General features: G+C 43.7%; 4 protein-coding genes across 4 annotated transcripts in view; all 4 read left to right on the plus strand.

The window, feature by feature from the left end:
- The first annotated feature begins 730 nt into the window (after positions 1 to 730).
- LOC142210174 (sialic acid-binding Ig-like lectin 14) lies at positions 731 to 12144 on the plus strand. Its single transcript, XM_075279199.1, has 8 exons — positions 731 to 806; positions 1499 to 1864; positions 8493 to 8789; positions 9080 to 9109; positions 10632 to 10895; positions 11279 to 11381; positions 11697 to 11727; positions 12045 to 12144. Exons 1-8 carry the CDS (start codon positions 731 to 733, stop codon positions 12093 to 12095), a joined length of 1218 nt encoding a protein of 405 aa, XP_075135300.1. The 3' UTR covers positions 12096 to 12144.
- A 7300-nt stretch (positions 12145 to 19444) lies between these two features.
- Positions 19445 to 37250, plus strand: LOC142210175 (sialic acid-binding Ig-like lectin 14). Its single transcript, XM_075279200.1, has 11 exons — positions 19445 to 19520; positions 22002 to 22367; positions 22997 to 23290; positions 25183 to 25212; positions 27184 to 27450; positions 27918 to 28020; positions 29921 to 29951; positions 31437 to 31499; positions 33504 to 33540; positions 36775 to 36812; positions 36864 to 37250. Exons 1-11 carry the CDS (start codon positions 19445 to 19447, stop codon positions 37248 to 37250), a joined length of 1692 nt encoding a protein of 563 aa, XP_075135301.1.
- A 2337-nt stretch (positions 37251 to 39587) lies between these two features.
- Positions 39588 to 59205, plus strand: PPP2R1A (protein phosphatase 2 scaffold subunit Aalpha). The gene is made up of 15 exons (XM_075277967.1): positions 39588 to 39714; positions 47244 to 47334; positions 48139 to 48239; positions 48322 to 48554; positions 49311 to 49458; positions 49545 to 49700; positions 49794 to 49908; positions 51156 to 51226; positions 51980 to 52114; positions 52868 to 53041; positions 53685 to 53745; positions 54373 to 54527; positions 54735 to 54877; positions 55924 to 56015; positions 58325 to 59205. Exons 1-15 carry the CDS (start codon positions 39637 to 39639, stop codon positions 58339 to 58341), a joined length of 1770 nt encoding a protein of 589 aa, XP_075134068.1. The 5' UTR covers positions 39588 to 39636; the 3' UTR covers positions 58342 to 59205.
- Positions 59206 to 68251: 9046 nt separating this feature from the next.
- Positions 68252 to 72089, plus strand: part of LOC142210176 (putative G-protein coupled receptor 33) — an 8270-nt gene continuing 4432 nt past the window's right edge. Inside the window, exons 1-2 of the mRNA XM_075279201.1 lie at positions 68252 to 69189; positions 69625 to 69737. Coding sequence (XP_075135302.1) covers positions 68252 to 69189; positions 69625 to 69737 — 1051 coding nt within the window. The remainder of the gene's footprint in view (positions 69190 to 69624; positions 69738 to 72089) is intronic.

Consider the following 72089-nt stretch of genomic DNA (forward strand, 5'->3'; position numbering starts at 1 on the left):
CACACCCCTTCCCTCATTCATTACCGTAAGTGCACATTATGTTGTACGGGGGCATCTACTGGGGCATCAGTTTGAGCTTCAGATGCAGTGAATGAATTTGCAAGCAGCAAACCTCAAGACAATGTGAGAGAATTGCGTCTCCTTCAGAGATGGAGAAATCTCGAGATGTGCTTGACCCGAATATGCCAAATTGTTTATTTCTTTGCTAAACCGAACATTGGCAATTAATTTCAGGCCATCTAAAATGACTTGTCTTGACACGCATTGTCGTAAATTGTTATACTTTATGGTCTATTTAGACCCCAGAAAATAATAGGTGGAGGCCGAGGGGATGTGAAGAAAAAATAAAAAGAACATGTATGTTCCTCTACCTTCAACTCTTTTGAGCCTCCAGAACTTGTCTCTTGGCCTCCTTGTTGCTGTCATGTGCCCGGAGTCATGGCTGAGTGGGCCATAGTGATCACACAGAGCCAGCCAAAGCTTCACTTGTAGACATAGAAACCTAAAAGTGATGGCTGTTGATCAATGCAGCACTGAAATATATGATGGCTGTAAGTAGGATACTGAGAACCATAACAATAGTATTTCTAATTGGCTTGTAAGTTTTGTATCTTTTTTTATATATATATATAATTATTATTATTTATTTTAAACTTGTTTCATTCTCTGTATTCTCTCTCAATTATATTTCACCCAAGACCCTAAAGGCTGAAACTACGATACGTGGAATATGAGGTGTAAGAGTATTTGTCTTTTCCCGGAATATTATTTGGCCTTTACTTTGATTCAGTCTCAGCTGTGGAGCAGTAAGTATCATCTTATTATACAGATAGACTATACTCCTTCTATGTGATCTATTAAGGCATGTGGGTCATAAAGGGGCACTCTTTCCCTTGGGATCCTTGCTTCATCCCTGAGCTAGACCATAGAGCAGACTGCGTCTTTGTGAGCCAGTACCTATTAGATTTTGCAAGTTTTTGGCAGTAACTCTTCATGGTTTATTAGATGGTCTTCTATAGTATTTGTAACATAACCTACAATGTAAATGATTCCCTCTATGGAGTAATAATTTGGTTCAGTGATATCCAGAATTCCAAAACTAAATTCTAAAATAATCTCATTTATGGCCGGAAACCAAGTCCCCAGGACTTGTGTGCAGAGAAGATAAAAATGACACAAATAGAAGGAAGTACTTACAAGTTGCTTCATAAGCTTTGGTGCAAACAAGTAAATTTAAAGACTTAGATTTTGTTTTTTTTTTGAAGACCTATCCATGGAGTAGAAATCCACCAGCAGGCACCGGACACCCCCAACAATCAGTTATATACGGCAGCCTCTGCCACTGGATCTATACTGGGTACAAAGCCGGACTCCGAGATCAAAGAGCATTTCGTTTTTAGGATCTAGCCTAGAGAGGGGTCATGATTCCTGAGGATGACATTATAGGTTGTGCAGCTCACAAGACAATTCTACTAAATCCGTCTTGTTTATTATACAGGTAATATCTGTGACCGGCTTCCTCCATATTCAATAAATACACGTACATCTGTGACGGTGCAGCGAGGTCTATGTGTCCATGTCCCATGTTCATTTACCGTGCCCAGTGATGTGCGGTTAAGTAGAGACGCCACTGGTATATGGTATAAAGTCAGTGATGGGAGAGGAGTCATTGCTGCTGTAAAAAATAGACATGAACATCAGACAAGGGGACGCATTTTTTTAACTGGAAATGTGGCGAGCGGAGACTGCTCATATTACATAGAAGATCCGTTGTTTGCAGATAGCGGGACATATTTTTTCAGAATTGAAGATGGTTCCTCAAAGTTCACCTATCAGGATATCCAGCCGTCTGTGACTGTGACCGGTGAGTTTTATAACATATAGACTAGAGGGATTATTATTAGAGATGAGCGAACACTAAAATGTTCGAGGTTCGAAATTCGATTCGAACAGCCGCTCACTGTTCGTGTGTTCAAATGGGTTTCGAACCCCATTATAGTCTATGGGGAACATAAACTCGTTAAGGGGGAAACCCAAATTCGTGTCTGGAGGGTCACCAAGTCCACTATGACACCCCAGGAAATGATACCAACACCCTGGAATGACACTGGGACAGCAGGGGAAGCATGTCTGGGGGCATAAAAGTCACTTTATTTCATGGAAATCCCTGTCAGTTTGCGATTTTCGCAAGCTAACTTTTCCCCATAGAAATGCATTGGCCAGTGCTGATTGGCCAGAGTACGGAACTCGACCAATCAGCGCTGGCTCTGCTGGAGGAGGCGGAGTCTAAGATCGCTCCACACCAGTCTCCATTCAGGTCCGACCTTAGACTCCGCCTCCTCCGGCAGAGCCAGCGCTGATTGGCCGAAGGCTGGCCAATGCATTCCTATGCGAATGCAGAGACTTAGCAGTGCTGAGTCAGTTTTGCTCAACTACACATCTGATGCACACTCGGCACTGCTACATCAGATGTAGCAATCTGATGTAGCAGAGCCGAGGGTGCACTAGAACCCCTGTGCAAACTCAGTTCACGCTAATAGAATGCATTGGCCAGCGCTGATTGGCCAATGCATTCTATTAGCCCGATGAAGTAGAGCTGAATGTGTGTGTTAAGCACACACATTCAGCACTGCTTCATCACGCCAATACAATGCATTAGCCAGTGCTGATTGGCCAGAGTACGGAATTCGGCCAATCAGCGCTGGCTCTGCTGGAGGAGGCGGAGTCTAAGGTCGGACCTGAATGGAAACTGGTGTGGAGCGATCTTAGACTCCGCCTCCTCCAGCAGAGCCAGCGCTGATTGGCCGAATTCCGTACTCTGGCCAATCAGCGCTGGCCAATGCATTCTATTAGCCCGATGAAGTAGAGCTGAATGTGTGTGCTTAGCACACACATTCAGCTCTACTTCATCGGGCTAATAGAATGCATTGGCCAATCAGCGCTGGCCAATGCATTCTATTAGCTTGATGAAGCAGAGTGTGCACAAGGGTTCAAGCGCACCCTCGGCTCTGATGTAGCAGAGCCGAGGGTGCACAAGGGTTCAAGTGCACCCTCAGCTCTCCTACATCAGAGCCGAGGGTGCGCTTGAACCCTTGTGCAGCCTCAGCTCTGCTACATCAGAGCCGAGGGTGCGCTTGAACCCTTGTGCACATTCTGCTTCATCAAGCTAATAGAATGCATTGGCCAGCACTGATTGGCCAGAGTACGGAATTCGGCCAATCAGCGCTGGCCAATGCATCCCTATGGGAAAAAGTTTATCTCACAAAAATCACAATTACACACCCGATAGAGCCCCAAAAAGTTATTTTTAATAACATTCCCCCCTAAATAAAGGTTATCCCTAGCTATCCCTGCCTGTACAGCTATCCCTGTCTCATAGCCACAAAGTTCACATTCTCATATGACCCGGATTTGAAATCCACTATTCGTCTAAAATGGAGGTCACCTGATTTCGGCAGCCAATGACTTTTTCCAATTTTTTTCAATGCCCCCGGTGTCGTAGTTCCTGTCCCACCTCCCCTGCGCTGTTATTGGTGCAAAAAAGGCGCCAGGGAAGGTGGGAGGGGAATCGAATTTTGGCGCACTTTACCACGCAGTGTTCGATTCGATTCGAACATGGCGAACACCCTGATATCCGATCGAACATGTGTTCGATAGAACACTGTTCGCTCATCTCTAATTATTATCAAGGTGTTCCTATCCTGTTATGTATGGCATATCACTAGGATATGATGTAGTAATATGGACAATGGGAGTCCGACCTCTAAGTCCCTTGTGTTGTCATGAATTAGTGATATCCTCTAGAAGTCCATGCGCCTTGGTTCATACATTTCTGAAAATTAGATTGATGGTTGTCTATAAAACATAGTGTAGAATACTCTTAGGACTCCTAGGGACCTATCTATAAAACATAGTGTAGAATACTCTTAGAGCTCCTAGGAACCTATCTATAAAACATAGTGTAGAACACTCTTAGGACTCCTAGGAACCTATCTATAAAACATAGTGTAGAATACTCTTAGGACTCCTAGGAACCTATCTATAAAACATAGTGTAGAATACTCTTAGGGCTCCTAGGAACCTATCTATAAAACATAGTGTAGAATACTCTTAGGGCTCTTAGGAACCTATCTATAATACATAGTGTAGAACACTCTTAGGACTCCTAGGAACCTATCTATAAAACATAGTGTAGAATACTCTTAGGGCTCCTAGGAACCTATCTATAAACATAGTGTAGAATACTCTTAGGGCTCCTAGGAACCTATCTATAAAACATAGTGTAGAATACTCTTAGAGCTCCTAGGAACCTATCTATAAAACATAGTGTAGAACACTCTTAGGACTCCTAGGAACCTATCTATGTAACATAGTGTAGAATACTCTTAGGACTCCTAGGAACCTATCTATAATACATAGTGTAGAATACATTTAGGGCTCCTAGTAATCTATCTATAAAACATAGTGTAGAACACTCTTAGGACTCCTAGGAACCTATCTATAATACATAGTGTAGAATACTCTTAGGGCTCCTAGTAATCTATCTATAAAACATAGTGTAGAACACTCTTAGGACTCCTAGGAACCTATCTATAATACATAGTGTAGAATACTCTTAGGGCTCCTAGTAATCTATCTATAAAACATAGTGTAGAACACTCTTAGGACTCCTAGGAACCTATCTATAAAACATAGTGTAGAATACTCTTAGGACTCCTAGGAACCTATCTATAAATTATAGTGTAGAATACTCTTAGGGCTCTTAGTAACCTATCTATAAAACATAGTGTAGAATACTCTTAGGACTCCTAGGAACCTATCTATGTAACATAGTGTAGAATACTCTTAGGACTCCTAGGAACCTATCTATAATACATAGTGTAGAATACATTTAGGGCTCCTAGTAATCTATCTATAAAACATAGTGTAGAACACTCTTAGGACTCCTAGGAACCTATCTATAATACATAGTGTAGAATACTCTTAGGGCTCCTAGTAATCTATCTATAAAACATAGTGTAGAACACTCTTAGGACTCCTAGGAACCTATCTATAATACATAGTGTAGAATACTCTTAGGGCTCCTAGTAATCTATCTATAAAACATAGTGTAGAACACTCTTAGGACTCCTAGGAACCTATCTATAAACATAGTGTAGAATACTCTTAGGGCTCTTAGTAACCTATCTATAAAACATAGTGTAGAATACTCTTAGGACTCCTAGGAACCTATCTATAAATTATAGTGTAGAATACTCTTAGGACTCCTAGGAACCTATCTATAATACATAGTGTAGAATACTCTTAGGGCTCCTAGGAACCTATCTATAAAACATAGTGTAGATTACTCTTAGGACTCCTAGGAACCTATCTATAAAACATAGTGTAGAATACTCTTAGGACTCCTAGGAACCTATCTATAAAACATAGTGTAGAATACTCTTAGAGCTCCTAGGAACCTATCTATAAAACATAGTGTAGAATACTCTTAGGGCTCTTAGGAACCTATCTATAAAACATAGTGTAGAATACTCTTAGGACTCCTAGGAACCTATCTATAAAACAGTGTGTAGAATACTCTTATGACTCCTAGGAACCTATCTATAATACATAGTGTAGAATACTCTTAGGACTCCTAGGAACCTATCTATAAAACATAGTGTAGAACACTCTTAGGACTCCTAGGAACCTATCTATAAAACATAGTGTAGAATACTCTTAGGGCTCCTAGGAGCCTATCTATAATACATAGTGTAGAATACTCTTAGGACTCCTAGGAACCTATCTATAATACATAGTGTAGAACACTCTTAGGACTCCTAGGAACCTATCTATAAAACATAGTGTAGAATACTCTTAGGGCTCCTAGGAACCTATCTATAAACATAGTGTAGAATACTCTTAGGGCTCCTAGGAACCTATCTATAAAACATAGTGTAGAATACTCTTAGAGCTTCTAGGAACCTATCTATAAAACATAGTGTAGAACACTCTTAGGACTCCTAGGAACCTATCTATGTAACATAGTGTAGAATACTCTTAGGACTCCTAGGAACCTATCTATAACACATAGTGTAGAATACTCTTAGAGCTCCTAGGAACCTATCTATAAAACATAGTGTAGAATACTCTTAGGACTCCTAGGAACCTATCTATAAAACATAGTGTAGAATACTCTTAGGGCTCCTAGTAATCTATCTATAAAACATAGTGTAGAACACTCTTAGGACTCCTAGGAACCTATCTATAATACATAGTGTAGAATACATTTAGGGCTCCTAGTAATCTATCTATAAAACATAGTGTAGAACACTCTTAGGACTCCTAGGAACCTATCTATAATACATAGTGTAGAATACTCTTAGGGCTCCTAGTAATCTATCTATAAAACATAGTGTAGAATACTCTTAGGACTCCTAGGAACCTATCTATAATACATAGTGTAGAATACTCTTAGGGCTCTTAGTAACCTATCTATAAAACATAGTGTAGAATACTCTTAGGACTCCTAGGAACCTATCTATAAATTATAGTGTAGAATACTGTTAGGACTCCTAGGAACCTATCTATAATACATAGTGTAGAATACTCTTAGGGCTCCTAGGAACCTATCTATAATACATAGTGTAGAACACTCTTAGGACTCCTAGGAACCTATCTATAAACATAGTGTAGAATACTCTTAGGGCTCCTAGGAACCTATCTATAAAACATAGTGTAGAATACTCTTAGAGCTCCTAGGAACCTATCTATAAAACATAGTGTAGAACACTCTTAGGACTCCTAGGAACCTATCTATGTAACATAGTGTAGAATACTCTTAGGACTCCTAGGAACCTATCTATAAAACATAGTGTAGAATACTCTTAGAGCTCCTAGGAACCTATCTATAAAACATAGTGTAGAATACTCTTAGGACTCCTAGGAACCTATCTATAAAACATAGTGTAGAATACTCTTAGGGCTCCTAGTAATCTATCTATAAAACATAGTGTAGAACACTCTTAGGACTCCTAGGAACCTATCTATAATACATAGTGTAGAATACTCTTAGGGCTCCTAGTAATCTATCTATAAAACATAGTGTAGAACACTCTTAGGACTCCTAGGAACCTATCTATAAACATAGTGTAGAATACTCTTAGGGCTCTTAGTAACCTATCTATAAAACATAGTGTAGAATACTCTTAGGACTCCTAGGAACCTATCTATAAATTATAGTGTAGAATACTCTTAGGACTCCTAGGAACCTATCTATAATACATAGTGTAGAATACTCTTAGGGCTCCTAGGAACCTATCTATAAAACATAGTGTAGATTACTCTTAGGACTCCTAGGAACCTATCTATAAAACATAGTGTAGAATACCCTTAGGACTCCTAGGAACCTATCTATAAAACATAGTGTAGAATACTCTTAGGACTCCTAGGAACCTATCTATATAACATAGTGTAGAATACTCTTAGGACTCCTAGGAACCTATCTATAATACATAGTGTAGAATACTGTCAGGGCTCCTAGGAACCTATCTATAAAACATAGTGTAGAATACTCTTATGGCTCCTAGGAACCTATCTATAAAACATAGTGTAGAATACTCTTAGGACTCCTAGGAACCTATCTATAAAACATAGTGTAGAATACTCTTTGGGCTCCTAGGAACCTATCTATAAAACATAGTGTAGAATACTCTTAGGACTCCTAGGAACCTATCTATAAAACATAGTGTAGAATACTCTTAGAGCTCCTAGGAACCTATCTATAAAACATAGTGTAGAATACTCTTAGGGCTCTTAGGAACCTATCTATAAAACATAGTGTAGAATACTCTTAGGGCTCCTAGGAACCTATCTATAAAACATAGTGTAGAATACTCTTAGGACTCCTAGGAACCTATCTATAAAACATAGTGTAGAACACTCTTAGGACTCCTAGGAACCTATCTATAAAACATAGTGTAGAATACTCTTAGTACTCCTAGGAACCTATCTATAGAACATAATGCAGAATACTCCACACTGTGGCGTATAACATGCTGTGTAGGGCCACTGTAGAGCATTGTACTGTCTGGGACCCCTTCACTATTTACATCACACCCAATCTGTTTTATATCAGACATCTGATATAACAGGCTGTAATAACATTGCACATTACACTGTTTTTGTTGTGAATACCACCACACATGAAATTACTTTCTAAAAATCCTGTATTTGCCCCAGGTACATAAACACAGGTATATTTTGGCTTAATTAAGATGTAATAGATGTCACATGATTCTTTTATTATTATTATTTTTTTTTAAACTGCCACATCCCCTCCAAATGACTTTGTTTCCCGCCCCATTGTGTGAATGGGATTTTACTATTCACTACACTGTAGCAGATGCCAAAATGCAAATGGACAGTAAAATGAGTTGAGATGACACCTGGGGTTTACTGTAGATTGTTCACCTTCCTTTCACCCGTGTTCAAATAATTTCCTATTTCTCTAGAGCTCATGGATAAACCTACAATCTCTTCTCCAAGGCTGGTGGAGGGGAAGGAGGTGACACTGACCTGTATGAGTCCCAGTAGATGTCGGAATATAGCACCCCAAATTACATGGGAAGGAAACATGACTGATATAAAACAGAAGATCTCTAACATTACATATGAAGATGGGAGCAGAACCTTCCAATCCAGTATCACATTCACACCAAGGAAGTCTGACCACAAATCCTTGTTATATTGTAGAGTCATCCTGGAACAAGACTTGACCACAGTGGAGAAGCAAATACTGAGCGTCGAATGTAAGTCACACTCATCGTAATGGGAGATATTTTTTAACATCTAGCAAGAAAGTGAATGATCAACCATACGTTGTAATACAGGACTGACATCAGGAATGGACCTGGAGCCTGGTATCCAAAGCTTGTGGCCGCCATAGTGCAATTGTGCATGGTTTAGAAGTTGTATATCTACTGTTATTAAATGACTTTCTATATGGAGTCAAGTATATTGGTGTTTTTCAGCACAATATGGTGAGATTATCATCTTATACTAGATATTCAGTCATCTTTGTTAAATATTTTTTCTGCAGATTCTCCATTTATGGATATCAACATTAAAGGTAAATCATTGTCATTGTTATGTGTAAGGGCGTCATAGAAATATAGGGCTCGTTCTTCTTGCACTGAAGTCTGTATCAAATCTCACATGACCATGTTTTTGTGGGTGGGGACCATGAAAATATGGAGCGGGTCGTAATCCTGTCCATTTTGTGACTTTCAGTGTCTGGGAACTTATTGGGCTTTGGTATTCCAACCACCATGGGAGGTCACATTGGAATCGGCACCACACCTAATAAATTTACTGTATAACATATTCTGTAGATCATCTAGATGCCACCGTCTACCAATGCAGAATCTCATAGCATTGAATGTGGCTAGAACTCAACTCGGCAAGCACTGAAGGCATGGTGGCTAGTCAATACATCTCCATTAATAGACTTATGTAACTGGATTACTGACCTATAGGTTTGAGCGATCGTGTTCAGAAAAAATTGTATTCCGATCGGCGATCGGAATTCCAAACACGATCTTTTTAGGTGGGATCGAGATCGGTGATTATTTCCCACAATGCTTTGCTACTGGCCAAGCATTGTGGGAAAAGCTATCAATGTTAGCCTTCACACTGAGTATATGCTCCGCTCATTCTGAGCAGAGTGTATACTCAGTGTGAAGGCTCCACTGCGGTTCCATAGGAATGAATGGAAGCAGCTGGCACACAGCCTTAACCCCCTGCGCGCCGGCTGTGTCCATTCATTCTAATGGGATACTAGCTATCATCTCTAGTAGCTACTTACCTGCGGAGATGGCTGGTATGGTGCCCGGTGTTCTCTTTCTTCTTCGCCTCGCTGCCCCTGCCTCCCAGGTTAGTGTTAAAGAGCTAGGAAGAAGGTGGGGCTTGTGGCTTAGGAGAGTGTGGGCGGGTACTGCGAGGGGAAACGTCACGTCTCCCCACCCTGTACCCACCCACACTCTCCTAACCTGGGAGGCAGGGGGCAGCGAGGCGAAGAAGAATGAGAACACCGGGCACCGGACCAGCCATCTCTGCCACCACGGGGAACTAAGTAAAAAAACTAAGTTAAAAAAAAATCCTCTGGCTACTTAGTGATTACAAAAAATCACTACACAGCGTGGATTCTAACAATTAAAGCGTTCAATTGTTAGATTCCATGCTGTATAGTGATAGGATTGTTTGTAAAATCCGATCTCCGATTAGTAAAAAATCCCATTGACTTGCATTGGGATCGGAATTGGGATCGAGATCGGGTTCGAATGAAAAATGATCAGAAATCGGATTTCAAAATTGATCCTGAAAAGTCAAGATCGGCTCAACCCTACTGACCTAGCATTGCAGTCCTTAACAATAATGTAGCTACAGTGCAGAACCTCACAGTATATGGATACACAGTGGAATTTACCCATCCGAAAGCAAATAAAGCATGACCTCATGGTGGCTACCACTCGATTAATAGACATCGTTGAAACATTGTCAACATCATAGTCCTCCGCAATAACATATCTCCATACATGTTCACTGGATAACACTACAGATCCTGTTTTATATTTCATATATCATTCCCTTAGGTGTTGATATCAAGGAGACCAATGACACCACCACTGTGACTGTGAAGGACGGGGACTCTATAACTCTGAAGTGCATTGTAGACAGTAACCCGAATGCTGCCATTACTTGGTATAAAGAAGACAAGATGGTTCAGCGGACTACAAGTAACCAGACTGTCAGCCTTACACTCATCAATATTACCCAAAGTCATGCCGGGAGATATCAGTGCTCTGCAGAGAATGAACATGGCGGCACACACAGGATGGTTGTTGTTATACATCATAGTAAGTATAAGATATCCTTACAATGTATGAGGAGTTATCAATTTCCTTTCATAGCTACAGGAGGAACAGCAGATCTAAGTTTGACAAAGGGGCATATATAATACTCATATTCAGCATTTTAAAACAGATGAGAATTGAAAGATTCAGTTTTGCCACAAATTCTTTTGATTAAATCCTTAAATGTCATATATTTGTTTTTTGCATTTTCATTTTTTAATCCCCATTTTCAAAAAAAAAAAAAAAAAAAAAGCATGTAATGTAAAGCTGGGGAAAAATCAGAATGGGGTGAAATTGGAAAAAAAATATTGTGCCTGGATCTGAGTTTGGTTGAATGGCTTCTTCTTATGGATCACAATTTAATCCATGTGTCCATTCACCTACAGATGAAGAATCCTTTAGGAACCATTACATAGAGATCATCCTTCTAGCAACACTTGGACCCATCTGCCTCCTGCTGCTTGGATTGCTTGTGCATGCTTGTTGGAGGTAGTATACAGTAATAGTCTATATACTACTGATGAGTCTTACCTATTCTCCATCTCTGCCCTATCATAACTTTGTTCTTTAACTTTCTATACACACAATTGTTCTCATTTATATCTTCCACCATCGTGAGCTGCAAAGAGGGTCACTTACTCTGGAGGACCCAACAGCTCCAGTCCTTACATAGACAGCCCAATGATTTTAATGGACGTAGTGTAATTCTTCATTTCCCCTGTGGAGGCAGTGCAGGCAAAGTAAACACGTCTCCATAAAATCTCAATATTAGTAATCATTGTGACACATTTACTGTTTCTATAGGAAAAGACAGAAGAAGCTGCCGAGCACTGAGGTAGGTGATGTGCTAACACAATGAAGACAACCCCTTTCTATTTGCCCCGTTTGGTCTATGGACATCATAGACAATGGACCCCAGGATTTTGGATGCATCCAAAATTTTTGTACAATTAGTAATGAACCCAACCTGTTATGAACGGTCTCACACATCTCTACCATTAATGGATTACATTAATCTGGTCTGGATAAAGGATATTCCGTCTTCCTGTATTTGTATGTCACGCACTTTACATTCTTTACTCCAACAATTTTCTGTTCCAAATGTTACTTCAATTTTTCTAAGAGCAAAATTGCAACTTTTTGTTCCTGCAGATGGAACCCACGTATGCCATTGTGAGGATAACAGCTATTAACAGTACATGATCAACTGAAGGTAAGTATGACGTTATAATGACACCTAGTGATGTAAGTCATTGCATAGATGCATAGGTGCAAGTCTTGCCTGCACAACTGGTCCCCTCAGTACTGTCTGACTGATATGAATCTCGTCATGTGTAATCCTACTTGTATCCATCATACTTTTTAGTGCAGTACTGCTCACAGATATCCTCTTAAGATTCCTATACCTATAGATCAAACTGTGGTTGGGTCTAAATCCAGTCAGAGATTGAGATGCTGAACCAACCAGAGTGCTGCCTCATTGTCCTCTGCATTTTGATTACTAAGGTGCCTGCTATTTTAGTTAGGGTGTGTTTTTAGAACGTACCTGGTTATCTGCTCTATTCCTGGTTTGCTTTCCTGGCTATGTGATTTCTTACTGATTTGGCTTTATCTATAACATCTTGGACTCAACCCTGGCTTGGACACTGCTATTCTTCTGCTACTGATTTGGATACTTCTTTGCACTCCTGGTTTTGACCCTGCTTGGATGCTTGTATAGGTTCACTGGTCTGGTCTTTAGTACACAAGTGCACCTATTTTCTGACACCAGATTCTGTGTAATAACCTGGGTTCCTGATTGTTAAAGTCCAATCTGCCTTGCAGCGGGCTCTGTTGAACTCCTCAGGGGTAGCCATAGATCCTACAAGGCAGACCAGTGTTGGACTATATGTAACTTGTTTTGTTTGCAGTCTTTGATACAATGGTTTCCTGTCGTCTATTAGGGAAATTAACTGGTAACTCCATTACATTATTTTATCTTACAGTGTCAGAGCTGGCAGTCATCGCTGTGGTAGTATCGGAAGAAAATCCATCTCATGATTACAAAAATTGTTCAAAAACAAACTCAATAAAATAACAATAAAACCGTCTGTTACAACCATGATATTTTGGATCTCTCATTGTATCCTCATTGTCCTTCGCAATGCTATAAACCATAAAATGTGTGACGGAGAATCAAGAGAAAGCTACGAGAAGTGATGGGATCCTGGAGTCATTTCTGTACAGTCTTACGTGATTGTATCCTCATGCCTACACATTATGGAGGATTACGTTTTTCAGAATAAGGGCGATGTCCCTCGAAGACTGTGCCTGTAGTATAGAGCTGTATTTAATGGTTATATTACTGTTTAACATGGTGTATGCTGTTTAAAAAGTTATCACACTTTTCCAGATTTCATCTGGTTCTTGCGGAGTTAATTGGCCATTCTTTTCATGCTGTGGCTGTTACTCTGCTGCCTCCGGGAGGAGATAGTCAGTGCTGGAACCCCAGTCTCTAGGACCTATTAAATAGATCAGTTATCTAGATAGCTGCACAGTACTGTAGACTTGGTGAGGGGAAACCTTCAGCTCTCTAGGTTAGTTAGTGGTAGTCAGGTCAAGACAGGCTGTCCCCTGCCATCACATCCAAAATCTTGTATAGAAGCATAACACTTCAAACCAAAAGGTTTAGTTTAGTCTCTTCCAGCAACAAAACTTTGTTCCACTATCCTTCTGGCTTGTCCAGCAATGACCTTTATCTTCCTGCAATCCTTCCATGTGAGTGATTGTTGTTCATTGCCCTTCTGATGGTGCACTTAAGAACATTATCCTTACCTAATATCCTATTAATATTATAAATGTGAAAGTTTGTGAGTTTGTGGGTTTGTGTGTTTGGATGTTTGTTCCTCAATCACACAAAACCCGCTCGACCGATTCGGCTGAAATTTTCCACAAACATAGTTAATACACCCGATTAAACAATAGGCTACTTTTCGTCACAATAGCGCACATACGTTTGTGCCAGGACCCCCACAAAACCCAAACTCACACCACCATCTCTGCAATCTCACACACTTTGGACCATAGCAAGCCCCAAAATTCATATTGCCCTCTGCAGCCTCGCCCCTAACCCCACACAATCACATATACATATACTTTACCACTTTGCCCCTCACCTTAACGATACTCCAGGAGGCTCTCTTTAACGCTCCGGAGCAGCCATGTTTGCCGACCCCCACCGCTCTGACAATCCGCGACACCCCCCCCCACCAATGTCAATACCCCTAGGCGGTCTAATAAATGCAAAAAAATTTTTTTTAAAAAAAAGTAAAAAAAAATATAAAAAAAAAAATAAAAAGGATTAAAAATTCAAATCACCCCCTTTTCCCTAGAACACATATAAAAGGACTTAAAAACTGTGAAACACATACATATTAGGTATCCCCACGTCCGAAATCGCCCGCTCTACAAAGCTATACAAATATTTTTCCTGTTCCGTAAACGCCGTAGCGGGAAAAATGGTCAAAAGTGCCAAACCACTGTTTTTTCACTGTTTTGATTCTGATAAAAATTTGAATAAAAAGTGATCAAAGCAATAACATTTCCCGAAAATGGTAGAACTACAAAGTACACCCAGTCACGCAAAAAAAAGACGTCCTATACATCCCCGTACACGGACGTATAAAAAAGTTACGGCTGTCGGAATATGGCGATTTTTCAAAAAAAAAATTTAAACACAGTTTTGGATTTTTTTTAAGGAGTCAAAATGTAAATAAAACCATATAAATTTGGTATCCCCGGCATCGTAACGAAACACAGAATACAGGGGATAGGTCATTTTAGTTGCACAGTGAACGCTGTAAAACCAAAGCCCGTAAGAATGGAAATCTTCAAGCGGAATCTGGATAAACATATAGCTGGGATGATTTAGGAAAACCTGCACTTGCAGGGGGTTGGACCCGATGGCCCTTGAGGTCCCTTCCAACTCTACCATAAGAAAAAAAAAAAAAAGTCGCAGAAATGCATTTTTTCGTCAAATCCACCCCATTCTGAATTTTTTTCCCTGCTTCCCAGTACATTATATAGAATAAATAATGGTGGCATCATGAAGAAAAATTTGTCCCAGGAAAAATTAAGACCTCATATGGCTCTGGGAGCGGAGAAATAAAAAAGTTATGGGGTTTAGAGGGAGGCGAGTCAACAACGAAAATCAAAAAATGCCATCGGCGGGAAAGGGTTAACTTCAAATACTTCTGTCCCAAAGTCACTATGTACAGTTTCTCACAACACCGTATATATAGCAGCTCAAATACAAAGTAACTTCAACACAAAAGTCTCATGTATTGTCTGAATTACAGCAAAAACAAGATACAAAGTTACATTTCATATCCCATACCTTATACACACTACGAAAACCTTACCCATGCCTGTATATACCCACTGCTACAATCACCGCAGACGAAGTCGCGGGTACCAGCTAGTGAAAAATATGCCTTTACTTGCTTAGAGGTTCTCTTGGGTTCCTTTGTGACCTCACAGCTATAATATGCCTTACCTTCAACATGATCTTCCTTCATTTACGCACAATCTGTCCAAGCTCTTTAGAGGTGGTTTTATAATCTTTCCAGTCTGACAAGCATCAACAACTCTTCTTCTGAGGTCCTCAGAAATCTCCTTCTTGCCATGATAGACTTCCACAAAGATGTGTAGTGAAGATCAGACTGATAGATCCCTGATTTTTAAATGAAACAGGTCGCCCCTACACACATACACACTCACGACATCCCTGAATAATTTCACCTTCCAATGATCTGCTAATTCTAAAGGTTCCCATATTTTGTCACTGACAGATACGTGATATTGTATCACTTTGTTCTATAAATAAATCACCAAGTCTAATATTTTTGACTTGTATACTTGATCTTGTTTTCCATTTACTGACATGGATGAAATTTGAAGTAGTTGTAGGTCAATTTTACAGGAAACTATAGAAAGTTCTGACGGTAAGCCATCTATACACATCAGACCTCTCTGTAAACCAAAACCAAAAATTCTTAGCTCCACATTGTTACCAAGGAGCCATTCAATAGCTTTTTTTGCCACAGTATTTAAGACATCATAAAAGTTCTATAAGACATTTGTGTAAGAACTACAAAACTACTGAACTAATTATATGGGAAAGCTTTTCTTCTAGTGACTGCTATCCTTCATTTTTGGGTTTCTCTTTCCGTGTGTCGATGGGTAGAGACTCATCAGATAGGGCTCTAACCAGTCATTCGGATGGGTCAATCTGCTGTCTGTAATAGAAGCAGCTACATTTTGGGTTTTAAGGGGTCTCACAAGCGATAGGATTGTAATAAAATTAAATAAGCAGCCATATTGTTTAAACCAACCTGAAGACCATGTTTTTCAGAAGAGGTGGTCCCAACCAGGCAACCTGATGTCCATATTCTCTATTAGGTCATGCATTATTAGACCCTCGTCTATCAGCTTGGGAGGAGCAGAGTGTCTTTTCCCGGTAGTGAATTCTTCATGGTAAATATGGCTGCCCGCAGAGTCCACCGGTGAACACCACAGTTGGCTAATTCTGAGCTGGGCCAAATAAGAGTTTTCCACTTTTAATATTTGTCCATGTCCAGAACACAGGTAGTACATTGGTAATAATCTGGCCATTGGGAATTCCACCAATTCACTCTCTAAGGGTACATTCACACTGAGTAACGCCGGGCGTGTATGAGAGCCGTACACGCCGGCATTACGGCAGACTGCCGAACACTTCCCATTCACTTCAATGGGAGCGCTCGTAACAGCGGCGTTTACGAGCGCTCCCATTGAAGTGAATGGGAAGTGTTCGGCAGTCTGCCGTAATGCCGGCGTGTACGGCTCTCATACACGCCCGGCGTTACGTAGTGTGCATGCACCCTTAGGTGTTAATGCCAATGATGTCACTGATATCAATGACACCACCACTGTGATTGTGAAGGACGGGGACTCTATAACCCTGAAGTGCATTGTAGACAGTAACCCGAATGCGTTAATCGCTTGGTATAAAGAAGACATGTTGGTGCAGCAAACTATAAGCGAACAGACCCTTACCCTCATGAACATTACCCAAAGTCATGCCGGGAGATTTCAGTGCTCTGCAGAGAATGAACATGGGGGCACACACAGGATGGTTGTTGTAAATATCAGTAAGTATCAAATATCCTTATAATTAGGGTTGAGCAATTGGGATCGGAAAATATCGGATACACAGGAAGAATGAAGAACACAATTAGAATGGAGTAGACTATGATTCTGAATGTAAACTATTTTTTTAAGACTCTTATGATGATGACCGTCCTTGGAATTGTTAATCAATTTTAATTGGTGGGTTCTGGATCCGGGCAACTCTTCAAACCTACTGGTTAAAAGGTGTTTGTCCTTGACCCAATGCTGAGGCCACTTCAGTGTATACCAGGCATAGTGCCTTACATCATTTAGTGGCTATGCCTGGTCAGAGCTCTGAGATGCCGATCCAACCAGAGTGCTGCCTCCTTGTCCGATCCTGAGCTGAGGCAAGTTTTTTTTTTTTTGTAGATTGTGAGACCCATATAGGGATCACAATGTACAATTTTTCCTTTCAGTATGTCTTTGGAGTATGGGAGGAAATCCACGCAATCGTCCAATGTTTACGCTCCTTACACAAAGCGAGGCATCGTTTGGCATTGACCTGGTGTGATGTGTGGCACCCAATCACCTGACCACGTTCGAAGTCCGTGAGTTCCGCGGAGCGGCCCATTCTGCTCTCTCACGATGTCTAATGTATACTGAGGTCGCTGATATGGAGTACCGGGCAGTAGGTGGCAGCACAATGCACCTAATATGAAAAACGTATGTTTTTGGGAGTGTCTGGATACTTTTGATCACATAGTGTAAGTAATAGATTTTGGTCATGGAGATGTCATTGGTTGGGCCTTCATCTACGGGCTTGGGAGGAGAAGTGCAAAGAGTGACTTCTTATGGGTGTGATTACTTCATGGTAAATGTGTGGCTGCCCACAATGTCCACCCGTGATCCCCATGGATGGTTGAGATGGTCAGATAAGAGTTTGCACTTTAAATATTTATCACATATCGAGAAGATAGGTCATATAAGTCCATTAGGACTTCCACCAACCTCTACAAGGGACCCCTGTCTCTTATTCTTCGTAGACAGCAGGGCATCAGGCAAAAAACATGCACCAGAGATCACCAGATTGTCTTATGCACTTGAGAAAGGGCTACAAAGGCCCAAAACGCGTTGTGCCAATTTGTCAATAAAAGGTGTTAGCATGCATCTTCGATTGCTTCGTCTTTGTTGGACCAGTGAGCGCAGTGATCCACATTAGCCACCGAGGTTGTCTTGTCTACTCCTATTCTTTCTGGTATGGACGGTCACTGTTATATGGAGTTATGGCTAATTTCATGCAATTTAATATGGAAATGGACAAGTCTGCGTCATAGGCTAGTTTTAATTGTAAGATTTCTGTAATATATTGTAGATAGGGTTGAGCTGATCTTGAAATTTCAGGACCGTTTTTAAAATACGATTTTCAATCATTTTCCAGCCGATCCCGATTGTGAAATTTGCTTGATCGCCGATCGGGATCCAATCTTTCCAGATCCTGATCACTCAACCCTATTAATGATATATACAGGAATAGGGTTGAGCAGATCTTGAGATAACCTCCGACCTCGATCCCGCCGGAAAAGATCGGGATCGGAATTCGGATTGCGATCATGAAATTTATTCGATCGCCGATCGGAATCCAGTTCAATCGCTCAACCCTAATTGCAGAACATTCTTATAATCAGAGACTATATGGATACAGCTGGAGTAATACTTGCATAGGTCCTTGTGGTTATGGGATTAAGCAAAGTTTCATGAAACTAAAACAAAGTTCTTCATTGTCCAAACTTCCTTCTGCATTTTAGTTCACAAGAAGCTATCCAGTCTGTACACTGATTTCAGAGAAGATCAGACCTGATATGACCAACATCCCAAAATAGAGCTGAGAACTGAATACTGTAGCAATGGAAGCTGGACATTAGCAAAAAGGAATTATACGAGGACGTAGCACATTAGCACATGATACAAGGTAAGAAGACGACGGATATGAGAACATGAGATATGGAGGTATTATGTATAGGACTGGTATAACACTTAGTGGGATATTCTTATTACATCCCTTCATGCTTGAGATAATAACACCTGTGTGTCGACAGTTCTGTTTCTACTAGTCCCATAGAAGCAAATACGAGTTATGGAAACAGTGTAGTTGCTTTTGGCCTGGGGTCGTGACTCAATAAGACAAAATGGATCATTAAAGACTCACTTACAGTAATGGGTTAAAAGTTTTCGAACCTATAGTTGATATTTCTGACTTATTTTTTAGAACTGAGCAGCTGGTTTGGAATGTTCGTAAATAGTTTGTTAATAAAACTTTCTTATTTCTGTTGTATATAGTATTATTAACTTGTTTCATTCTTAGTATTCTCTCTCATCTGTATTTTACCTTAGGCCCTAGAGACTGAAACTACGAAAGACGGAATATGAGGTGTAAATTTTTTTGTTACTTCATGGAATATTATATGGCTTTTATTTTAATACAGTCCCAGCTGTGGAGCAGTAAGTATCATCTTATGATAAAGATATATGATGTGTTACGTAGTGCTGAGTGCATCGTGCTTAGGGAAGTCTCAGCTGTCGGAAGACGAGAGCCCCTATATATGCAGTTATGGCTGTAAGTGTTGGCACCCCTGAAATTTTTCCAGAGAATTTTTCAAAAAAATGTGGGCAAATAACAGGTATGTGATGCTCATTCAAACTCACCTGTAGCAAGTAACAGGTGTGGGCAATATAAAAATCACACCTGAAATCACACAGATAAAAAAGGAGAGAAGGTGACTCAATCTTTGCATTGTGTGTCTGTGTGTGCCAAATTAAGCATGGAGAACAGAAAGAGGAAAACAACTGAGAACTAGAGAACCAAAATTGTGGAACAATATCAACAACTCAAGGTTACAAGTCCATTGCTATTTCTATGTCTTCGGTGCACAACATGTTCAAGAAGTTTACAACCCATGACACTGTAGTTAATCATTGGTGAGAGTTCATCCTCACCACACCACCAACATTACGCAAGGTGCCATATGGGAACATTCTGGACCAGCTCCCGCTACTGACACCATTGCATGCTTCCGCTGAGTTCCCTTGAATTCTCAGGATTGAGAGCTTCTTGTGTCCCATACTGCTCAGTTCATTTGAATAATACAACCTATAGGACCCGCACATGTTCCACACATCAGATGACTAAGTTTAATCAACTTTTAGGATTCCTCTTAGTTCTGAGCCCCCACTATGACAACAACAGGTCCAACTGCCCGCTTGGAGCTAATATCTCTAACAGTAGAGTATTAACGAATCTGATGTAGGCCAGGATTTTGGCCGAAACATCATTTATTAAGTATTCTACCGTATCATGTGTGTTAGAGCATAATAAACAACAACATTTGTAGTGGAAAGCCTTTAATTTTGAAGTGACGGATTGGGGCTCTAACTCCATATCAACCCAATGGAGCCCATTTTTTTATTTTTATTTTTTGTGTGAAATTACTTCATTTTTGGCTTTTTTTCCTCTGTTTTTGTGTTGTTCCAATACACAGAAAGGAAGGATCTTAGACTCCGCCTCCTCACAGACGAGCCTGCTGCAGAACCAGCGTTGATTGGCTGCAGGCTCGTCTTTGCTAGCTGGGAGAGCTGGCAGCTTGCTGTTATGAGGGAGCTGACTCTCTTTCTCATAGGAATGAATAGACCAGCGTTGATTGGCCAGTGTACAGCATTCGACCAATCAACGCTGGTTCTGCCGGAGGAGGCGGAGTCTAAGATCGGACCACAGCAGTCTCCATTGTGGTCCGATTTTAGACTCCGCCTCCTTACAGACGAGCCTCCGGCAGGAACAGCATTGATTGGCCGAATGCTGTACACTGGCCAATCAACACTGGTCAATTCATTACTATGAGAAAAAGTCAGCTCCCTCGTAACCGCAAACTGACAGCTCTCCTGACTAGCAAGGACGAACCTGCAATTCCAAATCAACACTGGTTCTTCAGCAGGCTCGTCCTTGCTAGTCAGGAGAGCTGGCAGCTTGCTGTTACGAGGGAGCTTACTTTTTTATCAGCGCAACTGCAAGCACTGTGCAGTTAAAGTGCTTGGACCCCATAGACTATGATGGAGTCCATGCACTTTAATTGCACAGCGCTCCTCCTTTAACACTCTCATCCTGCTACTCGTGGACTTGGTGACTCTCCTTTAGTCGAATAGTGGTTTCCCCTGAAACAAGCATTTTTTCCATAGACTATAATGGGATTCAATATTCGACCAAGTAGTCGAATATTGAGGCTCTACTAGAAACGAATATCGAATCTCGAATATTTCACTGTTCGCTCATCTCTAGCTGCCATAATAGATGAAACCCAAAATAGATTTTAGTCTTTGTTCTTGTCATGAGGCTTATTGTGGTTTTCCAAGTTAAAAGGAAGTTGTGCATAACACTGAGTCGGAAATTTCAAAGATGTGAAGTAGGGGTGATGTTCTTTGTTCGATACCATTACCTCGAAAAGCATCATCTTATCTCAATAAACCTCTTGTTGTTACTCTTCATGTTCACTGAATACTGAGGGAGCGCGTAATCGGGTTTTTAGGTCGGGATCCCTCCCTCCCTCACCTGCTTGTGTGTTAAAAGGGAGTCAAACTCCTCAGAGATGAAAAAGTAGCCCAGCAACAGTGGTAGTCCTCAATAAAAGGATGGATATTGCAAAGTGGTCCAGTCCCAAGGTGGTCTTTCATACTCATGGCCTATAGTTCCATCATTAGTATGTGATCTGTGGCGGACTCCAACCCCATGCATATCAGCCGTTCTCGTAGCATCTGGGTACTAATGAATGGGAAGAGTATGAAGGCTGCTTCCATTCAAGAAACAGGATAGGTTAGGATCTTGGAAGTGGTGCAAAGCTGTAGGCAGAGCAGTCGCTCCTGGTGATGACATGATAGGTAATGTAGCTCATAAGACAATTCTTCTACTAAATCCTCATTGCGTTTTCAATGCAGGTAATATCTGTGAGCGGCTTCCTGGATACTCTATAAAAACACGTTACCATGTGACGGTGCAGCGAGGTCTATGTGTCCATGTCTTGTGCCTATATACCATGCCCAGTGATGTACGGAGGAGTATAAATACTACTGCTATATGGTATAAAGCCATTAATGGGAGTGGAATCTGGATTGCTGAAAAAAGTGGATATGGACAACGGACAAATGGACTCTTTTATTTTACCGGAGATGTGTCCAGAGGAGACTGCTCATATTACATAGAAGATCCGGTGTCTTCCGATAGCGGCAGATATTATTTGATGGTTAAACATGGATCCACAAAATACAGCTACACAGATATGCAGCCATATGTGTCCGTGACCGGTGAGTGTTATAACATATAGACCAAAGCTAATCACATGAAAGTATAATGGGAACGTGTTCCATTTCTGCTAAGGTGTTTCCATCCCGTTATGGTATGGAATATCACTAGGATATGAAATAACATTCTGGACAATGGGGGTCTTGACAGATCCTAAGAATGGAGGGTCCCTTGACCATTTGTCCCATACAGTAGAGCTTCAGGCCACTAGGACATGTTTCTTGGAGGTTCTCTAGTAGGGTTGAGCTGATTTTGAGATTTCAGGATCCATTTTAAAATTCGATTTCTGATCATTTTCCAGCCAATCTCGATCGTGAAATTTGCTTGATCATAGTTACATAGTTGATGAGGTTGGATAAAGACATGAGTCCATCAAGTACAACCTATCGGGATCCGATCTTTCCCGATCCCAATCCCTCAATTCCATTCTCTAGGTCTTCACCGTTTTTCCTTTCCGTTAAAATTCATAAATTCTTTAAGTATAGATCTGGAGAACTTGAAGAATTTACTGAAAACCATGAATACCTTTTGTGATTGTGACGTTGAGTTCAACATATTACACGTGGGATTTATTGTTGGTGGCTCGCCTTCCTTTCTACCCCTTTTGAAACAGTTTGGTGATTTTTTACAGCACTTACAGATAAACCTACAATTTCTTCTACAAGGCTTGTGGATGGGAAGACGGGCAGGTTGACTTGTACGAGTCCTGGTAAATGTTGGAATTTTAGACCAAATGTTTCATGGCATGGAAAGATACCTGGAATGAGAGAGAATACCTATAACATGACAGATAAAGATGGCAGAACCTTCCATTCCAGTATCAGATTCACACCAAAGAAGTCCGACCACAGGTCCTCATTACACTGTAGAGTGGCTTTCCAGAAAGACTTGTCCACGGTGAAGACGTTGACCTTGAATGTTGAATGTAAGTCAGATTCATCGTAATATCAGATATTTAAGAAGAAAGTTATTTATTACCAGTAAATGGATGGGCTCAGGGATCGGTGCCTCTGGTAGTGGCGTAACTATTGTGGCAGCAGGAGCACCAGCTGCCACAGGGCCCGGGACATTAGGGACCCAGCGACAGCCGCTACCCCTGCAGGTTTTTTTTTCTTAATAGCCCGTTACCGGCTGGAGTTACTGGAGTAACAGGCCCTATTTACTTACCGATACTGGCAGGGGCCTGGGATCAGTAAGTGATGCTGAGGGCCCCACAAGCACTATTATTATACTCGGGGGTCTTTTTAGACCCCTGAGTATGATGATCGGCGGCCCAGGAGAGGTAAGAGAGCAAAATAAACATTGTTACTTACCTCTCCATGCTCCATACAGGCATCGGGCCTAGTTGTCTGACGTCACCGACGTCACATGACCGGGACCTGCATCCCGGGTCATGTGACGTCTGTACGTCATTAAAGATTGCCGACACCACCAAGGACTGCAGTAGAGTCGGGGATAGGTAAGTAACAGTATTTTTTTTTATGTTTGTATCCCCCGGGTCTCCGATTATTATACTCTGGGTCCGAAAAGACCCCAGAGTATAATAATTGTTCATGGATGTCCAGAGTGAGGCATAATACTGTGTGCAGGGGCCACAATGGGGGATAATACTGTGTGCAGGGGCCACAATGGGGCATAATACTGTGTGCAGGGGCCACTATAGGGCATAATACTGTGTGCAGGGGTCACTATGGGACATAATACTGTGTGCAGGGGTCACTATGGGGGATAATACTGTGTGCAGGGGCCACAATGGGGCATAATACTGTGTGCAGGGGCCACTATAGGGCATAATACTGTGTGCAGGGGCCACTATGGGGGATAATACTGTGTGCAGGGGCCACTATGGGGTATAATACTGTGTGCAGGGGCCACTATGGGGCATAATACTGTGTGCAGGGGCCACTATGGGACATAATACTGTGTGCAGGGGTCACTATAGGACATAATACTGTGTGCAGGGACCACTATGGGACATAATACTGTGTGCAGGGGCCACTATGGGACATAATACTGTGTGCAGGGGCCACTATGGGACATAATACTGTGCAGGGGCCACTATGGGGCATAGTACTGTGTGCAGGGACCACTATGGGACATAATACTGTGTGCAGGGGACACTATGGGGGATAATACTGTGTGCAGGGGCCACTATGGGACCTAATACTGTGTGCAGGGGCCACTATAGGGCATAATACTGTGCAGGGGCCACTATGGGGCATAGTACTGTGTGCAGGGGCCACTATGGGGGATAATACTGTGTGAAGGGGCCGCTATGGGGCATAATACTGTGTGCAGGGGCCACTATAGGGCATAATACTGTGCAGGGGCCACTATGGGACATAATACTGTGTGCAGGGGCCACTATGGGGCATAATACTGTGTACTGGGGCCACTATAGAGCATAAAAGTGCGCACAGGAATGCGGCGGGGGTCGGTTGGTCAAGGTCATTGATGTCGGTCAGGAAGGGGGGGGCCATGTCAAAAGTTCGCCACGGGGCCCCGCCATTCCTAGTTACGCCACTGGCCTCTAGCCTGTATGAGCTGAGCTTTTAGAGGGGGCGCCACAGCTACCCTTGTAACTAAAGCTTGCGGCCACCGCATTCTAATCATACATTGTTCAGATACTGAATTCCACAGTTATTACATCACTTTCTACATGGAAAGATCTATTTGGTCACTATAAGGTTTGGTCAGATTATCATATTATATAATATAGGATTGATATAAAGTTTCTAAATTTCTTTGTTAAGTATATATATATATATATATATATATATATATATATATATATATATATATATATTTTTTTTACAGATCCTCCATCTATGGATATTAACATTACAGGTAAATCAATACTGTTGGGGGGGGTACCCTTCAGAAACACAGGGTATATTAGGAAATGGCCTATATAGCGTTTCCCATCCCCGCTTTTGCCCACAGCCACCTCCGCTTCAGCATCCATCAGGCACCGCACAATTTGCAGATGTTTCATCTGGACTAGAGTTGAGCGATTGGGATCAGGAAAGATCGGATCCTGATCGGCGATCGAGCAAATTTCACGATCGGGATCAGCTGGAAAATAATCAAAAATCGGATTTTGAAATCTCAAGATCGGCTCAACCCTACTGTACATATAATATACAATTAGGGTTGAGCGATCTGGATCGGGAAAGATCGATCCCGGTCGGCGATCGAGCAAATTTTGCGATCGGCTGGAAAATGATCGGAAATCTGATTTTAAAATCGATCCTGAAATCTCAAAATCGGCTCAACCGATCTTGACTTTCAGGGTTGGGATGCAATATGGAGAAGGAGGCTAGAAGTGAAGTGGTGGAAACCAAAATGAACATTTTCAGTAACTTTCTGTAATAACCAAGTAGGTAGTCGCCTAAAGTCACACTGTGGGGGCTAGTAAAGGAGGTACTTGCTGTGTGGAGGCCAGAATAGGGGACATTTACTGTATGTGGGTCAATAAATGGGCACTACTGTTCTGGTGCCAATAAAGAGGTGGTTGTAAAGAGGGTCATATACTGTGTGGGGGTCAATAAAGGGTCTTTATACTGCGTGGAGGCCAATAAATTGGGTCGTATATAGCTTGGGGGTCATTAAAGGGAGTCTATCATTGGTGATATTGAATTTTTCATTAAACACACGTAGGAATAGCCTTTAGAAATGCTATTCTTGTCCTACCTCTGTTTTTTTAAATAAATCATTTTTTGTTTTGTTAATGTAGCTCAGGGAGCACAGGAGCCATTCCCCCTGTGTTCCGAGAACAGTATCGTCATACCCCCAAATACCACCTCCTGGACCATTGCATTATGCCTCCTTCATGTAGATTAGCCGTCCAGGTCACTATCTTTGCTGCGTAAGCACCCGAAGCTGTCTTCAGTGGGATCCAACTCCCACGTATGTCCTGTAGGCTCGACCAGTTTGGGTTCCTCCAACTGTGTCTTTATTCTTAGTAGTAGCTCAGCACTAGGGCTAAGCCGATCTTGAGATTTCAGGATCGATTTTAAAATCTGATTTCTGATCATTTTCCAGCCGATCTTGATCGTGAAATTTGCTCGATCGCCAATCGAGATCTGATCTTTCCCGATCGCTCAACCCTAGTCAATGCTTCTCTATGGGAAAAGTCACTTTTAGGGTTGAGCTGACCTTGAGATAACCTCCAACCTCGATCCTGCTGGAAAAGATCAGGATTGGAATTCCGATCATGTTCGTGAAATTTGCTCCATCGCCGATCGGGATCCGATCTTTTCCAAACCCGATCGCTCAAACCCTACTCAGCACTCCTTAGAACTACCCAAGCATGCTTTGCCTTTGCGGTACACTCGTGTAGGGATAGAATGAAGATGTCCAGCAGAGCTTACACTGTAGGCTTGGCCCAAACCCAAAGTGGTCGAGCCTACAGTGCATGCGTGGGATTTGGACACAACTAAAGACAGCATTGGCATAACATGATGAGACTATAGGCAAGGAAAATAAATATGGATAGATAGATAGATAGATAGATAGATAGATAGATAGATAGGAGATAGATAGATAGATGATAGATAGATAGATAGATAGATAGATAGATAGATGATAGATAGATAGATAGATAGATAGGAGATAGATAGATAGATAGATAGATAGATAGATAGATAGATAGATAGATAGATAGATAGATAGGAGATAGATAGATAGATAGATAGATAGGAGATAGATAGATAGGAGATAGATAGATAGATAGATAGATAGATAGATAGATAGATAGGAGATAAACTAGTCAGATAGATTAAATTGTATTTATGATTTCATATATCCCTCTTGTAGGTGTTAATACCAGACACATAAATCATACCAATGACACCACCACTGTGACTGTGAAGGACGGGGACTCTATAACCCTGAAGTGCATTATAGACAGTAACCCGGACGCTTCCATTACTTGGTATAAAGAAGACAAGATGGTCCAGCGGACAAAAAGTGGTCAGACCCTCACGCTCATGAATATTACCCACAGTGATGCCAGGAGATTTCGATGTTCTGCAGAGAATGAACATGGCGACACACACAGGATGGTTGTTATCAAATCTTATAGTAAGTATACAGTATCCTTATAATATATGATGAGATATATTATAATACAAATTGCGGAGATAAAACTCAACTTTTTACCGTTCCTTTCTATTGTAAAGCCACAGGTCAAATGCAATACACAAATAATATAATGCGCAAAAATTTGAACTCTACGTATTGGGATTCTTATATTGTTTTATATTGGGCACCTCTGCCAACCCTCTGATTGAATGGGCCGTTGCCCCCCGGGATGATTGCCACTCCACCGTATAGGAGACACAGTGCCGTACACTGTATAGTGGCTATGTCTGGTATTGCAACTCAATCCCGTTTGAATGGCTCTGAGAATGGAAGTCGTGGTTTCGATTGATAGGGAAGGAGCTCATGGTCATGTCCAGTTTACAAGCCATTCGATATGATTTTGGTTGAATGGCTTCTTGTTATGGGTCACATTATAATCTATTGTATATGTGTCTATTCACCTACAGATGGAGAATCCTTTGGGAACCATTACATAGAGATCATCCTTCTAGCAACACTTGGACCCATCTGCCCCCTGCTGCTTGTATTGCTTGTGTATGCTTGTTGCAGGTAGTATACAGTAATAGTCTATATACTACTGAGAACTCTTACCTATTCTAAACCTCTGTCTGTCCTAGAGTAATTTCTATGTCAGCTTGATGTCTGGTTAGAGAACCCATTTCCCCACTCCCTATTAGGACATTCTGAGCTTAGTTTCATCTATAACTTCCGACAGCTACAGTCCTTACATAATGAACATAGTGTAATGTTCCATTTCACCTGTAGAGGCACTGCAGGCAAACACTTGCTGCTAAGTTCACTCCTGGTGGTTGCTGAAATATTTATAGAAAATGTAATCCTATTAATATTATAAATGTGAAAGTTTGTGGGTTTGTGAGTTTGGATGTTCGGATGTTTGTTCCTCAATCACGCAAAACCCGCTCGACCGATTTGGCTGAAAGTTTCCACAAACATAGTTAATACACCCGATTGCGCAATAGGCTACTTTTCGTCACAATAGTGCACATACGTTTGTGCCAGGACCCCCACAAACCCCAAACTCACACCACCATCTCTGCAATCTCACACACTTTGGACCATATCAAGCCACAAAATTCATATTGCCCTCTACAGCCTCGCCCCTAACCCCACACAATCTCATATACATATACTTTACCACTTTGCCCCTCACCTTAACGATACTCCAGGAGGCGCTCTATAACGCTCCGGAGCAGCCATGTTTGCTGACCCCCACCGCTCTGACAATCCGCGACACCGCCCACCCATGTCAATACCCCTAGGCGGTCTAATAAATGCAAAAAAAAAAGTTTAAAAAAAAGTAAAAAAAATCTAAAAACAAATAAAAAGGATTAATAATTAAAATCACCCCCCTTTCCCTAGAACACATATAAAAGTAGTTAAAAACTGTGAAACACATACATGTTAGGTATCCCCGCGTCCGAAATTGCCCGCTCTACAAATCTATACAAATATGTCTCCTGTTCGGTAAACGCCGTAGCGGGAAAAATAGTCAAAAGTGCCAAACTGCCGTTTTTTCACTGTTTTGATTCTGATAAAAATTTGAATAAAAAGTGACCAAACAATAACATTTCCCAAAAATGGTAGAACTACAAAGTACACCCGACCCCGCAAAAAAAGACGCCCTATGCATCCCCGTACACGCACGTATAAAAAAGTTACGGCTGTTGGAATATGGCGACTTTTCAAAAAAAAAATTTTTAACATAGTTTTGGATTTTTTTAAGGGGTCAAAATGTAAATAAAACCATATAAATTTGGTATCCCCGGAATCGTAACGAAACACAGAATACAGGGGACAGGTCATTTTGGTTGCACAGTGAACGCCATAAAACCAAAGCCCGTAAGAAAGTCGCAGAGATGCATTTTTTCTTCAAATCCACCCCATTCTGAATTTTTTCCCTGCTTCCCAGTACATTATATAGAATAAATAATAGGGGCATCATGAAGAAAAATTTGTCCCAGAAAAATTAAGACCTCATATGGCTCTGGGAGCAGAGAAATAAAAACGTTGTGGGGTTTAGAAGGAGGGGAGTCAAAAACTAAAAACCAAAATCACAAAAATGCCATCGGCGGGAAAGGGTTAACTTCAAATACTTCTGTCCCAAAGTCACTATGTAAAGTTTCTCACAACACCGTATATATAGCAGCTCTAATACAAAGTAACTTCTACACAAAAGTCTCACGTATTCTCTAAATTAGAGCAACAACAAGATACAAAGTTACATTTCATATCCCATACCTTATACACAGTACGAAAACCTTACCCGCGCCTGTATATACCCACTGCTACAATCACCGCAGACGAAGTCGCGGGTACCAGCTAGTATATAATATATCCTGATATAAATGGGGTATTTTTTTGTTTTTTGTTTTTTTACTGATGGAAATAAACATTGGTAATAATTCTGACACATTAACTCTTTACATAGGAAAAGACAGAAGAAGCTGCCAAGCACTGAGGTATGTGAGATACTAACACAATGAAGACAACCCCTTTCTATTGGGCCTATGGGTATTATAGAGAAGGTCTCTGAAATCTCAGAGGAGATAGTCCCAAAGAAAGAGTAGCTCTAGCTCTAGTAATTCCCAGAACATCATGGTATTCCATGGTTGACTAGTCATTAAAGGGATTCTATCATTAAAATGCAATTTTTTCTGGGTACCACGTAGGAGTAGCCTTAAGAAAGGCTATTCTTCTCCTACCTTTAGATGTCTTCTCCAAGCCGCCTTTCGGTATAAATCCTGGTTTTCGTTGGTATGCAAATGAGTTCTCTCACAGCACTAGGACGGGCCCCAGCGCTCAAACAGCACTGGGGGCGTTCCCAATGCTGTGAGAGAACTCTCGAGCATCACCTCCATCTTCTTCTGGAATGGCCTCTCTTCACGTCTTCTTCCGGCCCTGGCTTCAAATTTCTAGGGCAAAGCCGACTGCGTATGCCCTCAGCCACAACTTAAACAGTATTGTAAGCGGCCATTGTCTTGTGGCTGGCAGGCATGCGCAGTTGGCTGCCCAAGGCCTAGAAGTTTGAAGCCAGCGCCAGAAGAAGACGTGAAGAGAGGCCATTCCAGAAGAAGATGGAGGCGGCGCTGGAGAGTTCTCTCGCAGCATTAGGGATGCCCCCAGTGCTGTTTGAGCGCTGAGGCCCACCCCCAGTGCTGCAAGAGAACTAATTTGCATACTGACGAAAACCGGGATTTATACCGAACGGCGGCGCGGAGAAGACATCTAAAGGTAGGAGAAGAATAACCTTTCTTAAGGCTATTCCTACGTGGTACCCAGAAAAAATTGCATTTTAATGATAGAATCCCTTTAAACTGCCTGTACTGTAATATTATGATAATATGACTCTTAATACTTAGTATCTGCTACATCTAGTCCATTGTTTAGCAACCTTTTTAGTCTCAGGGCATTTCTGGGAGCAAAAAAAATTCCTTGGGACACCCCTACCAAATAATATTTATCAAAAAAACAAAAACCATCCTAAGGATGCAGAAAATGTTGCATGAAGGTATGCGGCCATCTTCTCAACCAAAGTGTTGGCTTCCAAGGAACCCCTGGGTTCTCTAAGACCATGTTGGGAATCACTGGTCTAATCTTTACAATTGGAGAACAGATAGTGTCCAAGGCCAAAAACAGCCCCCACTGTGTTTCAGGATGGGAGAATTTCTGTGCCAGGAATGCCAAAATCTGATGTTACCCAATGTTGAAAAATAATTGGATCAATGAAGCAAATGGTAAAGTAGAACCTCTATGAGACGGTCTTCACAAAGAGGATATGCACAACAAACTGCACTGTATGATTTGGCTCAAAATCTGTTCCCAAAGATCAGGCCTGGATAAAGGGGTGGCTGTCTTATATAGAAGGTAATTTGGAGGGGTTTCTATTAATCTGTATTCCAATTTCTATTCATTGAGTAAAATTGCAATTTTTTTTCTTCCTGCAGGCTGAATCTATATACACCGAACTGAGGATATCAGAAATTACCAGTATATATGCTCAGCTTAAGGTAACTATGATGATACAATGATATCTAGTGATATAGTTCATTGCTTACGTGTGTTATAATTAAAGGGGTTGTCCAGGATAAACAAAGAATTAACCCCTAAACTAAACCCCCTCCCCTAAAACTTCTAAAATACATCAAATGAAAAAAAAAATAAATCTATAATTACCCATATCCCTGGAGCGGTCAAGTCACCATTACGATCCCCTATCCCCATCAATACTTACCAGCCTTCTGTGTCTGGGAACGGCTCCTCCCTCTTCCTCTCTGCTAGTAGTGGGCGGATTAGCTTAACTAAGGGGACAGGGGAGGAGCTACTAGTGGGCGGGATAGCTAGGAAGACTGGGGGAGAGTGGGAGGGGCTAGAAGTGGCTGAGATAGCTAGGGAGACGTGGGAGAGTGGGAGGGGCTAGTAGTGGGTGGGATAGTTTAGTTAGGGAGACAGGGAGGGGTGTAAAATGGAGTGAGAGAGAGGGGGGGGGGGGGCGAACTAGTGTGGAAAGTACAAATGAAGAGGATGCCAGCAGCTCCCAGAGACACCCAGAAATCACTCCAAACACTGCTAAAAGTATATGGGTGTACTTATTAACCCATTACTAGCACTAACAGACCTTTCTAAAAACAAACAGATTTTCTACCCAGAAAACCCCTTTAAGTGTGTAGAAGGTGAGGACTGGCTACAAATCTGAATGTTCAGTATTGTCAGACAGTCTGATTGTTCATTCTAAGAGGTTGTCAGACAATGTTAGAGATTCACAAGGCTAAAAAAAAATAAAAATAAAAATCTACAGTTATGATATAAACCAAGTATGTACTTTAAATTCTATTGAATAAAAAAAATCTGATTTTAGGTCTTACAATTATGTAAATGCAACCTTAAATGAACCACAACACATCACAAATCACACCATGACACTAGTTATTTAACAAAAACTAGGTCAAAATGCAAAATTAAAGTACACCCTTACTGCTTATATAGCCATTAAAAGGATAAGTAGGGGCCAGGTGCTGCTTATCAGATACCCCTGATTAATTTATCATCAGCAAGTGTGCCCACCTCTATACAAAGTGGAAGGTTTGGTAGTTTGGGAATCTGGAACACTCAGGAGTGTGTTAACATAATACCAAGGAGGAAAGAAATCAGCAATGATCTTCGAGAAGGAATTGTTGCTGCTTATTAATCTTTTATTATGTTTTGATATCTAATTGATGTTAACTGCTTATCAGCAAGTGTGTCCATCTCAATAAAAAGCAGAAGGTTTGGCAATTTGGCAGTCTGGAGCACTGGAGTTAACACAATGCCAAGGAGGAAAGGCATCAGCAATGATCTTAGAGAAGCCAATTGTTGCCGCCCATCAATCTTTTATTATGCTGTGATATGTAAAACCACAGAAATCTACGAGAGTGGACTTTGTTTTTCTTTTGACTAGGGTTGAGCCGATCTTGAGATTTCAGGATCTTTTTTTAAAATCTGATTTCATTTTTCAGCAGATCCCGATCGTGAAATTTACTCGATCGCCGATCGGGATCTGATCTTTCCCAATCCCGATCGCTCAACCCTAGTCAATGCTTCTCTATGGGAAAAGTCACCTTTAGGGTTGAGCCGATCTTGAGATTCAGGATCGTTTTTAAAATCCGATTTTCGATCATTTTCCAGCCGATCCCGATCGCTCAACCTTAGTCAATGCTTCTCTATGGGAGAAGTCACTTTTAGGGTTGAGCGGATCTTGAGATTTCAGGATCGTTTTTAAAATCCGATTTTCGATAATTTTCCAGCTGATCCTGATCGTGAAATTTGCTCGATCGCCAATCGGATCCGATCTTTCCCGATCCCGGTCTCTCAACCCTACTCCTAACTGTACAAGCCTTTCCCCCTATTTCTTCAAAATATCTAACAAACTAGAGATAAAATCTTGGTAACTTTTTTTACTGGTATTTACTGTATATTTTTTACTACTTCTTCATATTTATATAACGTCAGTCATCGTATGTTATTTTATCTTACAGATCCCGGCAGACATCACTGATGTAGGATCAGATCAAGGTTCATCTCATGATTATGAAAATGTCCAAAGACTATATCATTAATATGATGAAACCATCTGTGATAACTAGGGGCTCCATTATTTTACAGTCAATAAAATGTTTGGAAAACCTCCAAGACATGGCCATGGACCAAGAAATAGAAAGTTGTAACAATAGCGTTAATCCCGACCACTCTTCTCAATGTTGCCATATAGGCAAATCCAGAAACCCAACCCAACCCAAGAATACTTATCATAGTCACCAAAGAAATTTTACACTAACTGTAAGGCACCCAACTACTGCAGAAGCTTTCCCCCACTCATCTTTCTGCAAAGGGAGACCAGGACACCTCTTAATGAGTCTATAAGGTGGATCTCGAAGACTTTGTCGACAGATCAATCTACTGTATAAAAAGTAAACAAGTGAATTGTGAACTTTAAGGGATCTTGAGAAGGATAGAATGTCAATGAATATTCATGAGCAGCCATATTGCTATCAACCTGCAGAACATGTATGAAGAGATGGTCCCAACGTAACAACCTGGTGTCCATATATCATCATATTAGGTCATAAAGATGTCATGGGGTTAGGCCTTCATTTATGAGTTTGGGTGAAGATGTGCCAAGAGTGACTTCTCCTGGTTGTAACCAAATCTTAGTCAATATGCGGCTGCCCACAATGTCCACTGGTGATCACCATGTTTGGTTAATTTGAGATGGTCCAGATAGTTTTCCATTTTTAATCTATATCCCAACTCCTATAGCTTCAAGCACATCCTAAAGACACATTTCTACAGGCAGTGGTCACAATTCCTAATCTAAATACTTCTGCGGTGAGAATCCCTAAAACTAACCCTGTTCCGTTCAGGCTCCCCCAATGTCCCACAGGATATGATGCCTACAGACTTATATGTCTGGGCACCATCTGCCCATAACAGGACACGGCTGAGGATATCTCATGCAGCTTTATTTATATGTGTAATTAAAATAACCTTCATCGTAACAATGGCTGGACCATTGTATAAGTAATGTTATCTCTTATGCCACCCCCGATACCTCTTGTGCCACCCCAAAACCTCATAGATTGTAAGCTCTTGTGAGCAGGGTCCTCAGTCCCACCCTATAATGTCTGTAAATTATTGAGGAATATGTTGGCACTATATAAATAAAATGTATTATTATTATTGGTTGTGATCTGGCCATTACCTCTATACCGGACCCATGTCTCCTGTTCTTCCCATTATGGATGGTCCCAGTTCTCTGGGGTTACGGCTTTGATTGTAAGATCATTGAGATATATAGTGGGACGGTCTTAGGACTGTATGTGACCAGCTAGAGCTGGAGGGGGCGGAATCTGATGCTGAAATCAGCTCAGAATGGGCTCCACCACCATAGAGGTCTATGTAGACCGCTAGCTTACTTTTTTCTAAGAGCAGTATGTTTCGGCTCACGAAAAAAAGAAGCGAGCTGTCCTTTCGTCAGGCGAACTCCATGGCTGATTCAGCCCTGGCGTCCACTTCGCGGCAGCACCCTCTGGACTGGGCCCATTCATTTGAGCCTACTCCGGAAGGGGAAGCCGTGACTGTCGGAAGTCCAATTCTGCTTCCCGAATCAGAACCAGGACCAAAATGTGTGAGGCTTATCCCCATGTGAAGTAGCCCTTAGACCTAGCTGACCATAAGTTAGTTGGCTCAGTCTTGCCTGACAGTCTAGTTGTCACATTCCTAATAGAAAGTTGTTATATAAGATTCACAAGGCAAAATGTTACAAAAACATCACACACGCCTTGTCCCACACTCCCACATATCTATATAACTTCAGTGCTACGATGATAACATGGCTCCACTGTTTGGATTTTTTGCAAAAAATTTGTTCCCCGTCCCTCATCACTATCATTCTGCCATGGCCCGTGTGTTTTAGTGTCCCAAATCACCTTGATACAGGGGCGCATTTTCCATGAGTTGAACTAAGGAATGGCCTCAGGCAGCGTATCATGGAATAAACTGGGGGGGCAGCATTTCTTCTTCTAATCGGCCTCTATTTATTGTGTTATTTTAGTAGATAGCGGCTGGTACTTTATACTCACCCATCCATTCTCCTGTGTAGGCCATCTCTGCTGCCGCCTCTAGGTGGCACTGTACTTATGTCACTAGGCTGAAGGATGCCGGGACGGTACAGTGCACCCTGGAGGCGGCAACGGACCCGGCCTGCAGAGGCTTTTCCTTCAGCTTTAGTCTGTACTAGCTATACCCGCGACTTCGTCCGCGGCCCCCTCACCCTTTGCGTGCCCCACCTGCAGTGCCGCCCGGCCCCCCCGACTCTGCCTTGTGGGTGCAGCGGGCCCGTCGAACACCAGTGCGCCCATGGACCCCCACTTTGCGCCCCACTGGCCCACTCCCTGTCCTCTCACCCCTGGCCCCGTACTTTTTTCCCTAAGTGCTCCCCATTCCCTCACTCCCTCCCCAACTAGTGACCTTGGGCCCCCTTACACCCCCCTTCCCACACCACCCTGGGCCCCCATTCCCCCCCTTTGTACATACCCTCCCCCACCCTGTGGCCCATTTTTGTCCTCAAGAAACCAACCCCCACATGCGAATCTGCGAACCCAGGCTCACCCCAACCCACACTCCTCGTGTGCTGAGGTTACAGGGGTGCATAGGGTTGGGAGACCGTGCAGCGCAGTGGCTGCGGCCATGTACAGCGCGTGGCACAGGTAGATGGCGGTTTGCGAGAGCTTGGCAGAGTTCCGTCTACCCCTTACAACCCCCTGGGGCCCCGGCTGATTCAACAGTCCATGCCGCGCAACGGGCTCCAGCGATGCCGGCATGTGTGGTTCTCGTCTGCCAGCATGCACAACGTCATGTTCTTCATCTCAGTGCGCGGCCGGATTGTGGCTCTATAGCTACGCCCCCCGCAGTGGCCTGCTCAAATCGGACCGAGAATGAGGTCCAATGAGGGTCTTGGCTATTAGGATCCCCATTCTGCCCCCATTTTCCCCCTCCGGCAGAGCTAGTACTGTCTACATAAAAGTGTATACAGTCTGAGAAACCTGCAAGTGAACGTTATATGGATGCCCATTGTACCACAAGACGACTTTCTCACGCCTCTGTAGACTCCCTTAAATATCTCAGACATCACCTGAGTCCCTTCACTTCCTCAATCTTCAGTCTTGAAGATTTGAGTCAGTGTCAAGTGGGTCGGAGGCTCAGGATAGTTTTGATTTTACTAACTTTTTCCTCTTTTTTTTTTCACAGATGAAAGTGACGCCTCCGTTCACAATAACAACGTCAGAGTAAGTGTATGGAAGTACTTGGCGCCTCCTTTTTGATCCTTCCATTTGCAGTCCCCTCTTATATCTATAAATTGCCCACCACATTCCCGGACTACTCTGTGGACTGTGACATTGTCCTTTGATCTGGGGGAACGTCTCAGACTACTCCATGTGCATAGACTGGCCGTGTCAGGACTCTGGGCCGGCACCTCCTCCAGATGGTTCCTACTGATGGTCGTGTTAGGCTGGGTTCACACTGCGTTTTTTTGGAATGCCCCAAACTTCCTGCTATTGTTTTTAATGGAAATTAGTGACCAACAAAAAGATGTATCCTGCCCCTCCTCCACCCACCTCAATATAGAAGTCTCCAATGAAGACACATTGCGTGGGGACATGCTGCTCACAATCCAATTGAAGAGGCTGATCAGCACGTGCCAACCTGGAGGAAACGAAGGCTGAAAGCGCCTCAGGGTTTCCGAGGAGTATTTAGCAGAAAATGCAGCCTTAAAGGGATGATCTGCTTTAAAAAAAAGAACACCTGGCAATCTATCCACAGCTATAAGCTGATCTGCTACTATAAGAGCCGTCACAACCAGCGCACTACATCCTGTGCCATCCAGCCCAAAACACCAATAACTCAGCTCTGCTACATTAAACTTGGCTGGCCAACACCCCTACATCTCTAATGTCTGTCTGTTTATAGGACATCAGTTTAGAAGGTGTCAAATCATTGATCATTTTACACAAAACTCCAAAACTGGTGCGGACAGAAGTACTGGCGCCCTCAGCCTAATACTTGGTAGCACAACCTGTAGACACAATAACTGCGCACAACCGCTTCCGCTAACCAGCAATGAGTTTCTTACAAGGCTCTGCTGGAATCTTAGACCATTCTTCTTTGGCTCCTGCTCGCGGTCCCCCCTGAGATGTGATGGGGGCCTTCTCCAAACTGCCACCAAGAGATCTCTCCCCCTCCCCCACAGGTGTTCTATGGGATTCAGGGCTGGACTCATTGCTGCCACTTTACAAGTCTCCAGGGCTTTCTCTCACCACCATTTTCTAGTGCTGACCTGAAGTGTGTTTTGGGTCCTTGTCCTGCTGGAAGAGCCCTGACCTCTGAGGGAGACCCAGCTTTCTCACACTGGGCCCTACATGATGCTGCACAATGTGTTGGTCGTCTTCAGACTTCATAATGCCATGCACACGGTCAAGCAGTCCAGTGCCAGAGGCAGCAAAGCAACCCCAAACCATCAGGGACCTCCGCCATGTCTGACTGTAGGGGGCGTCTTCTTCTCTTTTTTCCTGTAATCTGTATGTTGAGGCCTTCTCCTACTTTTGTCTCCTCTGACCAGAGAACATTCTTCCAGAACGGTTTTGGCTTTCTCAGGTAAGCTTTGGCAAACTCCAGCCTGGCTTATGTCTGTGGGTAAGAAGTGGGGTCTTCCTGGGTCTCCTACCATACAGTCCCTTCTCATTCAGACGCTGACGCTGGATAGTACGGGGTGACACTGTTGTACCCTCGGACTGCAGGGCAGCTTGGACTTGTTTGGATGTTAGTCGAGGTTCTTTATCCACCATCCGCACAATCTTGCGGTGAAATCTCTCGTCCATGTTTCTTTTGCGCCCACATCTAGGGAGGTTAGCCACAGTGCCATGGGCTTTACACTTCGTGATGACACTGCGCACGGTAGACACTGGAACATTCAGGTCTTTGGAGATGGACTTGTAGCCTTGAGATTGCTCAGGCTCCCTCACAATTTTGCTTCTCAAGTCCTCAGACAGTTCTTTGGTCTTCTTTCTTTTCTCCATGCTCAATGTGGTCACACAAGGACACAGGACAGAGGTGGAGTCAACTCTAATTCATTTCAACTGGCTGCAAGTGTGATTTAGTTATTGCCACCACCTGTTAGGTGCCTCAGGTAAGTAACAGGTGCTGTTAATTACACAAATTAGAGAAGCATCACATGATTTTTCAAACAGTGCCAATACTTTTGTCCACCCCCTTTTTAAGTTTGCTGTGGAATTATATCCAATTTGGCTTTTTGACAATTCTTTTTGTAGTTTTCCATTGAAGACAAAATAAATGAAGATAATAATACCAAAGAATTTGTGATTGCAATCATTTTCTGGAAGAACACGAGTATTATCTGACAGAATTGCAGGGGGGCCAATACTTTTGGCCATGCATCTCTATGGGACTATCAGATAAAGTCAGACCGCCATTTTACCTTAACCTATGCAAAGCCATGTGTCGCCATGGTTAGACTACAAACGAGCGCTGTGCGTAGTCTGACCCGCCCGTCACTTGTTATTCGGCACAGAATATAAAACATAGAGAGTTTTTAGGACTCGTAAGACAAATTGCTTTAGAAAGCCTTGGCGGTGTTGTGAAAGGGTTAAAGCAGCCGCCTCGGACTGTTGTCGTAATAAATCTGCCCCCTAGTGGTGACATACTGATGCTGTGACGCAGACACTCACTGTAACCCAGGGCTGATATCTTCACATTCTCACTTATTTTGGCTCTTCTATCACTTGTATCATTTCATATGTATTCACAAAAAAATAAAATAAATCGAATTCAACCGCTCTGCCCATAATACCTCTTCCAAAATGGCGGCCTCAGCCTCACACTGGTGACGTCACAAAGCCGCGTCCACACAACGGTTCTCCCTGGCAACAGTCTCCAGGAGCGTGGTCTCGGCTTCCTATAGGCGGACTCGTTACTATAAACATTGGCAGCGGTGACGTCGCCGTCTGAAAGGGGGCGGGGCTTCCCTACCCCTGCATGAAGGCTTGGGAGCCCCCGTCCCGCCCCTTCACTTTCTCTGTGACAGGAAGAAACAAGATGGCGGCGGCTGACGGGGACGACTCTCTGTATCCCATTGCCGTGCTCATCGATGAGCTGCGCAATGAGGACGTGCAGGTGAGGCGGCGGCGGGGGAGGCCTGAGGGGGCGGGAGGGTGATGTACCGGAGCCCGGGGACACAGCATGGCCTGGTACTGCGCAGCCCGGGGACTGCCTGCTGGGAGTTGTAGTCCGCACAGGAAGTGGCCACTGCTGTATCTAAGCCTGTGAGGAGGACTCCCTCCACTACACAGAGACGGCTGTATCGCAGCTGAGGTGTCTGCCAGGATGTGTATCTAAGCCTGCTGTAGCTGATACTGTTTACCGAGATGTATCTAAGCCTGTCGTGTGTTATGGTTTGCTGAACCCGGTATCTAATCTTGATTGACAGGATTAGATACACCGCTCATCTGACAGTATCACATATGATGGGATTAGATACACCGCTTAGCTGGCAGTATCCCCTGTGATGGATTAGATACAGCGCTTAGCTGGCAGTATCCCCTGTGATGGATTAGATACAGCGCTCAGCTAGCAGTATCCCCTGTGATGGATTAGATACAGCGCTCAGCTGGCAGTATCCCCTGTGATGGATTAGATACAGCGCTCAGCTGGCAGTATCCCCTGTGATGGATTAGATACACCGCTTAGCTGGCAGTATCCCCTGTGATGGATTAGATACACCGTTTAGCTGGCAGTATCGCCTGTGATGGGATTAGATACACCGCTTAGCTGGCAGTATCGCCTGTGATGGATTAGATACAGCGCACAGATAGCAGTATACCCTGTGATGGGATTAGATACACCGCTTAGCCTGCAGTATCGCCTGTGATGGATTAGATACACCGCTTAGCTGGCAGTATCTCCTGTGATGGATTAGATACACCGCTTAGCTGGCAGTATCCCCTGTGATGGATTAGATACACCGCTTAGCTGGCAGTATCTCCTGTGATGGGATTAGATACACCGCTTAGCTGGCAGTATCTCCTGTGATGGGATTAGATACACCGCTTAGCTGGCAGTATCTCCTGTGATGGGATTAGATACACCGCTTAGCTGGCAGTATCTCCTGTGATGGGATTAGATACACCGCTTAGCTGGCAGTATCTCCTGTGATGGGATTAGATACACCGCTTAGCTGGCAGTATCTCCTGTGATGGGATTAGATACACCGCTTAGCTGGCAGTATCTCCTGTGATGGGATTAGATACACCGCTTAGCTGGCAGTATCTCCTGTGATGGGATTAGATACACCGCTTAGCCTGCAGTATACCCTGTGATGGGATTAGATACACCGCTTAGCCTGCAGTATCCCCTGTGATGGGATTAGATACACCGCTTAGCCTGCAGTATCCCCTGTGATGGATTAGATACACCGCTTAGCTGGCAGTATCTCCTGTGATGGGATTAGATACACCGCTTAGCTGGCAGTATCTCCTGTGATGGATTAGATACACCGCTTAGCTGGCAGTATCTCCTGTGATGGGATTAGATACACCGCTTAGCTGGCAGTATCGCCTGTGATGGATTAGATACAGCGCACAGATAGTAGGCACTACACTCCCCAGCACACCTCTTCTCATCTGATTCTTCGCCATTTTCGAGCTCCTTCTCTCGGTCCGGGCTCAGACATCGTGACTAGAGATGAGCGAGTACTGTTGGGATCAGCACGCTCGCATAGAAATGAATGGACGTAGCCGGCACGCGGGGGGTTAAGCGGCCGGCCGGCGTCAAAGCGGAAGTACCAGGTGCATCCATTCATTTCTATGGAGCGTGCTGTTCGGATCGGCTGATCCTAACAGTACTCGCTCATCTCTAATTGTGACCTTTACACCTAGGAACTGCCCAGACGTCTCTCACTATGACATGGGGACCCGAAATACGGAGACCCCGAACCCCAGAGCGTATAAAGGGGGCTTCCGGCCTTCTACTTAATCTAGCAGGGAGACGTCTCCTCCTCACCGGACTCTTCTCTCCGACTATTTTAAGTGGAGCCTCAGACAGAAGCTACAACCTAGCTGTGACCTCGGCCTGGGGGTCAGCGCTGTATCCGGTGAGGTCAGAGAGCGTAGGCCGTCTGTGCTGTATCCAGTGTGACCCTCATACATGGCCGCCCCCTGGGGTCTCTCCCCACTTTTGTGGGTGTCCTGCCAATAGCCGAAGCTTCTACAAGTCCGAGGAGCTGCAATACCAAGCACAGCCACTATAGGATGTACGGCGCTGTGCTTGGTAAGTAGTGACAAGGCCGCGGGCTCTCCAGACGTCTGATCAGTGGGGGCGCTGTGTATGGGGGCAGATCTTTGTCCTCTTGCTGTGATATTACCCCGGACTCTCCGGTACATCATTTTGTTCCCTTTCTGAACAATGACTTCTGGCTGATCCGAAGGAGCCGTCACCATAGGGGCCGCTCCTTCTTTGGCTCAGTATTTTTAGCTTTCTTCCTCTTGGATGTTACAAGGAGTCTCCTGAGTTTTATCTTCCAGGTCCTGCAGTGATCCGGAAACCATCAGCAGGTTGCTGTTGACAGATCTGTTCTCTGATTGGATTGTGACCTCCCTGAGGTGGTTGTGCTGCTCCCTGCAGGCCGACCGTACATGGACACTAGTACTGACCCAGCAAAGATCAGGGGGTGCCAATAGTTTCTGTCCGCTGCTTAAAGGGGCGGTCCAGGAGCTGAAGATGGGTCATTGGTGGTGGATAGGTTGTGGGTTCCTCATTCAGGCCCCACACTGATCAGCTGCATATTAGGTATATGGCCAGAAGCAACTCCACTACAGTATACAGAGCTTTGTACACTGTATACAGCTGCCGGTCCGTACACTGTAGTGGTGATGTCTGGAATTGCAGCCTTGAATAGGAGCAGAGCTGCTTCAGAACATCTTCTCTATGGCTTCTGGTGAGCTGATTGGTGCAGGGTAATGGTGTTAGACCCCCGCCCGAGCTAATACTGATCTTCAGGTCCTAGACAACCCCTTTAACCACGCTATGGCTGTCCTCCCGGTGCGGGCGCAGTTCAGTGAAGCTGGAGGAGAAGACCTTCAGGGCACATACAACAGACCTCGGCTAAGGGGTTACTCAATTTTAAGTATTGATGGCTTATTCTTAGGAAAAGTCACCGCTATTGGATCTGTTGGGGGTCTGACACCTGGGGCTCCCGCAGATCAGCTGTAAAGAGTCACCATACACACTGTGGCAACAGGTGTGGATACTGCAGCTCTGTCCTATAGACTGCAGTACCGGTGGTGATCTGCGGAGGTGCTGGGTGTCTGGTCCCCTTTATGGTAGGATACAGTAGTGTCCTATACAATGTGGTGTGTATAATGTACGGTACAGTGCGCTAGACAGTTACACGGCTCATACATGTAGATATTAAACTGTTCCGTGTGTCGGCAGACACCTAATAGTCAGCGGTCGGCGACCAGCGCTGAAAGTGGACCCCAAGAGTGCCTGAAAGACCCTATAGACTATAATGGGATCCACCAGGTGTCAGACCCTATAGACTATAATGGGATCCACCAGGTATCAGACCCTATAGACTATAATGGGATCCACCAGGTGTCAGACCCTATAGACTATAATGGGATCCACCAGGTGTCAGACCCTATAGACTATAATGGGATCCACCAGGTGTCAGACCCTATAGACTATAATGGGATCCACCAGGTGTCAGACCCTATAGACTATAATGGGATCCACCAGGTGTCAGACCCTATAGACTATAATGGGATCCACCAGGTGTCAGACCCTATAGACTATAATGGGATCCACCAGGTGTCAGACCCTATAGACTATAATGGGATCCACCAGGTGTCAGACCCTATAGACTATAATGGGATCCACCAGGTGTCAGACCCTATAGACTATAATGGGATCCACCAGGTGTCAGACCCTATAGACTATAATGGGATCCACCAGGTGTCAGACCCTATAGACTATAATGGGATCCACCAGGTGTCAGACCCTATAGACTATAATGGGATCCACCAGGTGTCAGACCCTATAGACTATAATGGGATCCGCCAGGTGTCAGACCCTATAGACTATAATGGGATCCGCCAGGTGTCAGACCCTATAGACTATAATGGGATCCGCCAGGTGTCAGACCCTATAGACTATAATGGGATCCGCCAGGTGTCAGACCCTATAGACTATAATGGGATCCGCCAGGTGTCAGACCCTATAGACTATAATGGGATCCGCCAGGTGTCAGACCCTATAGACTATAATGGGATCCGCCAGGTGTCAGACCCTATAGACTATAATGGGATCCGCCAGGTGTCAGACCCTATAGACTATAATGGGATCCGCCAGGTGTCAGACCCTATAGACTATAATGGGATCCGCCAGGTGTCAGACCCTATAGACTATAATGGGATCCGCCAGGTGTCAGACCCTATAGACTATAATGGGATCCGCCAGGTGTCAGACCCTATAGACTATAATGGGATCCGCCAGGTGTCAGACCCTATAGACTATAATGGGATCCGCTAGGTGTCAGACCCTATAGACTATAATGGGATCCGCAAGGTGTCAGACCCTATAGACTATAATGGGATCCGCTAGGTGTCAGACCCTATAGACTATAATGGGATCCGCTAGGTGTCAGACCCTATAGACTATAATGGGATCCGCTAGGTGTCAGACCCTATAGACTATAATGGGATCCGCAAGGTGTCAGACCCTATAGACTATAATGGGATCCGCAAGGTGTCAGACCCTATAGACTATAATGGGATCCGCAAGGTGTCAGACCCTATAGACTATAATGGGATCCGCTAGGTGTCAGACCCTATAGACTATAATGGGATCCGCCAGGTGTCTGACCCTATAGACTATAATGGGATCCGCTAGGTGTCAGACCCTATAGACTATAATGGGATCCGCTAGGTGTCAGACCCTATAGACTATAATGGGATCCGCTAGGTGTCAGGCCCTATAGACCAGGGGTAGGCAACCTTTTCTGTTCGGCGTGCCGAATTAAATTAAAAAATCAAAGATGAGGTCCTCGGAGTGCCGGGCAATAATTGTAAAGCTGACGACACCTACGCTAAAGTCATATAGCACAAACCGCAATATAGGGGTGCTGTCATACTGCGCTCCCAGCCACATGCGCTTACCACTATTTGCCTGGATACACATGTGCTTTTCCATTAGAAGCAATGTAAGTACATGCGTAACCCACAATTAGTGGTAATGTATGTGACTGGGAGCAGAGTAAGGTCATACCTGTAAAGCGCTGACACACAATGTACCTGTATGCTCCATCCAGTCCTTGGCAGTTAGTAACTTCAGTTTTCTGTAAGGGAGCGTTCACACTACCGTCGGTGTCCGACAGCTAGTGTCCGCTGCTAATGTCCATTCAAAATCTTGTGCAGATATTAGTATCGGACACTAGCTGTGTCCGTGACATTTTGCATTGATTTAAACGGACACCGGGTGCGTTCTTTTACTGTCCGTGCCTGTCCTTAACTGTCCGTTCACAAAGATGTCCGACTTTTCAAGCGGACAGCAAAACCCGACATGTAGGTTTTTCTGTCCGCTTGAAAAGTCGGACATCTTTGGGAACGGACACTTAAGGACACCCACGAACAGTAAACGAACGCACCCGATGTCCATTTATATCAATGCAAAATGTCACAGACACAGCTAGTGTCCGCTGCTAATGGCCGCACAAGATTTTGAATGGACATTAGCAGCGGACACTAGCTGTCGGACACCAACGGTAGTGTGAACGCTCCCTAAGTGAAACGCAGATTAATTTGTCACTTTTAGTTCCTGGTGGTGCAGTAACAGCAAAACCCCAGCCAGGAATTAATGGGTGTCACACTTTCAACAAAGAGAATGCACTGGTGCCCAGGAACTGGATTTGGCTATAATTGCATCTCGTTACAGTGTCACCACCCAATAGAATCACACTAAGGCTGAGGCCCCACATTACAAAAATGCAGCTTTTTTATTGCAGATTTGGCTGCGTTTTTCTTTCCGTCAAAGCCAAGAATGGCTAGAAAAGGAACGGGAAATATATAGGAAGCTTCTTATATGTCTCCCTCCTGCTCAATCTACTCCTGTCTTCGGCTCAAAAAAACCAGCAAAATCTGCAACGAAAAAAAGCTGTTTCTGCAACGTGGGGCTTTAGCCTAAGGCCCCCACGTTGTTGGAACACAGCTTTTTTTGTTACATATTTTGCTGTGTTTTTCTGAGCCTAAGCCAGGAGTGGATTGAGCAGAAGGGAGACGTATAAGAAGCTCCCTATATATTTCCCATTCCTTCTGTAGCCATTTTTAGCTTTGGTTGAAATAAACCGCATCACTGACCTATACATTAAAAATGAATTGACAGGGCTGCAGATGCAGACAGATATAGGGGATGTATAGGACACATATAGGGATGTATAGGACAGATATAGGGATGTATAGGACAGATATAGGGTAGGTATAGGACACACATCGGACCTGCTCAATAGTTCTCAGTTCTTCAATTTGGCCCAGATACACAGCCACAAAAAGAATGGCTGTATATATGGGTCAATTGAAATATATAGATCTGTACTTTTATCCGCAGTTGTAGATAAAGAGTCTGGTCATGTGCATTGCAGGTTACAACTCAATGTGCCTCATATTAATAGCAGTTAACCCCATCATGTCCCTCACATTAACCCCCTGTGTACTTTACATAAGAGACACTGATATGTGAGACATATGGAGGTAATAAGTGAATATCTTCATTATATAGGTCCTTCATTAGTACCCCCATATGTCTCACACCTCAGTAACCCTTATGTGAGCCACACAGGGTTAATGTGAGGGACATGATGGGGTTAACTGCTATTAATGTGAGGCACATGGAGTTACTAAAACTAAATTAATAACCCCAAATGCCTGACATTAATAAGAATAGTTAGTAACACACACGTACCTGGTGTTTTTACTTTCACTTTGCTTGCTCTCCTCCTCAGGGCTGCAGACGGCAGGAGCTCCTCCTCACGTGTAGCAGCAGGTCCAGGGAGCCCTTATCCTGTGCAATGAGAGGCTCACCTCTGATTGGTGGGCAGTGAGAGAAGGGGGCGTGTCCTACACCGCAGCTCTACCAGAGCACTGAAAGGACTCTCTCTCTCTCTCTCTCCCTCTCTCCCTCTCTCCCTCTCTCCCTCTCTCCCTCTCTCCCTCTCTCCCTCTCTCCCTCTCTCCCTCCCTCTCTCGTATAAGGCTTTGTTCACATTTCCGCCTGGATTCCAGTTTTTCTACTCCGCTTTCTAGTTCCTGACATCGGGATCTTTTGGCAGCGCCTTATACCCCCCACCACCCACGTGAGATGGCGCAGCTCCTGTGTCAGACATGTTGGGGCGCTGTAGTAATACTGGAGATCGCACCGTGGGCCGGAGAAGGCGTGAGGAGCGGCTGGAGTGGCCCCTGGTGTGGCCTGTCCTATAGGGAGATGCTCTCTCCTGCCCCCTGGTGATCCACTATGGCCAATACGGCGGCGGCCGCTCACTACTTAAGATTTCTTTTACGTTGCCGTTTCTGTACTATCCACATGTTGTGTGAATGTCATCCTCTAGGGGGCGCTAGAGGCAGGTTCTTATGATGGTCTTTGCTTTTGTCTTGTAGCTGCGTCTGAACAGTATTAAGAAGCTTTCCACCATTGCTCTGGCGCTGGGTGTGGAGAGGACCCGCAGCGAGCTCTTACCTTTCCTGACCGGTACGTGCCCAGGAGAAAAGTAGAATGTCAGAGACTGAAGGGTTAATCCAGGACTGCAGGCTACATGTTTGGCTGTATGGCATCAGTGCTGACCAGCTCCCCCCTCCCTAGTGTTTGCCATGCACAGCGCCGTGGTTTTGGTAGTGGCCGTGCCTGGTATTGCAGCTCATTCCCATTCTATTTCTACTTCATTGCACTGCAGTACCTGGCATGGCCACTACCAAAAGTAGAGCGCTGTTCATGACACATTACGGAAATCATTAAAAGCTGCGTTTCTGCATCGTGGGGCCTCAGCTGAAAGGTGTTTTTGGGGACTTGTATGTTGATCCGTCTTTAGGATAGGTCCTCAGTATATGTGATCGGTGGAGTCCAACACCCAGGACCTTCACAGATCAGCTGTGGACTCTTCACTAAATGCAAAGCGCACGGACATATCGTAGAGGCTGTTCTTTGTATTGCATCTTGAATGGGGCTGAGCCGTATGATTTGCAAGACAGCGGAAATACCCCAGTGTTGGACCCTCTACCTAAAGTTAGGAATGTGGAAGTCCTGGAAAGCCGTCTTAAAGGGATGTGGCTCTAGTCGTAACATCACGCCCCCTATAGTCAGGGGTTCTGGATGACAGACATCCACTGATAGGACATTATTGAGCTGTCCTGAGGATGGGTCAGTTTTAAAGTCCAGGAAACCCCTTTAAGACCCCTCTGGCTACACCATGTTTATGTGAGGGGGGTGATGGGGGCGGGGGCGTGAGTGTCGGCTGCTATAGGAGGGTTGATTGTAAGTCTCTCTTGTCCCCCGCAGATACCATCTACGATGAGGACGAGGTGCTGCTGGCCTTGGCTGAACAGTTGGGGACCTTCACCTCCCTGGTTGGGGGACCAGAGTTTGTGCATTGCCTGCTGGTAGGTCTTGTGTTAACCCTTTGACTGCTCCTTTCCCCACCGCGTATGTGCAGCGCCCCCCTAACCCTGTGGTTGTCCTCAGCCTCCTCTAGAGAGCCTGGCCACAGTGGAGGAGACCGTGGTGAGGGACAAAGCTGTGGAATCTCTGAGGGCCATTTCCCATGAACACTCCCCTTCCGACCTCGAGGCGCACTTCGTGCCCCTGGTGAAGCGCCTGGCCAGCGGAGACTGGTTCACCTCCCGCACCTCAGCCTGCGGTTTGTTCAGCGTCTGCTACCCCCGCGTCTCCAGCACCGTCAAGGCAGAACTCAGACAGTGAGTATGTTATGGAAATGATGGCTTGTGCTGTTCCTCTGTTGTTCTTCCTGGAAATTTGTCAGTCGCCAGTAAGGGCTGTAGGGGGGACACACCGTGTTGATGTGTAAGACTGGCACAGCACCTACTGCACTATGGTGGCCGCTGGAAAGGGTTGGGGAAGGCGACTTATCACGGGTTTGTCTTATCACATGACCAAATCCTTGTACAATAGGGACAGAACACAGAGAGGTTAACACCCCCACCCCCTATTGGCTACCATTTAAAGGGGTGTACCCAGACCTATCCTTAGGATAGATGAACAATGTGCGGTCAGTCTGGGTTCAGCACCCAAGACCCCTGCAGATCACCTTCTTCTAAATACCATGCACATCGATGTACGTTGTATAGTGGCCATGCTTGGTATTGTAGCTCAGCTCAATTTGCTTGAATGGGACTGAGCTATTGCTATACCTTGTTACCAATGATCCTCACAAGTTGGAGGCTGATTTGTGGGGATCCTTGTATAAGACCCTAGCCTATGTTTATATAGTCTTGCAAATCCCGCTATTTGCCCCCATCCCACAATCCCTTGGGGTTCTTGGCTGAGACATGGGGGAACTATTTGGTGCTTGCTCTCTGCTGCCCCTGTGACTTGGAGGAAATGCTGCAATTGTCAGCGGCGCCACAAATCTCAGCGTCCTGGGCTGAGTGTGAATAAGTTACCAGGCACGTATGTGTGTATACTTATATATTTATTTTTTGCTCCTTCTTCAGACATTTCCGTAACCTGTGCTCCGATGACACCCCTATGGTCAGACGAGCCGCCGCCTCGAAACTAGGGGAATTTGCAAAAGTTTTGGAACTGGAACACGTGAAGAGTGAAATCATCCCCATGTTCTCCAATCTCGCCTCTGATGAGCAGGTACGGGGTCTGGCGGCGTCCTCTACGTGATGAAACGCTCCACGGCTACCTACGTGTGTCACTTACCCCTGTGCTTGTCCTCCCAGGATTCGGTGCGGTTGCTGGCCGTCGAGGCCTGCGTCAACATTGCTCAGCTGTTACCTCAGGAGGAGCTGGAGCCGCTGGTGATGCCGACGCTGCGCCAAGCGGCCGAGGACAAGTCCTGGCGTGTGCGTTACATGGTGGCGGACAAATTTACTGAGGTAGGTGATGGGACTTACACGTGGCGGTATATCACCCTGCTGTATACTATAACCCTCATCATTACTAATTCCATCCCGTATCCTGTCTTTCAGCTCCAGAAGGCTGTTGGCCCTGAAATCACCAAAACTGACCTGGTTCCCGCTTTCCAAAACCTGATGAAGGATTGTGAGGCTGAGGTGCGGGCGGCGGCTTCCCACAAGGTCAAAGGTCAGTGACCAACACAACTTGACGTGAAGATAAATTGTATTTAAAGGGGATGTCCAGGGTTAAAGGGATCCTATCATTGGATTCCCTTTTTTTCTGACTAACACATAGGAATAGCCTTAAGAAAGGCTATTCTTCTCCTACCTTTAGATGTCTTCTCCACGCCGCTGTTCGGTACAAATCACGGTTTTTGTCAGTATGCAAATGAGTTCTCTCGCAGCACTGGGGGCGTTCCTAATGCTGCGAGAGAACTCTCCAGCGCCGCCTCCATCTTTTTCAGGATCGGCCTCTCCCTGTGTCTTCTTCCATCCTGGGTTTCAGTCTTCTAGACCTCGGGCCAAGCCACAAGAAAATGGCCGCCTACACCAGCTTACTTTGTAAGTTGCCATTTTCTTGTGGCCACGGACATGCGCAGTCGGCTCGGCCTGAAGCCTAGAAGTTTGAAGCCACTGCTGGAAGAAGACCCGTTCCTGAAGAAGATGGAGGCGACGCTGGAGAGTTCTCTGACAGCATTGGGGACGCCTCCAGTGCTGCGAGAGAAGTCATTTGCATACCGAAGAAATCCCGGATTTCTACCGAACGGCAGCCTGGAGAAGACCTCTAAAGGTAGGAGAAGAATATCCTTTCTTAAGGCTATTCCTACGTGTTAGGGACAAAAAAATGACTTTTAATGATAGGATCCCTTTAAGCCTCGGTCTTGTGAAGAACCTGCTGAGATGCTGGAGATGTTGGAGTGTTCCTCAGTAATAGACTCATGGCTCATATTAGACCCGCCCACAATTCAGGGAGGTGACAATGATCCTGTCTCTGGACACGCCCACTTCCTCTATAGCTCCGGAGTAGTGACTAATGAGGTCAGGGAATGTGACTAAACTAATTCATACACGAAACTCGGCCTGCATCATACAGGATGTGGTGCGGGGCCGATCGGCAGCCATGGGGGAATCTAGTCACGTGACTTCTTAAAATGCACCAGTCATCCCTCGCTGTACTGCTGCTCCTCTGTGCTGGGGTCTCTATATCTAGGTGGGGTAGAGACATGATCTTGGTCCTATTCAGAGCCATTCAATGTGATGTCCAGGGAGATGGCGGAGATGGCCGTCTCCTGCTTGGGGTAAACTGTAATAGATTTAGCTCACACCCCGAGCAGGAGGCGTCTAGAACTGTGGGGGGGTTCAGAGGGACTGGGCCTCAGGATACGATGTCCTTATGTTGTTCTGCTGCTCATCTGTCTCCTCTCCTTACTATAGAGTTCTGTGAGAACCTGTCCGCTGACTGTCGGGAGAATGTGATCATGACACAGATCCTGCCGTGCGTCAAGGTAAGTGGGAATGGGGCTGTTTCTGTAGCAGATGGGGCGGTCACCTTGTGCCATACTGCCGGCGTACGTTACATAGCCACGTAGGGGGTCAGTATGTGGTAGATGTGGCCCCCACCCACAGGCTGAAGTGTTCTGGGTGAGCGCCAAGCACCAGATCAGTACTCGATATTGCAACTCAGTCCAATTCTCTTGGGAAGAATTTGATTTTGGCGGCCAAGGGAAGAGGAGGCAGCTCTTGTAAGTGACTCCTGATCAGCGGGGGTCCTTGGAAAAGCCCTTTAAATATACAATGGAGGAGTGTTAGGCTAAAGCTACAGCAATGGGTCTATGGCTGGTACCCGCACACTCTGAGCTACACAAAGCGAGAAGGTCTAGGGACCTGTTCTGAGTTTTGTCCCAGGTTTAAGACCCCTGTGATAATACTCGTCCATGTGTATGGACCCAAAGACTATATGGGGTCAGTGAAAAACGTGGCATGTGTGTGCATGGAGCCTGAAAAAGTAGCAAATTTTGGTGCATGGCCGTTTTTTATGACATTTGGTGAACTTGTGCCTGCACCCCAACTTTCCAAAAAGCGGGAACATCCTGGCACAATTGCTATAAGTTGCACCAAATACAGACTTCGATTATTGCTGACCTCTACCCTAGATTCCAGGCGCCTTCATTGATCACAGATCTTTAGCACATGTACAGGTTATTCTACGATGACTTTGTGTCACTCACTCGTGTCTTCTTCTTTCTTCATGGCCTTAGGAGTTGGTGTCGGACGCCAACCAGCATGTGAAGTCTGCCCTGGCCTCCGTCATCATGGGCCTGTCTCCTATCCTGGGGAAGGACAATACCATTGAGCATCTCCTGCCTCTCTTCCTGGCCCAGCTGAAGGATGAGGTGAGTGTGCGATGGTTAGTAACTACTTACCAACCACACATTGACTATATACATCCAGGCGGGAGGAATATAACTCTACAAGGGCATTCTGCTACTTTGGTAGGAAAAACAGAAAACCAATCAATCCCCCACTAATCTATAACCTCAATTCCATTTGTATCCACTTGGTGGAGCTGTGTGCATGTAGTCTGCAGCTTGTGCTGGGAATAAAGCGATGGTGTCTTCCGAAATTCGTAACATCAGGTCAGACGTATCATCTACATGAAAGACGTGTCAGATAATAAAGGGCAAATTACTAGCTGGTTATCCGGTTTCTACTATTGCGGTAGACCATCAGTATTAGATCTGTGAGGGGTCTGACACACAGATCCCTCACAGATCAGCTGTATTTAAACATGGCGGCGCTTGGTTAGGTTTACAGTTCCGCAGCCGTATCAGCAGGTATAGGTACCGTAGCGCTGGCCCATAGACTTCCATGGTGAATGAGCAGCTTGGCTCCTAATATGTAAAGTGTACCTGATATGCAGCTGATCTGTAGGGATCCAGGGTGTCATACCCTCACAGATGTAATATAGATGTTCTATCAGTAGGAGAAACTGGAAAACCCTTTAACCATCATAGGGGCACAAATACCTAAAAAGGCAGCAGAAATTGAGAGTGAGGATGAGGAAATCCCAAATTAGCCCGGTCCTTCAGGGGTTAAAGCGTTCTCCTCTCCGGGTCTCATCTGCTTCATTACCAATCTTTCCGCAGTGTCCGGAAGTGCGGCTCAACATCATCTCCAATCTGGACTGTGTGAACGAGGTCATCGGCATCCGCCAGCTGTCCCAGTCTCTCCTGCCCGCCATTGTGGAGCTGGCGGAAGACGCCAAGTGGCGCGTGCGTCTGGCCATCATCGAGTACATGCCCCTCCTCGCCGGGCAGCTGGTAAGTGCGGCTGTAAATATTGTGTACAAGGGGCTGCAATGGCAGCTCTGTCTGGAGTGTCATCGCAGGTTCCTCTTTAGGTGCGGCCTCTGATGGGTATTGGCGATTGTCGGAGATGGCAGCCATTATTAGGTGGGTGAGTGGGAAAAATGGAGGGGGGCGGATCTGGTTGAGAAGAGGTTAACCGCTGGACTGGAGACTGGCCATACGCAGCATCCGATATGTTTCTCAGTCGTCCTCTCTATTTTCGGGCCGTTGGGTAGAATCCAGCGATTATTCCGCTCGCGTTACTTTCACAAATGTCACCGTGACACTATCCATTAGTATAAAGGGCTCGGCGCACCCATCTGCCAGCCCAGATTCCCCCCCAGACGCGAGCGCCGGAGCTGGTGGGAACATTTTTCTATTTTCAGCTTCCTGGGAAATAATTAGGTTGATGGAATCAAAAGCCTGTGTTGGGCCGATAGCCGGCAGAGTAATGGCCGCCGGCCGTGTCCTGTGCGACACCGTCCCTGAGGGACTCCGCATGTGCACATCTACAGTCTGTGACCAGCAGGGGGAGCTCTGAGACTTTGCTTTGACATTAAGCAGAGCCGATTGGTTTCTCTGACTCGGCCATGATGTATTCTTCATGTCTTTGCAGGGTGTCGAGTTCTTTGATGAGAAGCTGAACTCTCTGTGCATGGCCTGGCTGGTGGATCACGGTAAGTAGTCACTACACCCCCGGTACCGTTCTTATGGCCAGGTTACTCAAAGAAGGTCACATTGTATTTGATATAAATGAACCCTTGAATGACCACCAATACATTCTGCTTGTTATTAATGGTTCCCAAACTTCCCGACCATCCACTTTTAGGACGAGAATTTTGTTTGGGACACCCTTGAGAGCACTTAGAGGGTTATACCATGAAAAGTATTTACTCTCCATAGGATAGAAGATGAATACTTCATCGGTGGAGGCCTGACTGCCAATCCTGAGTAGAAGGGTCCTTTGCCCCCCATACTTCACATTTAGCTTATTTTAAGGATAGGTCATCCATTAATAAGCCTGGAATATCCCTTTAACAGTGTTGTCATCCCAACGTACATTATATAGTAATCGATAAGATTTATTCCCATCTCGACCAGTCTCTGCCGTAGAAGGAATGACTGTCCGCAAGTCCCAGAGCTGCCAGGGTGGGGTTTACGGAAACAAGCAAGTGTCTCATTCACCTATAGGGAATGTCGTTGTCTTCTTGCTCCTACACTGATGTGTTCATCGGACGACACGTTCCAGCATGCCTCATTGGTAGTATACCCTATAGTAATGGTGTCTCTCCTCCTGTCTTCAGTGTATGCCATCCGAGAGGCGGCTACAAGCAATCTGAAGAAGCTGGTGGAGAAGTTTGGCAAGGACTGGGCTCAGGCAACCATCATCCCCAAGGTGCTGGCCATGTCCAACGACCCGAACTACCTGCATCGGATGACCACGTTATTCTGCATCAATGTAAGTGCTGAGCGCTATTCCTGCTATTGGTGCAGGAGCGCCACCATCGTCATCATCTTCTGGCTTTAGTAGAAAGCGGTCACAGGGTTGCTGTACCAGAGGAGATAACTTGAGGACCTGTATCAGTTTGCCTAGTATATAAGTTGCTGTTATTATGGGTTGTGTCTATTTTTATCCCGTAACTCTGATTTCTGTATTTGGCTGCAGGTTCTCTCCGAGGTTTGCGGACAGGAAATCACAACCAAGCACATGCTGCCCACCGTGGTGCGGATGGCTGGCGATGCCGTGGCCAACGTGCGCTTTAATGTTGCCAAGTCTCTGCAGAAGATAGGACCCACTCTGGATAACAGGTACAGGCAGCGCAACGCATCACGTAGACCAGGGGTAGGGAACCGTCAGCTCTCCAGCTGCTGTGAAACTACAACTCCCAGCATGCTCCATTCACTTCCATAGCAAGTATGCATGCTTGGAGTTGTAGTTTTGCAACAGCTGGAGAGCCGCATGTTCCCTATCCCTGACGTAGACCTTCAGTGACAGCAGTCAGTTCTGTAGTATGTGCTGCTGGATTGAAAATGGCACCCACACCGATCAGCTGCCTGAAGGGGGACCAACACCAGTCTGCTAGTATAAGTGGGGCAGAATTAACTGGCCAAGGTTGGAGCTCCTACCAATTGATGATCTGCCCTAAGGAAAGGGCCTCAATATCCTATGTAAACTCACAAGTCAGAAAATCTGCTCGCGATAGAGAAGTGTCCTGCCCGAATTTTGGGTGGAAGCTGTCGGCATCCCATTGAAGTGAATGGGAGTCGGAAATATTTCTCGCGATGGCAGGTCAGTCACATCCTTACAAATTAGAGCGCCCTCCCTGGGTGAAGATGAAGGTTCAGTAACAAGAAACTTCTCTTAATTTATTTAGAAATCCTTGGCTCTAGGCCCGGTGCAGCGATAGAAACCACAGCAAGTAGAGATGATCAGATGTGGTCTCTGCTCCCTGAGAGGAATCACTGGGATGGAGTGGAATATTAAATAGAATATCACACAATTAATATAGTATAATGTATCTGATGTTCTTGATTGACCGCCATGGGATCTTGCGGGTTCACACATGGGGTGGCTTTGCCCGCCATTTTTTTTCCCCAATGTTAAAGCAGTGATCCATCTAATAATCTACCAAAACAAGTCCTGAGAGACCTCACTGACTAGAATTGGGTCTGTCTGGTATCCGTTGTCTGCCGTGACTTCAGTAGATGACAAAGTCGTCCTCGCAGGAGTCTTTTGTCTGTTTTTTTTTTGCCTAGCTCTGGAACTGCGCCTCCAAGACGGATGTGACTATGACTAGAGACAATCCTCTCCTACTATCCACAGCATTAATGTTTCTTCCTTCTTGCACTTGTAGCACCTTGCAGAATGATGTGAAGCCCGTTTTGGAGAAGTTGACTCAAGACCAAGATGTAGACGTGAAATACTTTGCACAGGAAGCACTTACAGGTACGTGGCTCCGTCTGATGTACGCACCACACTAAATTTCTGCATATCTCAAGATCCATGTTCTTCTGTGGGATAAATGTCCTCACAGCATAGTGGAATAACATTATCGATCTTGAAGGGAACCGGTCAAGGGGATTTGGGACACCTATCCACCCACGAGTCATGACTATGTATTGATTTAGTGTCCCGAATAGCCGCCTCTTAATGCCTTCCGTGCCCACAATAAAAGTAAACAGTTATACTGACCCGGCTCCTGTCCTCCGGGCGATGGCTCAGCTCCTCAGTGAGACCTCAGCTCCAATGTGCATGCGCTAGACCTCAGGTGTACATCTCCAGAACTGTGCAGGTGGAGGGAGCACCCGAGAGGGGTACAATGAGACGCTTCTCTAAGCAAGTCTAAAGGGTGTGTGTTCTCTTTAATGCAGGCACTGATGCCGTCTCTACAGGGATACATGGGACGCGTAACCCCATGGTTGGTTTAGTGTCTCATATCAACCTGACAGGTTCCCTTTAAACTGATACTGCGCGCTACACAAACTAACCAACTGCACATGGATGTTATCTTATGGTGCTTATTCTCTACAGACCCTATGGTTTGGTCCTTGCATTCTGACAGGAATGGAACCTTATCCTGTTTTTAAAAAAAAAAAAAAAAAAAAAAAAAAAATTGTGGCTCAGTCCTTTAGCCCCAACATGGATATATAAAAGAAATGGCCATGGGGTCTGTGAAATTAGTAAATTAGTGGGTATGTATGCTATCCATTACAGATCTGTGATAGCCCACAGACCAGAAATGTTTTTGAGTACATGGGTCCTCACCCTCTGTTCAGTGAAGATGGATTCTACCATAGTCCCCTATTAGACCGTCCAGCTAAGCGCAGTCCATGTTTATAGCAGAATTAAAGGGGTTTTCCCAACTCGCCTGTTTCCCACCATGCAGGCCGTCTTCTCTGTCCACTTCCTGGTGTTCTCAGTAAATTGGTGGGCGGGGTTTCACTTGCTGTCTCCCAGACAAAGGCAGCTCTGCTATCTCTCTTTATAGCAGTACATGTTTGCAGTCAGTAATGAGGGATAGTTGTAAATAAATGAGCACAGTATCACTGGAAGATACACAATATGAAGCTGATGTAGCAGAGCTGGATTTGATAGGTGATGAGAATCCCAAACTTGCATGCTACAAGACCACAAGTCAGCTTGCAATATAATCACTTTTAGATCTCTGTTTACATACAGAGGTAGAGAAATAAACAGCTCAGAAATACAAGTTCACTCCGAGCACTCAGCCCCCCTCACCTTCTGAGAGCAGGGAGCTACATCACTTGTCCTGGGTGGAGAGATAAGATCATTCCCAGGTCCGTGGTTATGGAATTGCAGTGTAAAGAAGGAAATGAATAATCTCAGCTGCCACATAAAGCAATTTTGCTGAAGCAATATATTTAGGAAAAGTCTTAAATCTGTATACCGTATATACTCAAGTATAAGCTGAATTTTTCAGCAGCGTTTTTGTGCTGAAAAAGCCCTCCTTGGCTTATACTCGAGTCAAGCAAAAATAAAAAAATATTTTTTTTTTGGGAGGGGAGGTCTATGACCAGCCGCAATAGTAATGTATAGAATAGAATCTCCCATAAAATAGTGAAAAAAAATAATAATAATAAAAATTAAACTACATAAAAGTTCTCAATCCCTCCTTTCCCTAGAATGCATATAAAAGTAGAAAATTGCTGTGAAACACAAACACATTAGGTATCCCTGTGTCTGACAGTGCCCGGTCTACTGAATATAGGGGATCTGCAGTGCTCCTGTACCGTCGGGAAGGGGTTAATAGGAGCACTGCAGATACCCTATATTCAGCCAGGCTGAATTCTAAGTGGGGGTAAAAAAAAAACTCAGTCCTCAAGCTCGGGGAAAGAGCAGACAGACAACCAAAACACCCCCTCCCCTTCCCCAGCACCCAGCATCTACTGCACCCAAAAACTGACCATTTTAATTTTTGAAATTTTCCAGTAGCTGCTGCATCCCCATCCCCCCCCCTCGGCTTATACTCGAGTCAATTAAGTTTTCCCAGTTTTTTCTGGTAAAATTATGGGCCTCTGCTTACATTCGGGTCGGCTTATACTCAAGCATATATGGTAAGCTAGCAGCATAGATGGGACAACCCCTTTAAATCGCTTCACATTGTTACTAATTTATGGATTGTATTAGAAATTGCCATTTTATTTAAAAAAAAATACTTTCCACTGTCTTATTTTTGTCTTTTTAATTTTGGAATTGATAGAATAATAGTTTTTGTCTCTCTTTTGTTTTTCTAGTGCTGGCTCTGGCGTGAGAGAACCCATTTCTACAAGCCCACGGTGACACTCCACCTCCCCTAGGGCAATTTTTTCCTTTCCTCTGCACGACTTCCACTCACATTTGTGCCCATGGCGCCACATTTTCCCCCACCCTTGGTCCAGTCCTACCCGGTGGTGTTCGGTCTTCTCCCACAGCCTCTTGGATCTCTGCTACCTTCCTTTTATAGCGCTGAACATTTACCTTGTTAGTGGCTGTGGCTTTAACTCTTAATATGCTATTACTCTGTCCACACGGACTCCGAAGGGGATCATTTATTATGTTCATATCAAGTGCAAGGAATAAATTAAGCATACCGGGAAGGGGAATATGGCAGCTTATTATTTTTGTGAAATATTGCATATAGAACCTTGCGCTTATTCTTATACTATGCTGTTGAGTGTATTACAATGTGTAAATAATGGTTATGCACCCCGTCGGTGGTGCAGCTGGGGCCCGTGATGAGGGTACTTGCTGAGCAGCGGCTGCACCGACCAAGGGAACGTCAGACACGGACACAACTTGTAACGGAGCTGCCTTCTGCTTAGTCTTCATCCGACAACACTATATTGCCATAGACCTTTCTGCATTCAAGCTGCTGGGTTTTTTTTGTTTTTTGTTTTTTTTTGTCCTTGGAAAAAAAATGTAGTATTGTTCTAAAAAGTTTTGTTTTTCAACTAAATTCTACAGTAAATGGAAACTCCTTCAAAAACATCTGTGATTGGAGAAGTCAGAGTCTGTCCAAACTCGGTGACGTTGGCTGGGGGTTGTCCCAGTCCGTAAGTTCGATGAATGGAGTTGAGTGTTTATTGAGCTGCCTTGATTGTAAAATCGCATTAATAAATACAACCAGTTGTTTCCAGATGTTTAGTTTTTTGTTTTTTTTTTCCTGGGTCATACTGTCTTTTATAAAACTGGACCGTCGAAGTTGTGTGAAAACCAAAAAATTCCATCTTCTAACCACTGCAGATTTAGAAGATATTTGGTTGTCGCTTGTAGAGGACGACTAGTGGAATCCTTGTGTCAAGAGATACTGTTCTCCGGGTCACAATCCGAAGGAGGATTGCGTCCATTGTGGCCTATTTGTTCGGAAACTGATGACCTACTGGGTAACCCCGTTGAAAGAAACGTCAAAGGAAGACTCTTAATGGCGCTCTTACCAAAGAAGACCATTGGCACTAGCATACAAGTCTTGTTTCTCTCAGACATGGAAATGTTGGTTGACATGAGGCGTTCCGTCTGTATAAGAACCCTTATTTCTCCAGGATTTATAGTCTTAATGCCTACAATGATTTGGAAGGCTTCTCTAACTCAACTCGCCCTAACTAGACTTTGTCAAATCAGTATTGCACATTTGAGGTTTGAAGTAAGACAGAATGATTCATCCGCTCGGATGGGATGAGTAGAGCGGAGTTGCATTCCAACAGCTTTCTTACTACATGGGGGTCTCAAGTATTTAGTTCAGGGGCATTTTTGAGAAGCCCAGAAGTCATCAAGATTTGGTAGTAGACAAACCCCAGAAAGACTTTTCTCGTTCTTGACAAATTTCCTGTGTCTCCTATCAAGATTCACTTGAATGAAAGTTGTCCACTCGGTAGAAAATCTGGTGTCGATCAAGAATGGTCTTCTCACGAGATGGTGTTTTGGAAACGTTCAACACTTCTATCCAATGCAGATCCTCCAGATGAAGATTGGCCTTGCAGAATTTGTAGTGAAATTTCTTACAAAATTTTTTGTGAGCACGCTTTCGAAAGAAAAAAAAATTAGGGAATTTTACAATAGTTTGTGCCGTGTTAAAATCAGTTCCCATATCAGTCCTGGAATGGTCTTGTACATCAGTCAGTGGTCTGGATCAAGGAGGGTCTTCTCACAGAGATGGTGTTTTGGAAACGTTCATAACTTCTATCCAATGGCAGATCTTCCAGATGAACATTGGCCTTGCAGAATTTGTAGTGAAATTTGTGCGCACTTTCAAAAGAAGAAAAATTAGGGAATTTTACAATAGTTTGTGCCGTGTTAGTTCCCATATCAGACCTGGAATGGTCTTGAACATCAGTCATGGTCTGGATCAAGGAGGGTCTTCTCACAGAGATAGTGTCTTAGAAGCCTTTACAACGTTTACCAATGGCAGAACCTAAATGTAGTCTTTTATGGATGGACGTTGGCTCAACATTACAGAATTTGTAGTCAAATTTGTCTTATGAAAAATAAGGCTGAATTATGTTACAGTCCGTTGCCAAAATCTGAACTCAAATTTGTAAATGAGCGTAGATTCACAGTGGATGCTTCTCGTTTTAACACTTTGTTAACCACAATCGTTGCATGGTCTGAAACCTCCACAAATCTGGATACCAGATGCAAGCTTTTTGTCAGAAGTTTCTCATCTTTCTCAACTTCTAATTTTTAGCTTAACTATGCACGAAGCTTGTTTCGTTCTGTCCGTTTCGGCAGTATGTAAGGGCCCCAACGTCTGGTTATTGCCCAAGCTTTGTGTCTTCTAACTTCAGTGTTTTGCAATATGTGACTTGGATGAAATAACCTGTAAATGCAATTTGTATAAATAAAGTTTATTGGAAACCTCTTATTATATCCACTAACTTCTGGTGTCATCTAATTCTTTTTGTTCCTAAAAGACGTTTTAATACTTTTAAAGGTAGGCTCCGCCTTAGAATTAAACGTTTTCATTTGGTTCCTCGAAAGGTACATGAAATACAGAAAAGTTGTACACGAATGAGTCTTTGTCGGAAACACAGAAGCATTATACCATGTGGGGGGCACTCATTTGGAACTTCGTAGTACGGGGAAGGGGCACCAGTAGTTCATTGCAATGTGGCGCCACTAATGGGACAATATACTGTGGTGGACATTAGTGCTCCCCCCAAATAGTATAAAGCTTCTTAATTAGGATTGAGCCAAGCTTGAGATTTCAGGATCATTTTTTAAAATATGATTTTTCGATCATTTTCCAGCCAATCGTGAAATTTGCTCGATCGCCGATCACTCAACCCAAAACTTTAAGTTTATGAAGTAGGGTTGAGCCGATCTTGAGATTTCAGGATCGTTTTTAAAATCTAATTTTCGATCATTTTCCAGCTGATTGTGAAATTTGCTCGATCGTTGATCGGGATCCTATCTTTCCCGATCGCTGAATCTTGTTCTTAATGCCTCTGGCTTAGTGAGTGACATTGATCCTTCGATTACAATTTGACCACCAGAGAAAGTTAAATTAAAATGAAATATTTCTTTCCAAATTTTTCTTCTTATCCAATTTTTTTTTTTTTAAGCAATGTCCCTTTTGCTAAAAGTAATTGAGCACCCCGATATAGAGTGTAGCACTCTCCATCAGATGTGATATTATAGTGTTAGCGCCCTATAGAAGTCTATTGATTGTTTTGATCAAAGTTCTGGCAAAGGCTACACTGTAAAGCTTAACCAAATCCTGCGGCAAAACTTGAAAATCCGCGCCAACCAGACAGACGTTTTCTGGGAATTGTCAAGCAGAATACATGAAGATGGGACATGACTTTTAATTAAATTTTTCTGCTATTGGAACAATTTAGCTAGAGGGGGGGGGGGGGGGGAGGAAATGCATCGGCCTCCTTCTGAACAAAGGTTAGGGAGGTTTTTAAGGTGGAATTTGGACCTATTATTTTGACATAAATCAGTTAAATTAATATGATGGAGAAATGTGATCTGAATGTAGTAATGGTGGAATTAGGCGATGGTTGTTTCAACGATGGAACATGTTTAATTCCAATATGCCCAATTCATGCCTCTATAGGAAGTAATCAGATGCATTGGCACCTCCCAACCCCAAATTCTTATAAGTTAAGTCATTGGGTTTGACTGGCTTTGCTTTTCTGTATATAACCATATTTTTAGATGCCTATAATGGCTATATATGGGGACTCTAACCAAACACATGGCTTCTCACGCCTCCCTCTATACCCCCCTGCTTCAGCTCTGATGCCGCCAGAACAGACCTGCTCTACGTCCGGGTGTTTGACACAATAAATGCTTGGATATACGTTACCAGTGCGTTTCCAGGCACTTTGTGTATGGAGACATATTCACAGGGGTGTGGTGAGTGATATGGGGTCTTATGTTGTGCCCCCATATTTAGCAGTTTTAGTTTCCATCCTCTGTTAGGCTCAGGCCACACAGTATGCAAAGGCTTAAAAAAGCCTCCCAATAGAACTCTTAAGAGACTTTTTGTTTGGTTTATTTTATTTTATTTTTTTAGGTGATTTTTGTTGCAGATTCCTGACCAAAAAACGGTGTTTGTGACGCTTTTTTACACCTGTAAAAGATTTCATTGAAGTCAATGGGAGTGTTATTTTTACATGTGTATTATGCTAAAATACGCTCGCATTAACTCCCTGTGCACGGGCCCTGAAGCTTAGATTGGCGAAACTGGAATTGTTTTGTTTCACAATCCAAATTAAAAAATTGCTTAAAAGTTTAGGTATGATGGAAAATGTACTTTTAATTCTACAACTTTGCACATATGTATAATACAGGTAAATATATCATATTTAAAAAAAATCGGTTTTCTTAACTTATGAGAGTTGCATTCTGCATATTAGTTTATAAAGAGGGTGGAGGATGCTAGGAAACACTGAAAAATTGCTGCTGTAACTGTACTCTTATAACACTACTAGGTTGTAGGTTAGAGGCCACCGCTGCACAGACTGAAGCAATAAATCAATTAACAAGCTGGCAGAAACCTCACACGAGGTCTGTGGGTGAGGCTGAATATGGAGGCAAAAACAAACAAGCAGTCAGTCTGAAGATGAAGAGAAGAAGAACTTAATAAGAAGAGAAGGAAACCGATCTCTTTGATAAGACATGACAGTTTCTTACATTCACCTGTACTACATTTATGCAATTTATTTTATTTTTTCTTTAACTGGAGGTGCACTTTACATTTTGTTACTGAGAGAGAACTCACTTAATTCATCCCAAATGAACTGCACTGTAAATGGTGACAGATGAACCTCATGAGATTTGTCTTGCAAATATTGGGACACAATTTATTTTTTTTTTGTATGAGCCCCAGGGTATAATAGTCAGACGTGTCAGGGAGATGATAAATCTAATAAATCTCGTACATTTCTGAGGCTCTGCTGGGGTGTCTGACCTCTTCTGACTTTGTGAAAGACACCACCAGCCCCTGGGGACTATTGAGGCCTGTGTTTGGGTTTCAGCAGTCACTTGGGGTTTATCAGTGTCTTGATGTTTGCTTCAAGGCATCATGATGTCACCACTGTACGCAGCGATCTCACCAGAGGGATGGGGTTGAGCCGATCATTAAATTTCAGGATAGTTTTTAAAATCCGATTTCCGATCATTTTCCATTCGAATCCGATCCCAATGCAAGTCAATGGAATTTTTTAAATATTCGGAGATCAAATTTTAAAAAACGATCCTATTCATTACACAGCATGTAGTCCAAAAATTGATTCAATTTTTGGACCCCACGCTGTGTAGTGATTAACCACCCACCCACCGGTGTCCACTTACCTGCACAGCTGCAGCTCCCAGTTCTTCTTCGTCTGGTCCGGTTCTCTATCCTTCACATTTCCTCAGATCGCCCTGTGCCCCGCCCCCGCCTCCCTAGACTAGTATTGTAGAGATGCAGGGAGTAGGCAGGGCTTAGTGTGGCTGGAGAGTGTGGGCTTCAAAGCCCACTTTGCGTTTGGGTGAAATGCGCGTTGAGTCCTCTTGCAGTATAGGTATGTTATGAGAGCATTATTGGTATTAAATTTCTGAATAGTGGTGTCAACAATTATATTATTGTAATGGCATTCTTACCTCTTACTCTACTCCTTAAATGGTTTTGTATGAATTGCACCACGATATATATATATATATATATATATATATATATTATTATTATTATTATTATTATTATTATTATTATTATTATTATTATTATTATTATTATTATTATTATTATTATTATTATTTTTTTTTTTTTTTATTTTTTTTTTTTTTTTTTTTTTTTTGATAATATAAATATTTTATACAACTCTGTACTTACCTATGGACTGTTCTGGTATCCTGGTACTTTGATATTTATTCCCCCATATGTATTCTTATGTTAATGTTTGTTGTTGAATATTTGTTTAAAGATTTTTAGTGGATAGTAATAATAGTTATTATATTTTATTATTATGGTTTGTGTGGTAGTTTTTTTGTTATGGTTTTTTAGATTGTTTTCCACACATGTGAATTGGCCTCTATTGAATTTCTCTACTTTGCCGCTATGTATCTCCTCCATACCATTTTCTCGTCTTCTGTTTATTCTTTTATTGTAAGATTATTAAATAAAGATTTAAAAAAATATAAAGCAAGATGGAACCATTAAGGAAGTCTGCGACAGTTTCACAAATCAAAATAATACAAGTTATTCAACTTTCTCAACCACACAAACTGTTGGCAGTCACTGAATCATCCACAACTTCCTTTTTTTTTGTCACGTTCTGACGACCACATGATGAGTTCAGTCAATCACTATCTGTAACCGTAACCTCACAACCTAAATGCAACATCAAGTTTAAGCACATTTGTGTTTCGGGGTTGGAACCAGAGATACAACAGGATAGGACAAAATGGATCCACCAGGATTTGTGCGGTATTGCAGCTCAGCCCTATTTAGCAAACGCAACCAATGGAATTCTAGTAGTTGTGTTTTTCTTATTGTGACACTGCCATAGTTTGTACACTAAATATTACCAGGACATTCTCTGTATGGCCAGTCGTTCTTAGGAAATCTATAGGTAATATACTGTATGTCATTGCTAGGTCCTGCAGATGGAAACTTCTCTTTCGGGCAGCTCTTTGATCCAACAAATAGAAGACAGGTCTGTATAACGTTAATATATACTCCATCTGTCCTGACTCAATCGTTTTACCCATTTTTGCCATACTACCTGTAAGGAGGCATTTACACTATCGTAACTAATGTACTTTGCTGTCTTCCGTCATAGCATGACAGCAACGGACATTAAACTGTCACAGCTAGGGTTGAGCCGATCTTGAGATTTCAGGATCGTTTTTAAAATCCATTCGATCCCAATTGCAAGTCAATGGGATTTTTTTTTTTAAAGTGATCAAAGATCGGATTTTAAAAAGGATCCTATTCACTATACAGCATGGAGTCCAAAAGTTGAACGCTTTAATTTTTGGACTCCATGCTGTGTAGTGATTAAATAAAAAATCTGCCAGCTACTTAGTCCTCCCCCCCTGGTGTCCACTTACCTGCACAGATCCTCTGCAGCTGTCGTTCCCCGTTCTTCTCACTCCTCTTCTCTCTCATTCACATGCCTTCAGAGCGCCATGCGTGCCCTCGCCTCCCTAGGCTAGTGTTACTAATGCTGGGAGTAGGCGGGCCTTGTTGTGGCTTAGGAGAGTGTGGGCGGGGAGACCTGAGTGCATCACTCACATCTCCCCTCCCAGTACCTGCCCACACTCTCCTAAGCCACAAGCCCCGCCTTCTCCCAGCATCTCTTAACACTAGCCTAGGGAGGCGGGGCGCGCACGACGCTCTGAAGGCATGTGAATGAGAGAGAAGAGGAGCAAGAAGAACGGGGAGCGGCAGCTGCAGAGGATCTGTGCAGGTAAGTTGAGCGATCGGGATCAGAATTCCGTTCCTGATCTTTTTTAGGTGGGATCGGAACCTGATCGCGATTGTGAAATTTACTCGATCGCCGATCGGGATCCGATCTTTTCCGATCCCGATCGCTCATCCCTAGTCACAGAGAGGATTTTATGTCCATTCCCATTGGCACTAATAAAAACAACATGACGGAAGTTTTGCAAAAAATATGCAAATCTATTCTCCAGGATGTAATTAGGAGAACAGTGCACTCTGTATGCTGCCCTATCCTTAACATCATGCATGACTCAGTTAAAAAGTCTAATTAATCATTTAATTGCCAAATTAGTATTTCTATTCCAAAAGGAACAGATTCCCAGCTATGGACAGCGCTGTTTCGGCCTATTGGGTCTCCTCAGCATAGCGTAGGGATACTGATTTGGCAGAGTGAGAGACTATAGACCAGGGTCAGGGGATAATCGTCCACATCAGGGAGAGTGTGTGCCTACATAGGCAGTACGGAGACTTACAAGTCATTCCTGCTCCGCTAGGGATTCTGGGTAAAAAATATGCAAATCTATTCTCCAGGATGTAATTAGGAGAACAGTGCACTGATTGGAAGTTGTGCATGCAGGAAGACAGCTTTTTATCATGTTTACATTAGTGTCAATGGGAACATTCACAGAATCAGTCTGTAGCCATTCTCTGTGACAGTTTAATGTCCGTTGCTGTCATCTTATGATGGAAGACAGCAATGGATATTAGATTAGTAAGGGGAGTGTGAACTCCCCTTAAGTGATGAAATTGGTTAAGCCTTATAAATGAAGACACCTTAGGTCATTCTGTTATGGAAATATTCAATATACACACAAGAAGAACTGCCAAGATGGCTGCATTTATCTTTCACAGGATACAGACCAGATACAGATGTCTCCACCTTCACTTTGGCTCCTAGTTAGTGAAGTTTTCCAATTTCTCATAAAAACTAACTCAATACAGTATTGTGACATGATTGCAAAACCCTGTAAAGGGTGCAATACAAAACCGCTGGACAGCTGTACATAGACACATACAGTACTGTGCAAAAGTTACAGGCAGGTATGGGGGGGGGAGTTGCAAATTAAGAACGCTTTCAGAAATAGAAGGGTTAATAGTTGTTTTTTTGTTTTTTTTTTGTCAATTCACAAAATGAAGTGAAGAAAAGAGAAATGTAAATCCCATCAATAAACAATGTTACAAAAAAAAGTTCCTTTTTTTTTTGTTTCCTTTGCTTTTTGCAGCCATCCATGTATTGTCAAACCCTCAATGGATTTTAGGGGTTTCCTTTGTAATGCCAACCAGTCCATACTATCAGCGACCAACTTCTCTAGACTCATCCAGCTGAAGACTTTAAAGGATTCAAAAAATTACAAAAAAAATTGATTTATCAATGTTTTTGGGATGTAAATTAAGAAGCGAGCGAGCAGCTCAGAAGGAACCTTATCACTACTTCCTATTTTTAGCAATAATAAGAACAGGAAACTCAGCGTTTCAGTAGAACTTTACTCACAAGACAACTGAACAATTTGTAAGAGCGGACCAAGACGAGACCTTCAGCTTTACGGCCATCGGGTAATTTTGTATTCATTTCTTACATAATTTAGGATACCGATAAATATCTGCTTATCATATCATTGTGGGAGATATGCTGCGAATATAAAGGTCCCAGGGTTCTCCAGAACTCCTGATATTTGGAAGTATGATGAGATCCTCCCTCTTAGGTTAGGTGTATGGTGTACACTTGCGGATAGGGTTGATTGAGATTTCAGGATCGATTTTAAAATCCGATAATTTTCCAGCCAATCCTGATCGTGATCATGAAATTTGCTCGATCACCGATCGGGACCCGACCTTCCCGATCCTGATCACTCAAACCTAGTCAATACTTCTCTATGGGAAAAATCACTTTTGGGGTTGAGCCGTTCTTGAGACTTCAAAATCCGATTTCCGATCATTTTCCAGCCGATCCCGATCGTGAAATTTCCTCGATCACTGATCGGGATCCGATCTTTTCCGATCTCGAACACTCAACCCTACTTGCAGATTGTCTGGTGGCTTCTCGAAAGTTTTAGATTTGGCACAAAGTTGAAGCTGCACCGATAACATGAGAGCTGTCCCTTCACCCAGGAACTGCAGGGTGAATGCCCAAATATGTCAACAGTGGCATCATAGCATGGTGGAGGAGAAATATGAGGCTCCTCAAAGTGTCTGGATACTTGTATAAGTATAACTAATCAAAATTTTTGGGTCTTTTTACAGAAAACAAATAATGGTTCCAACAAACGAGTCCAAAGTGGCCATATACGATCCTGAAATCACCGGGCCAAACATGATATCTGCCATTATGTTGCTCATCACATCCCTTTTCGGACTGGTCATGAACACCCTCTACATCTGGGTCTTAAAGTTCAGGATGAGTCAAAGCGTCAACACCACTTGGTTCTTCCACCTTATCATAACGAATCTTATTTTTACATTGGACCTGCCATTGCTGGCTGTTTATGTGCTGAAGAATCCTCTGTGGAGTTTTGGAGACTTTATGTGTAAGGTGAATGACACGTTGGTTAATATTTGTGTGCATGCCGCAGCCTTCTTCCTCACCGCCATTAGCCTTGACCGCTTCTTCTTGGTGTATTTTCCAATCTGGTATCGAAAATGCATGACTCTCCATCGGGCTTCCATCACCTGCTTAACAATGTGGGGGGCGGCCATCTTGTTTAGTTCTCCATATCTAGTACTGTGTCATGTACAACAAAAAGGTAACATCACAGTCTGCTGCCCGGATTTAACATTTTTTTTGAAAGAAGGCAACATCAAGAAACTTGACCAGGCGACTGTATGGGGCTTTTTTGGTTTCCATCTTGCTCTGAGTTTCCTTCTCCCCTTTGGTCTCTTGAGTATTTGTTACCTTCTAATCAGCGTAAAACTTTGGACAGGGCATCATGCCAAATCTACAAGACCTTACAAACTTATATTAATAGTTGTGGCCTCATTTTTCATTTGTTGGGCCCCCTACCATGTTCGAAAAGGAATGATTGTGGAAAAGGGAAGATTTCCAGAAGACGTCTTACAGATCCTGGTGGTCCTTACGACCTGCTTTACTTGTGTAAACTCCTGCCTCACCCCCATACTGTATCTCTTCATTGTGGATAGCTTCAATAAGGAGTTTAGGAAATCTGTACAACTCCTGATGAGTTTAGTGGTCAGGTAGGATATCGCCACCAGATTTGTCCATATTAATTTATTGCATATATGTATGTAAATATGAAATGTGTTGTAAATTCTAATAAACAATTGCAAAATATGTAACAAAGTCCCCACCTACTATGTGCCATTTATAGTACTCTTGTGCTTTTTATGTGGCACATTGATGCTCCACAAGCACTAGACATGATTTCTACTTCCATATCCTATAAGAGATATGCTATTATATATTATATTTTCACTACACTCTCAATATCATAATTAGATGTGGCCAAACCACTTCCAATTTGCCAAAAAAACAAAGACAAATGGAGCTCTCAAACCACCCCCCAGAGTATAATGATCGGAGGCGCAGGGGAGGTGACAAACATAAAACTCAGTGTTACTTACCTCTCCTGGGCTCCGGTATGACCTCCTGTTGTCTTCAGGCCTCTGTAGTCACGTGGGTCAGGCCGGTGTCACAACGCTTAATAACACCAGCATAACCCACATCTGTGATGCTATTGAAGAAGTCCAAAAGCAGCAGTCAGTCACGCTGGAGCCCAGGAAAGGTAAGTAGCACTAGTTTTTATGTTTGTCACTTCCGCTAGACTTCCGATCATTGTACTTTTGGGTCTGAAAAGATCCCAGACTATAATAAACGTTGTAGGTGGTCCACTAGGAGACATTTTACTGTGCATAGGGGCCGCTATGGAATATTGTACTGTCTGGAGACCACTTTGGGACATTATAATGTGTGTAAATGGAGCATTATATTGTGTGGGGGCCAGAGAAGGGGACACTAAGCTGTGGGAGCCCCCTCAAGTCAAAAGTTTGCTATGGGACCCAGTCTTTGCCCTATATCAGAGTATTCTACAATATGTTTTATAGATAGTGCATAATCCCAGGGCTACTAGAAACCTATGCTATAAGCCATTTTAAGGTATGGTCCATACCAAACTTATTCAACCCAAATAAATTCCCAATCCAACTGAATCCAAAACTTGAGAGTTTCACCCATCTCTACTCATAACTTGAGAAGACCACCACTCAAAACCTAATTCAGTGCTTATTTACAAACACAATAAGGCACCATATCAGGCACCCAAACTGTCAAGTGGGAGGTCTCAGGAAGGAGACGACAAGGGGGTGTGAACCATGATTCAGCACTCTCTGATATTGTCCGATCAGATGCAGACACATAGTCCAGTTGACAGTAGAGAAACTAATAAGCATATCAGACACCAAAAAATCTACATGTGCACACATTATATGGGCAGTACGCTAGATCTGAAAGCAAAACCGTCTCTCAAGATGCAGAGTTATATTTTATAACTTCAGAAAGTCTTATTTATAGAAACAAACTTGTGGTGAGAAGATGTGATATTTCTCAGAACTATTAAGATATATTAAGGGTGAGTTCATTGCGGGGGCCCAATCGCTACACGACAAGACGTGAAAAAACCTTGTGGGATTTGTTTCACAAATACTTACAAGGTCTGTTTGTTTTCTTTCTGGTCTAAAACCAGAAGGTTCTTCAGACCCCGGAGTATAAGAAGTGGAGTTCCTGGAATGGTGCATAACATAAGATCCATAACATAAATGCTCGCTTTCCCTCAGCTCTCTTGACCTCGCTTGCTACATCTGGCACTCCTTTGGGGTCCTCCTTAGTTGTCTTTTGGCCTTCTCGAAAAAGGGTGACATCACAATTAGTGGGAAACTGCTGTGGCTTGTTATTGGAACCCAATAGTCATGTGGTGTGCACTAGAGATGAGCGAATACTATTCGAAACTGCCGTTTAATGCTGTTTCGAATAGCACGATCCCATAGAAATGAATGGGAGCAGCCGGCGCGTGGGGGGTTAAGCAGCCCAACACTGGCCCCGGCGGCGTCCATTCATTCCTATGGTAGTGTGCCATTTCGAATAGTATTCGCTCATCTCTAGTGTGCACCAACACCATGGCATCATAACCTCTGGTGGTCAGGACCGAAAGCTAAAGTCCTGCATGCACGACGTGATGGAAGATAGTGTCCATCGTGTGGTTTACATTAGTGTCAGTGGGAATGGACACAATCTGTCACTGACTGATCTCTTGACCGTGTAATAGCTGTTGCTGTCGTCCTATGACAGAAGACAGCAACAGACATTAGCAATGGTCGTGTGAGCACCCCTTATATGACTAGAATGGTTCAACAATGTTTAAAGAAAAAAGACAAAGTTATAGTTTTTAGAATCTGGATTCTTAAGACACAAACTAGGCTAAGTAAATATTTATTGAGGAATCTTTCACCATTTTGAGAAAGAAATATAGACTAATTTAGTGATCAACTACCAGAGCTGTCACGGACTGACAAAATATAGGTTAGCCCTATTTTTGGCCATCTTCACGGGTTCCTCCGTACAAATGTATCGGGAGCCGTGAAAATGGGGGCCTCGTGTGCAAGATGGCCATGCAAAAAACTGACATTTTCTCACCTCTCTCATGTAAATCTAGCGTTACAGGCTACAAAGGAGGAGTGATAGAGACAGAAGGTGAGGGCAGAAGCCGAGCAGATGGTTGTATGGTGGCAACAGAGTTACTGATTGGCGTCCCTGAAGCAATGGGAAATGTGTATTTTTTGACTTATGACTAGAGATGAGCGAGTAGTGTTCGATCGAGTAGGTGTTCGATTGAATACTATGATATTCGAAATACTGAAACTCGATCGAACACTACTAGCTGTTCAAAGTTTAATGTTCGATGCAGAACCAGCGTTGATTGGCAGAATGCTATACATTCTGCCCATCAACGCTGGTTCTTCTCTTACCTTTCCGAAGTCTTCGCTGCGCTGCGTCCCCGCGTCTTCTTCCGGGTGGAATTCACTCTGCCTAGGCATCTGGCCTAGGCAGAGACGACTGCGCATGTGCGGGCATGCACGCGCAT

The sequence above is a fragment of the Leptodactylus fuscus genome, chromosome 6, assembly GCF_031893055.1.
Source record: "Leptodactylus fuscus isolate aLepFus1 chromosome 6, aLepFus1.hap2, whole genome shotgun sequence".
Classification (NCBI taxonomy): Eukaryota; Metazoa; Chordata; class Amphibia; order Anura; family Leptodactylidae; genus Leptodactylus; species Leptodactylus fuscus.

Excerpts from the sequence above, each read along its gene's own strand:
- LOC142210175 (XM_075279200.1), top strand. The coding sequence starts at position 19,445 with ATGAGGTGTAAATTTTTTTGTTACTTCATGGAATATTATATGGCTTTT. Across the intron at positions 19,521-22,001 it reads ACAGTCCCAGCTGTGGAGCA|GTAATATCTGTGAGCGGCTT; the intron begins GTAAGTATCATC and ends TTTTCAATGCAG. Across the intron at positions 36,813-36,863 it reads TTCACAATAACAACGTCAGA|TCCCCTCTTATATCTATAAA; the intron begins GTAAGTGTATGG and ends TTCCATTTGCAG.
- PPP2R1A (XM_075277967.1), top strand. The coding sequence starts at position 39,637 with ATGGCGGCGGCTGACGGGGACGACTCTCTGTATCCCATTGCCGTGCTC. Across the intron at positions 47,335-48,138 it reads GCTCTTACCTTTCCTGACCG|ATACCATCTACGATGAGGAC; the intron begins GTACGTGCCCAG and ends TGTCCCCCGCAG. Across the intron at positions 54,528-54,734 it reads CCACGTTATTCTGCATCAAT|GTTCTCTCCGAGGTTTGCGG; the intron begins GTAAGTGCTGAG and ends ATTTGGCTGCAG.
- LOC142210174 (XM_075279199.1), top strand. The coding sequence starts at position 731 with ATGAGGTGTAAGAGTATTTGTCTTTTCCCGGAATATTATTTGGCCTTT. Across the intron at positions 8,790-9,079 it reads GCAAATACTGAGCGTCGAAT|ATTCTCCATTTATGGATATC; the intron begins GTAAGTCACACT and ends TTTTTTCTGCAG. Across the intron at positions 9,110-10,631 it reads TATGGATATCAACATTAAAG|GTGTTGATATCAAGGAGACC; the intron begins GTAAATCATTGT and ends TCATTCCCTTAG.